Here is a 72,089-nt window from a genome sequence, read left to right on the forward strand (position 1 = left end):
TACTGGCCAACTTATTTGATCCTTTCTTCGTATTTCGTGTTTCCTTATGGAATTGTATTCCAGATTTTTAATTTTTCCTTCTGAGGGGAAAGATGCCACACTGTGTCTACTTCTGAGAAACGAAATTGCGGTTGTATGTTCATTCGGGGGGTAGGTGTGAAAAGAAATTGTGGAAAAATCATTAAATTTTTTGTTCTCTGCTGTTCTTGTAATTGCGTCTTGTACAGTAACGTACAAATTATTTTCAGTTTTATAGTCCAGGGAAGTAGAGATACCGTATTTTATTTCTCACATAGAATTGTACTGTTCCTTTCCTTTTTAATTTTAGCTGATACAACATGATATTTCGTGGCATGTCCATTCCGTTGGCCTGAAAAGAATTACGGAAAAAAATTCAGTTTAAAATTTGTACTCTGCAGAAGTTTTTGAAGTGGGTCCACAGGTGCACTCTCAAATTATATAAGCACGCCGAGGTAGCAAGTCCTTAGAAAGAAGTGTGATTAAATCACTGGGTTCCTGTATGTATATCACATTTATTAAAACTCAAGCCTAATTAATATGGGAGAGGTTAATTATTTCACTGACGTTAAGAAGGAGCCTAAAGGAAATTCGGCTGACGCTTACAAATTTCAATCGCTCAGAATATAATAATGCTACTTGTAACTGCAAACTAGTCTTAATCAGCTGAAGAGATTATTTGTTCATTACGTCCACCCATTCATTACGCCAAAACTCATTGTCGGAGGTGTAATGGAGATCCCATCGATGCTAGCTATTTTAAAACGGTGCGCGAAATATTGCGGGCTCAGTGTATAAAGCACGGACTAAACTTTGAGCCTTTTACCGAACACTGGCTGCACAACCAATCGTAAATTCAAATTGCAGAGACGTGCAGCGCCGTCGCTAACGCAGTTATAGGGAGGCAAGCAGGGCGAAGTCGTAAAGCCTCATTGTCCTGGTCTGCAGAGATCTCCAACAGCCGTGAATTTCAGGAGCAGCCGATCCGCCTTCTACAAGAAGTGCTCTTTATTCTGGGCGACCAGACATCTCTACCAAACCACATCTGTTGAAGAGACAACAAAATATACTGGTGGAGTAAGACGTAAAACTCGTTTTATATCCTAGGCGATGCAAGGAGTCTAAAAGACGTATTTGGAAAATCATTGTATTAAGAGATTCACGTATATTTGATACATAATGAACATCTGTAATTCATGTATTAATCGCAGTGTTGGTGGTCTTCCTACTTGCACATCTGCATGTATATTCCGCAAGCCACCATGCGGTGCATAGCGGAAGATACCTTGTACCACTGTTACTCATTCCCTTTTTTGTTCCGCTCGCAAATAGAGCGAAGAAAGACGACTGTCTATTCTCTTGCATACGAGCCTTCATTTTTCTTGACTTTGTGGTCATTTCACGAGATGTATGCTGGTGGCAATAGGATCGTCCTGCAGTCAGTCGCTAATGCTGAGGCTGGTTCTTCAAAATATTAGTCTATCACAGTTGCTGACGGGCCTGCAATATGCTAAAAATTCTTAAGTTTCTTCTTCCCTCCATTTGAGTTCACCGACATTTCTGAAACACCCGCATGTTGATCGAACCTACCGGTAATAAATCTAGCGGCAGGCCTCTGAACTGCCTCGATGTCTTGCTTTGATCCGACCTGGTTGGGATCCCGAACTCTCGAGCAGTATTCACGAATGGGTCGCACAAGTGTACTACACATTATTTTCTTTATAGATGAATTATACTTTCCTGGAATTCGACCATTCACCATACCTACAACAGGCCTCATGATTTCATGCCGATTTGCAACTTTAGACCAAGATGTTTAAAAAGCATGACTGCGTCAAGAAACACGCCGCTAATTCTGTATTCGAACATTGCAGGATTATTTCTCCTAATTGTTAACATTAAGTTACGTTTTTCCACATTTGGGGCAAGCTGCCAATCGTAACTTTAAATATAAGTCATCATGTGCCCTACTACAGTCGCTCAAAGACGAATCTTTTCTGTGCGCTACAGCGTCATCAGCAAACGTTCGCAAATTGCTGTTCACCCTGTCAGGTCGTTTATGTAGTACGGAGAACAGGAGCGGGCCTCTCACACCTACCTCGTGTAATCCTGAAGATACATCTGCGATGAGCACTCGCTGTCCAGCACAATGTACTGAGTTCTACTACTCACATGTCTGGAAAAATATTCCCTACGTTCGTATCGTCGTTACCAGTCTGCAGTGTGGCACTAAGTCAAACGCTTTCCGGAAACCTGGGAAAATGGAATCTGCTTGTCGCCTTTCATCCACGGTTATGGATGATTCACGATAAGAAAATGGCATGAAACGGTATCCTTTTTTTTGATGGCATTTGAAATCTCTTGAAGAAACTAGCGCAGTGATGCATCGAAGATTCAAAGAGTGTCTGAGATTGCACCGTAGTTAAAACGCCAGGTGACTCGAATCCGCTATTGTGATGTAAACACCTCCAATTTGCGCTCTCAGGCGAGGCCCCGTCATTGTATGCAACAACATGAGATGATTTTGTACATCGCAGTAACGTATTCGGAAGACTTTGCCTGGAAGTTCAGCACAGTTCTCACAACATTTGTGAAATGCATCAACGCCAATATTAACAAGTATTATATTTTTCTACCCATTATGCCAAGGGCTTGCGAACGCCCTTAAAAAGTATATCGTACCACTTCAAAAAATCATACAGTTGATACAAGTCTTCGATTGATACAAGAGTTGCGCGTGTTGACCATTTAATTATGTTCCAACAACAACAAATCGAATAGCCATAGGCTGCAGTTATGGTGTTACAAGTCTTATTGCATGATCTATTTCTAGGCTTCACGCCTCATCCTCAGGTGCACCTGTGCAGAAAGTATTTTTTTCAACATTACAGACTTCAGTTCATACACATTATAACGTATAATTTCTTGCAAAGTATACGTTGCGAGCTAACCAGTCTATCTTAAGATTACGTGAGAGGTCCATGTTGCATCTTAATATTTAGGAATTACAATCAGCCATAGCAAACACAAATACTACTTCAATAATATTTTCTGTCTTTAAATCTAAAGGGTGTCCCAGAAAGAATGTTCAATATTCAGGGAAATGACAGAAAAGATCTTTCGAAGTCACAAAGTCTAGTCAATATGGGCGCTAAAATCATGCCTTAAGCGATATGGACACTTCATCTTCGATACCGTAAGACAAATCTCTTCCACTGCGAGCTCTTTGCTTTCGATTTTTTGGGAGGAGGTAGCATGGACCAAAGTAAGGAAAACATGTCCAGTACACATCGGCTCTAAAGTGCATATCGTAAGTGCTATTAGCACTTGTTCTCTTCGCACTTGCGAAGTGCTCATAGTTCTTCAGGTATGCATTTCAGAGCCCATGTTTACTAGACTTTTTTGCTTCGAATGATCGTTCCCGTCATATCCCTGAACATTGACCATTCCTCCTGTGACACACTGTGTACGTCAGTACACAGCGATATTACTTAATTTCCAGACGAAGTGTACCTAGATGTATTGGGAGAGTATACATTTGTGTAATATAGAAATTTAATAGCATTGGTAGAGGATTCTAAACTACTTCGTACAGCTTAGTGCTTATAGCAGCAAGTTCTCCATCATCAGCTACTAAGCTACTGCGCAGTGCTTGACGGAAAGTAATTCGTACCAATCTTAGCAATTTTCTTTCCTGTGCCATTCCGAATTAACTGAGGGCAGAATGACTGTTTAAATGCATCCGTGTGTACTGCAGTTAATCTAATCTTGTACTCGACATACCTACGGGGGTGAGTAGTATTTTCCTAGCGTCATCATTTAAAGCCGATTCTTGAAACTTTCCAAGTAGTCTTTCTCGAGATTTTTGACGTCTGTCTTCAAGAATGTGCAGCTCACCTCTTTCAGTATCTCTGACATTTTCCTACTCGCCAAACAAACCTGTGACCATTCGTGCTACCCTTCTCTCTCTGTATATTCAACATACCCGTTAGTTCAATTTGGTATGGGTGCCACACATCCTTGAGCAATATTCTAGGATGGGTCGCACGAGTGATTTGTAAGGACTCTCCTTTGTACTGTTTGCATTTCAATAGTTTTCTACCAATAAACCGAAGTCTGCCACCCGCTTTACCTAGAACTGAGCCTATGTTATCATTCCATTTCATCTCCTCACAAAGAGTGACACCCAGATGTTGACAGGGTCCAACTGTGACTCATTGATTTTACCCTCATGGGAAATTACGTTTTTTCGTTTTGTCAAGTGCAAAGTTTTACGTTCCTCAACATTTAATGCAAGTTGCCAATCTTTTCACCGCTTTGAAATCCTATCAAGATCTGAGAATATTTGCGGAGCTCCTTCAGACTGTACTTCATTAACACTCTTCCCTGTGGAACACCGAAAATTACTTCTATGTCTACCGATGACTCCCCATCCCAGGTAACCTGCTGCGCCCTCCCTACCAAAAAATCATCAGTCCAGTCACAAACTTTGCTCAATGGACTATACGACTATATTAAGAGTAGTCAGATGCGTTTCGGAAATCGAGAAATGCTGCATCTACCTTACTGCCTTGATCCAGGACCATCGCCATGTGATGTGCGAGTTGTGTTTCAGAAGATCGATGTTTTTGGAATCAGTGCTTGTTGGCTTGGAGGAGGTTATTCCGTTCCAAATACCTCATTATTTAAAAAACTTCTCGTTCATTCTTCAGTGTCTGTTCTACAAACGAGTCCATTATCCTACTACTGCACCCAGGTTAATTTATTTTACACACCGAACCGAGCCATGCCAAAAATTCTTGTGACGTTCAGCGTATTCTCCTTTCTTTTATTTCCACTGGAGTTCGCTTTACGTGTCTTTATCTGTGTAAGGTTAGAACAACTTTTGTGTAGCTGTGTAGTACGGGCACTTGTATGTGTGCGTGAGAGGGGAGAGGGGAGGGATTGGGGGAGGAGGGCGTCAGGAACAGGCACAAAAAGATAGAGATTGTAAATGGATGTGGTTTGGGAGAGATTACGGGGGGGTAAAGACATTTGTCTTTCATTCAGAATTTTTATTAGTTTATTTTTAGAGTTCTAGTCAGATAATTAGTGTTTTATTGCACAACGAAGTGTGCTGATTTAAGATAGTTTTCTTCTCTCAAATACTGTTAATAAAAGTCGTTTGGAAGGAAAGGATGACGCTGAGGAACCTATTGCAACTACAAATAATTCGATTTGCCCGTAATTCCGGAAATAAGGATCTTAAAATATTGATAGCGCAGACAAATGGTCTTGCTTCTAGTTAACTAAAACTCTTTTCGTACCCTTTTCGTGCCTAAAAGTAAAATTGGAGAATAACTTGAGACCAAATACCGTGAGACTATAATTAAACTTTCCCTATTTAATACATTATAATGAGGAAACTATTTACCGCGCGAGAACCAGACTTGGTAGCATTAACGTCCAGTTAGGGTGCATGATTTCCATGCGTCCAGTTCCAACTATGAAATTATAATGAAAACCAGACCTTTAGCTGCTTACAGGCGTTGATAAATATCAACGGGGACAGTTGAAAAATGTGTGCCCCGACCGGAACTCGAACCCGGGACCTCCTGCTTACATGGCAGACGCTCTACCCGACTTTTTTTTTATAAAAAACATTTAGTAAAGAAACAATGTTACACATTCCAAATACATACAAGTACATATACTAACCATGTACGTATGTTATACATGAAATGATTTAAACAAAAACAGTTTGTTCATTGCAATTATGCTGATGTTAAAGAAATGCAACAGAAGACTGTGTTACTGACTAAATTACCAGAAAGAATTAAGTTAAACATCAAGAAAAGATTTTTTAAAGACATTCAAACTTCAACATGAAGAAATAAAATCTGCACTTTGAATTACATGTGCTCCAATCTTTACAGAAGCATAAATACCCCTTTATGAAGGATATCAGCAAGTTGGTGGGATAATTTTTAATATATTAATGTACACAAGGAAATCGTCTCTGTGAGAGACAGGTTCATGATAGAAACTGATCTTTAACCTTCTCAGCTTAGTCAGGCTAGCTATGAGCATTTCACACAAATGTATGGAAGTCACCAAATACAGAATATGGAAGATTTATGCCCTTCGCACATAAAAACAATTTAATAATTATATTAGACAATTTCTGAAACACTTGAGAATAGCGGAAAGGAGATATTATAAAGTTGACTAGCCTTCCAAATACACTTTCTGGACATTAATTGAATGTTAAGTATATGAACTGATCAGACCTATATAATAAGTCTTTCACTGCAAAACTGACTTACACGTCACAGTGCAAAAATGAACAGGGCAATGTGCCAGCCATTGAATATTACATTATATCAGATAGAATCATATGGTTTTAACCAATCAATAAGAACATTTCCATAAAAACTGTTAATTTCCGTATTTTTAATATAAACCAACAACGCAGTTTTAATGTTTTGTGTTTTGACACTATTAAACTCACAATCTGACTGTCACATAAGTTCTGTACATTAGCTTACAAAATTTCAAGACTACTCTCTGAAGTAGAAAAAGCACACACAAAAAATATACAGTAAAATTGTAAATAATATCCTTAAGATAACTACAGTACATCATTGTCAACACAGTCTCCTTTTTTATATTAACCTATGCCCATGCTTTCAAATATAATTTTTAACGTATTACCGAACTTTTTCTTGTGATTTGAATACCTTCTGGTTTTGTGGAATTCACACAGCATGTCTACCTTGAACTCTATGGTGCTGTCGGATCCTAATTTGTTAAGGATGTAATTAACAAAATTTTCCAGCAACCAGTACACAGCGCTATTTTTTGCCTCTGGCAAATAGCGTGCTTCAGGCCCGTGTATCAATGACAGCGATATATACTCAGGGGATATCCTTGTAATCAGAGCTATTTGCTCCCGGATCCACCTCCAACTATTCATGTGACCACTGCAAGTATATCTATGAATTATTGTGTCAACTAGATGGAATTGTTGACATAAATTTGTCCCAGAGTCCGATTGCGTACAGTCTTTCATTGGTGCTAACTATATTGTTAACTGTCTTGTACCATGACGTTTTTATATTAGACGTGAGCACATTAGCACTAATGCTTTTTTCCAAATCTCAATCCACTCAATGTTTGGAAATTGTCGTTCTATTTAGTTCCTTCCTTCACTTTTCTTTCGTTCCCGCATTATGGCTCTTGATGTTAAGTGTCGTGACTGCCTGAGTTCGACGCTTAACTTAACATAGAAAATCCTCACATGCTATAAACGACTGCTGATATTCTGCTCGTCAGTCGGGGGAAGCAGGCTTCGAGGTTTAATGATCTCGAAAAGTTGGCTGGTTATGCTTTCTCGCGATTCTCTTACTAAATAACCTGCCTTTTGATAAAAAGTGCAGAGGCTTTATCCGTTATATCAGTTAATCCCAGTCCACCATTTTTAGGATCTAAAGTGGCTATCAGGTACTCTGAACTCTTCACCTCTCCACAAAAAGTTAGTGATTTTGGACATTATTCTCCTCGCTATCATTCTCTGTATTGGAAACAGCTGGGCAGTATAATAAGCTTTAGCAAGAATGCATGAGTTGATATACTTTTTTCTTTGAACTTGGTTCATATATCGAGTTAAATTCTCTATAATGGCTCCTTGCAATTTAACTGCTGCAACTTTCCAATTTAAAGCCGTCATTTGCATGGGGCATGCTGTCAGGGTGATCCCAAGTGTTTTATGTTGTCGGACTAATTTCGCCCACGTTGATATTATCAAAACCTTTCGATTTAACATCTTACCTTTTCTTTCGTTGCATTGGCTCCAGATGGTCCACAGTACGAATCAATCACAGTTGCTAGCGTGGTTACCTCGTCATTAGTCATTATAATGACATCTATCTCGTCAGCATAGGCTCTTATAACTGTGTTATGTCCTGATAATGTTAAGCCTTTTAATCTAGCATGGATATGTCGGAGGAAAGGTTCCAGCAAAGCAGAGAGCGCCATGGACAGAGGACTTCCTTGAGGAACAACTCGTTGTATTTACATCGGCCTGGATTGTTGACAATTCACCGCTATTTTAGCTTTCATTCCAGTTGCTATGTTCTTAATCAACTGTATGACCCTACCGTTGAAACCTATTTTCTTCAATGTTTGTAGAATATACTCACGATTTACTACATCGAACGCTTCATAAAAATCTAAAAAAAAAATAAAAAAAAAAAAAAGCACACTTTATGTTTGTTACAGAAGTTATTGCAATGATATCCCTGAATTCTGCTAGATTTTGAAAAATGTTTCTGCCTTGCACGCAGTTCTAATGTTGACTAATAATTTTGTCTGTAAAACATCAAATTCTGTTGTTTACTACTCTAGCTGTTAATTTATAATCAGAATCCAGCAGTGAAATTGGACGAAAATTATTTAAATCTTTGTTTCCGTTATTTTTGGCACCAGAACAATTTTACTCTCCTTAAACTCAGCCCGAAATATTTTACCCTGAACAATCTCATTTACAATGTCCGTGATTTTCGCACCTACTATTGGCCAGTAATGGATGTAAAACTCTGCTGGCAGACCATCCGATCATGGGGAATTTTTGGTGGTGAGGCGCACAGAGTCTCATACACGTCCTCTTCACTGTTAACCTCGATAAAATTTTAGTTGTCATGTTCTGTCAGCTGTGGGGCTAGGACGTCAAGGAATTCTTCCAAGAAGCATCACTACTTTGATGTACGGAATATAGCTCGCAATAATAGCGATAAATCTCGTCCATGATACCCTGCTGGTTTCTGAGAGTCGTACCGTGTTTTATTCGAATTTCATTAATAAAAGTCCTTCTCCCTTTTTTCGTATGCTTCACTAAATGATACAGGGAAGTAGTTTCATTTTCTGACACCGAATTTCCCTTCAATTTTATTTTCAACCCTTCCATTTGACTTCTCTTGATATTAAGTAACTTGGCTTTGACTTTTTTGATGTCTGCTATCCCAAGTGAGGAACCTGCTGAGACTTGATCATATAGATCCCTCAAAACGGAATAGTAATATTCTATAGGGCATTTCATTTCTCTTGCGGTCTGGGCAATGTATTGAATAATAACCTTCCTCAACTCTGACTTCGCCATTTTAACCCACCAGTCGATAGCAGTGGCATATCTACTACGAGCACGCAGTCATATTGCCCATGTTTCCTTTATCAGGTCTTCTAAATCATGATTTACTAACAAGGAAGTGTTCAAACTCCACTGATTCTTGAATCGGCGAACTGGCTGTCTTGTTAGATTTATGCAAGTTAAGACACTTGAATGGTCTGAAAAGTACGTAGGAATGGTTTCTACCTCTGTCACGGAAGTTTCAACATTTTTAGAAACATGTAATCTATCAATCCTGTTACGTGACGTTGCCGTGACATACGTGAACTCAACATTGGAGGGGTATTTGATTTCCCATATATCCTTTAATTCTAAACCACTAAATAATTGTTTTAGTTCACTTGATAAATTAAAATTAGGTAACTGATCTTTTTGATTTAAAACACAGTTAAAATCACCTCCAAGAAATAACTGTCTTGGAGTTTTCCTTAACAAGTATATAAGGTCATCTTTGAAGAAACATGCCCTGTCAGCTCAGTGAGAACTTCCTGAAGGGACATACAAGTCGATGAGAGTCACATCATAGATATTTAGTCCTATTCCTCTTCCGGATTCCAGTCGTTCCACCTCGCTTCCTGTAATCCCTTCCCTCTCCAAAACAGCTGTTCCAACACTTGTTTCGGGAGACACATTTATGTAACTGACAAAACCTGGAATTACTAAATCCGAAATTAGAACTTCTTGTAACAGGGCAATATCAGTCACGGATTCGTACAAATATTCCTTAAGGGCCGATAATTTGAAACCGGACCTAATATTATTTATGTTTATAGCGGTGACAGAAAGAGATTGAGTTATTGCGCTGTCACTACGTAGTTGGTTTTGATGAACTAATTTAGTTTCCTGTGGTTCAGGGTTCAGTTAAGCTATAACAGTTTTGACGGAAGGCTGAACATGAAATAACACTTCCATCAGTTTATTAGTTACAGTCCCGTTTTTTTCTACTTCTGATGTTTTCTCTTGTACCGCAAGCAGACTGATTTGCTGGTAAACTTCCTGATTTTTCCTCATGTGATTCGTGTAGTACCGTTCCAGAGCGAACATTCTTTGGGCTTGGGCCGCCCTTACCGGATTTTTCCCTTCTCTTGGTTATTAGCTACATTCTCATTTGGTTGCGACGGTATTTTTCTTCGCAGCTTACCTAGAGCAGCAGCAGACGCTTTCGCAATTTCTGTTGCCAGCGCCTGCCCTGAGGTGTTGACCGGGATTTCAGTTTGGCCACCACTTCCTCGTTCTTTATAAATATCACTTACTTCCTGATCGAGGGAAACAAACAGTTTTGCAACCTCTTCCTAAATTTGTTTATTAACAGACAACTGATCTTTGCGATAGTCTACTGCATCTGTTGTTTCTTGCAAATTAATACTGATTACATCCCCTTCATTTTCCGGTACCGTATGTGTATTATTTTTCTGTTCATCAGTTTCCAATCGCATTTTGCCTTCCGGTTCCTTTGCTTCCTCATCGCACTGTGTTTGCTTGCGATGTGAGGGAGTTGGACAGGACAGCTCGTCCTCTGAAGAAATAACAGTTGTCTCCAGAGGCCGTTTTTTCGGTTTCATTTCAGTTTCACGGGTAGTGGTAACAGGGTTTCCCTTTGTTGTTAACGGGGGAAATTGACTGTTATCGTGAAGGGAGACATCAGCTTGGCCCGCCGCGTTAACATCCACAACCACTTGACCCAGGCTATTCCTTGGTAACAGATCATCTAAGGTAAGCTTCTTATGGTTCAAATGGTCCAAAAAATGGCTCTGAGTACTATGAGACTTAACTTCTGAGGTCAAATGGTTCCAATGGCTCTGAGCACTATGGGACTAAACATCGGAGGTCATCAGTTTCCTAGAATTTAGAACTACTTAAACCTAACTAACCTAAGGACATCACACACATCCATGCCCGAGGCAGGATCCGAACCTGCGACCGTAGCAGTCGCGCGGTTCCGGACTGAGCACCTAGAACCGCTCGTCCACCGCGGCTGGCTGCAGGGACTTATCTCTGGTACGTTCCCCTGAGACCCACACTTCCAACTTTCTGTCCACACGCTGCCGATTCCCAAAAGAGTTCGGGCAATGTGTCAGAGATAAGTCCCTGCAGTCGCACTATCCTCTGTGTCCTCGGTAGCTCAATCGGATGCCGGCACGGTAGCTCAGCGTGTTCGGTCAGAGGCTTAGCTGCCCTCTGTAATAAAAAAAAAGAAAAAAAATTGTGTGAACGGATCGACGAAGAGCCTGAACGGGTGTCATAGGACGTCCGCTCCAAACGAATTCAACGAACAGTATAGAACTAAATGAGTTCAACAAAAAAATCGGATAGAGCGTCTGCCATGTAAGCAGGAGGTCCCGGGTTCGAGTCCCGAGTGGGGCATACATTTTTTTTAACTGTTCCCGTTGGTATTTATTAACGCCTGTAAGCAGCTAAAGTTCTGGATTTCATAGTAATTTCATTCCAGAACAAATTGTCAACCGAGTGCTTTACGAAGATGTTCTTAAACGGCTCAGGGGACGGGTAAATCGAGGGAGACCGGACTTTGCAGACAAGTGGAGGCTACACCATGACAATTCCCCATGTCACACGGCCACTTCCACCACGGGATTTTGTACCTAAAATGCCCTGTTGTTACGTGGCCCCCATACTCACCTGAGTCCTTGTGATGGTTCAAAAGGCTCTGAGCAATATGGGACTTAACATCGGAGGTCATCAGTCCCCTAGAACTTAGAACTACTTAAACCTAACTAACCTAAGGGCATCACACACATCCATGCCCGAGGCAGGATTCGAACCTGCGACCGTAGCGGTCGCGCGGCTCTAGACTGAAGCGCCTAGAACCGCACGGCGACACCGGCCGGCTAGTCCTTGTGTCTTTTTTCTTTTCGAGAAATTGAAAAATGTCTTAAACGGGCAACATTTTGGGACATTAGAAAGACATTCAAAAGAATGTGACCGACGTGTTAAAGGTTCTACCAGCTGATACTATTCAGAGCTGCTACGAAGACTGGGAACAACGACCCCGCCAGTGTATAGCTGCCGGAAGGTACTACTTTAAAGGGGACAATATCATTGTTTGTAGAAAAATCAGGTCGGATTAAATAAATAAATATAATTATGTTCTTGGAGGCGATAGAATGCACTCAGGTACCAGCCTTCACATCAGTTTTTATGAGTGAGTTAAGGCATGATAAGTTTAAAGTCCTTGAAAAATGTAACATACCCTAACATATTTAGGATTTTAAAATATAATACTCACAAGGGGAGGCCACGACGTTTGGAACGCGGATTTATTGCAAACTTGGTGCACTCGTAGTACTCCATGAGGACAACAAAATGTGTAAGCAGTAGCTCGTACTTCTCAAGCGTTGCTGAGAAAATCGCAAGATAATTTCGGTCGTCAAATATATATCTGTGCGTGGCCATTTTAACCATGAAGCGGCTGCAGCCGAGTGGTCGCTGCACGGTAGCTCAGCGTGTTCGGTTAGAGCGTTAGCTTTCCTTTCTAATAAAATATCTGAACGAACGGACCATCGAACAAACTGAACGGGTATCATCGGACGTCGACCGTGAACAGATTCAACGAATAATATAAAACAAATTTTTTATAGAAAAAGTGGTTGGTGTTCAAGCCGCTGGATCGCTGGATCGAGTTCTGTCCGTCAGTTGTTTTTTTTTTGTTATTGTTTATTTTCAACACAGTCATTTTCTTTATTACTTATATTACAATTGATCTAATGGGGAAAATACGTGTAATCGGATGAACTTTTATTAAATTTACAATGTTATTTAGCGCTCTACTAGTTTTTATTATCACAAATAATGTAATATTCATAACTATCGACTAGTAAACGGCCAAACGCAAAAAGGGATACTGAAAATGTATGCTTGTCCGTGATTTTAGAAATCCCTTATACCTGGAAGGAGCCCGAAACGACTTGTTACCTCCACGTTTTGACCGGCACAGACGGTTTTCGAAAGATGTACAATTAACTGTCGCTTTCGACTTCACGAGTACAAGTTGCAGGATGGTATTTTTTGTAAAAACATGGAAAACGTAAAGTTAAACGGCACCAGCTGCATTGAATAAATGCTATGTTTCCGCATACGCAAGGTCTCTTGACGTTTTCGATGGAAAAAAACCTCGTTAACTTTTTCAAAAACCTCTCTTTCAGACGATAATTTGGAGGCAAACCATGCATAATGCAGTATTTCCTTAAAAATCGGTGTTGATAATTGGTTAGGACGCATAGAGTGTATTTTAATAGCGTCTTCCAAGAAGCAATTTCTCGTTCTCTTTCGATTAAATACGAACAGTTTTGAAGACACGGACAAGCATACATATTCAGTATCATTACTAGTCGATAGTTATAAATACTATATTACTTGTGATAATAAAAATTAGTAGACTGCCAAATAACATTGTAAATTTAATAAAAGTCCATCCGATTACACGTATTTTTCCCATTGTATCAACTGTAATATAAATAGTAAAGAAAATGACTGTGTTGAAAATAAAAAAAACTGACGGACGGAACTCGATCCAGCGATCTAGCGGCTTGAACACCAACTACTTGTTTTTTTAAAAAAAAAAAAACATTTTGTTCTGTATTGATCGCTGATTTGTTCAGGACGGACGTCCGATGACACCCGCTCAGTTTTTTTATTAGAAAGGAGAGCTAACGCTCTGACCGAACACGCTGAGCTACCGTGCCGGCACCACTCGGATGCAGTCGCTTTGTGGTTAAAATGGCCACGCACAGATATATATTTCACGACCGAACTTATCTTGCGATTTTCTCAGCAACGCTTGAGAAGTACGAGCTACTGCTTACACATTTTGTTGTCCTCATGGAGTACTACGAGTGTACGAAGTTTGCAGTAAATCCGCGTTCCAAACGTCGTGGCCTCCCCTTGTCAGTCTTTCTAACTTCATTTACAATTTTCCTACTGTGGTGTGCGTTCAGTACATCTTCAGTACACACACCATCCGATTACTTGACTTGTCACTCTAACGAAGTAGATGAGTGTCAGCAATGTGTCTCGTGGTCTTATTGTGGCGTGTTTATCTTCTGCCGTTAGGTCAGACGATAGAAATGCCACTTACACGCTTAGAGTAGCAGATTGACGGTGACCAACTTTAAACAGAACTTGATTAATTTTTACACACATTTATTAAAATAATAACAAGCATAAAAATTACTTAACTTGGTTCTGGATGCTATTTACAATTGACAATCTGAAGTTCCTTTGGTATTGGTACGTTAATCTTCTTTTCACATATATCTCTGATACTTGACAAAAGTGTCTATACATTTATCTTCATGGCTATGCACAGCAATATGGTAATCTTATAAGGCGCAGACTGAAACTTGACTATAGACTGGTACAGACAAATGTAGATTGGTACAGACTGGTGCAGACAAATGCAGATTGACTGATTGGAGGTCTGTACACTCGTTATAATACCTCGCGCATTCATATATCACTGCACGAGTGTGATTGACTGCGTTACATATTAATACGCGGATCGGCGGAAGCAAAATTTGGTCCGTCTCTATGGCAGCGCCATCTCGTAGTGCAGAGGCGGACGAGCGCTGCGCCTGCACTGTTGTGCTTAGTGGGGCGTGCTCTAGTGGTAAAGTTGCGTACGCGCTGACTACGCAGAACAATGTACACAACACCTACTATGGGATAAACATTACACAGGAGTTAAAGAATCTACAGTCACGTTTAACTCAATTACTTTTCCTCTGTGACTTTTTTTGCACCGAGTTAATAGCAGCAAAGTTCAACTGCTTATATTATATAACGGTGTGTAAACTTAAGGATGGAAGTAACTTTCACTGCCAAGTAACAAAACTCGATGGAACTTGGGTCATACATAGAAATATTTGCTACAGTTTAATACAAAAGGCAAATGATATAAATGCTGCAAGAGACGAACCGAAATGACACTTTTATTCAGAGATAAATATTACACTGAAATTACCGCGTTTCGTGATGGTTCCCTGATCATTAGACAAGCTGTAACATGAATCTTAGTAGGGTGTGTGGTTACCATGAACAGTAATTTATCTTCTGCAACGTGCTGCCATGGTGGCCACAAGATTGGTAAGGGCTTCTTGTGGCAGGGCGTTCCAGTTCCGCACTAGTGCGGTTGCCAACTGCTGGGTGGTCGTCGGTGCCTATGGACGCTCAACAATATGTCTCCCAACTACTTTCCACAGGAGTTCGACAGGATTTATGTAGGGGTAACGAGCTAACTAGTTCAATTGCTGAACATCCTATCGTTCCAAGAACTCCTCCACATACACTGTCCTGTTCGTCGCACGTTGTCGTCCATAAAAGTGAGGAAGCAGTACAGTGCCATAATAGCGTTGACCGGTGAGTGTACACTATACCTCCCCATCACACCTGGACCTCCAAACTTATCATGTTCGACGATGTTGCTGGGTGTATGACGTGTTTCCATCTCCCGCCATTTGAAGATACGTCCACAGTCAATACTCAGATTGAATCTCCACTTGGTCCTATCACTATGCTCTTTCTTCCAGTTTCTCTTTGCACCACTGAAAACAGTGCCGCTGATATACGGGTTTCAACGGACCACAACATAACAGTCGTCGAACAAAGAGATCACACCAACCAGTCGCCGTGCCACTGTGGAGATTGTGTGCCTTGCAAGCCGGTAAAATGTGGTTGTCATGCTACCGCTTTTTCTACATCTACATGGTTACTCTGGAATTCACACTTAAGTACCTGGCAGAGGGTTCGTCGAACCATTTTCATACTACTTCTCTACCATTCCACTCTCTAATGGCGCGGGGGAAAAGGAACACATAAATCTTTCCGTTCGAGCTCTGATTTCTCTTATTTCATTACGACAGTCATACGTAGGGAGTCAACAAAATATTTTCTCATTCGGAAGAGAAAGTTGGTGATTGAAATTTCGTAAATAGATCTCGCCGCAAAGAAAACCGCCTTTATGACTGCCACCCCAACAAGCGTATCATATCAGTGACACCCTCACACCTATTGCGCGATAATACGAAACGAGCTACCCTTCTTTGCACTTTTTCGATGTCCTCCGTCAGTCCTACCTGGTAAGGATCCCACACAGCGCAGCAATATTCCAGCAGAGGACGGACAAGTATAATTTAGGGGGTTTGTCGCATCTTCTAAGTGTTCTGCCAACAAAGCGCAGTCCTTGTTTTGCCTTCCCCACAATATTATCTATGTGGTCTCTGGAATTTAAGTTGCTTGTAACTACAATCCTAGATATTTAGTCGAATTGACAGCCCTTAGATTTGTCCGATTTATCGTATACCCAAAATTTATTGGATTTCTTTTAGTATCCATGTGTTTGACTTCGCACTTTTCTTCGTTTAGTGCCAATTGCCACTTTTCGCACCATACAGAAATTCTCTCTAGATAATTTTGTAATTAGAATTGATCGTCTGATTATTTTACTAGACGGTAAATTACAGCGTCATCTGCAAAAAATCTAAGAGGGCTGCTTAGATTATCACCTAGATCTCTTATGTAAATGAGGAACAGCAGAGGGCCTATGACACTACCTTGCGTAACGCCAGATATCACTTCTGTTGTACTCGATGGTTTACCGTCTATCACCACGAACTGTGACCTCTCTGAGAGGAAATCACGAATCCAGTCACACAACTGACACGATACTCCATATGCAAGCAATTTGATTAACAGTCGCTTGTGAGGAACGGTATCAAAAGCCTTCTGGAAATCTAGGAATATGGAATGGGAATAAAGAGCTAGCTGTGTTGCACAAGAACTATATTTTCTGAATCCACGTTGGTTATGTATCAATAAGTCATTTTCTTCGAGGTGATTCATAATGTTCGAGTACAATATATGCTCCAAAATCCTACTGCAAATTGAGGTCAGTGATATGGGTCTGTAATTCAATGGGTTACTCTTATTTCCTTTCTTGAATATTGGTGTGACCTGTGCTACTTTCCAATCTTTAATGTGGGTCCCTTCTTGTCTGTTGCACAATCAGCGATCTTCTGCTGGGGTAGTTGTCCTTGGTCGATCACCTCCTGTACTTCAGGCAGCAGTGTCTGTCTTTCGGAACGCTTCCTATGCACATGAAACAATGCTGTGAGAAATACCAAATCCGTATTTCTTTCAATTTCCCGTGTGAAGTCATCGAAATGTGTCTCCGGGCGATTTGTAAATTTGTAACGAAGAATACCACCACAGCGCACTGTTACTGCTTGCTGATTGACGCACACTGTCTTTTACCGTTCCTCTTCAACTGCGTCACTTTGCGGGCCCAGTAGCATTTGACATATATGGTCACGCTGACCTCCCCGTATTTGACGTCCATGATTCGGCGCACGACTGGGAGATATCTGGCTATATTCGCCCGCACTCTCACACATTTCCGCAGAGTACTTAATATGCTATGTTACTTTATCTAGCACGTCGTTAAATTTTACAGGGCAGTGTAGTTCGCGCTCGTAAAGGTAACGTGGGAATACGTTTTATCTGCCGGTATCACACTACCTGGTGTTAGCGTACATCAGATTAGCTTATCCTCGTAGCACAAAGTTTAAATACAAAAGCTATCAAACACGGCACTTAAAACAAAGGTTTAATCCAATGTGGCGACCACTAGGTTTGTTTCTATCAGCAGGTCGCAGCACTGACGTAATAACTGATAAAAGCAGGTAGGGAAACAACTATAATTGCCACGCCTGATATCGCAAGATAACCATTTGGGGCGTTCTTGTTCACTACCTGCCGAGTAACAATTACACCTCTCGTGAAATGCAATGTTTACGCAGTTCTAAACAACCAGGATTTATGACTTTGTATATAAGGTACTCTTAACACGAGCATACAAAAATAAAAGCGAATAACTGTTAGCATAATGGTTGCAGTGACAATATAGCTGAATTCTTCGGAGAAAAAAAGTAAATGGTATAGATGTTACCTCAGTTTTGAAGCTAGTATTAAAAAACATTTCATGGGAAGATAATGAACCGCACCAGCGCTATGAATCTTGATATCTTTCGATGGGGGAGATGAAGTGGTACAACTATGCGGGAAAAGCAAATGGCACGCTTCGATTTATTTGAGGAGTAGTGAGTAATTTCATTTTGTCTTCGGAAGAGATTGATGACAAAACTGCCGTACGACCATTATTGGAAAATCGCGTAAGTATACGGGTCTGTACCACAGATCGCACCACTGACGTAATAACTGATAAAAACAAGTTGTGAAACAACTACACTATCTGATGAAAAGTATCCGGACACCCCTGTGTAATACGGAAATGACCACTAGATGTCACGAGAGGCGGACTCGACAGCATACAAGAAGGCGGAAGGTGTGGCAGCAGAAAAGCAGTAACAGCAAATTGGGTCAGCCAAGAGAGCTCAGTGACTTTGAACGTGGACTAGTCACTGGATCTCATAAGCTACGACATGGTCGCGAATAAAACAGTGACCTGAATATAGAATAAATTTCCTTTACTTTACGTCTATGGTCACAAATTTTTTGTCATCAGACCATCTTCAGATCTTCTTATAAAACAGATCTGTAGATGGTCATTATAGACCGAAACAGGTAGTCTGATGACAAAAAAATTTGTGACCATAGATGTAAAGTAAAGGTCATTTAGTCACTGAATTGTCATCTGAGTTACAAATCTATCAGGCGAATTTCGCCTTGTATGTATTGTATGTTAACCGGGGACCTAGAAACGACGGAGAGGCTCCGTCCCCGCCGCAGCCGCAGTGGTCCACAACCCCACGACGACTATCGCAGTCCACTTCACCCCTCCGCCGCCCCACACCGAACCGAGGGTTATTGTGCGATTCGGCCCCCGGTGGACCCCCCCAGGGAACGTCTCACACCAGACGAGTGTAACTCCTATGTTTGCGTGGTAGAGTAATGGTGGTGTACACTTACGTGGAGAACTGGTTTGCGCAGCAATCGCCGACATAGTGTAACTGAGGCGGAATAAGGAGAACCAGCCCGCATTCACCGAGGCAGATGGAAAACCTCCTAAAAACCACCCACAGACTGGCCGGTTCACCGGACCTCGACACAGATCGGCCGGGCGGATTCGTGCCGGGGACCAGGCGCTCCTTCCCATTCGGAAAGCCGTGATTTAGACCGCACGGCCAACTGGGCGGGCATATATAGCCGCCTTAATCGACTTTTCGTGACACGATTATGAAATGGAATCACAAGAATTATTGCGGAGGTTGGTTGTAAACATCGAATGAAATTAGCTGAAGGAACCACTCGTGAGATCCAAAGTGCTACCAGCTGTCCAGCTAACACCATTGCTTTCTGTAGGAAGTTTAAAAGAATGGGGTACAGTGGTCGAGAAGCTCCTCATAAAACCACACATTTCCGTAGAAACTAAGCGGCACGAGTTGGTTGCGAGCTAACATCCCACAGATATTCGAGCTCACATGTGGTTACCTCTTCGTCGAAATGTCTTGGCTCAAACTCGTCTAGGGGTTGAACCGCGCGTGTCGCATTACACGCACTAAATTAGGCACTTGTGACCCTTTGGTTAAATTGTCTGGCTGATGGCAAGTTTGCGAAATACAAAGTTAAAATAACATATAATAACAGTAATAAAAACATCGGGAACTAAATTAACGACCCATAAATGATGTAGGCCACACAGTTGCGATTTGGTTAGAATAATGTTTATTCAGAAAGCAAACTAATAGCGAAGTCGTCGTATTTAGAGTTACTGTTACACTCGAGCGCATATCCATTTGATACAGTTCGATCAGTCACAATCTCATAGCGAAGCCCAAGTCCAATACTGCGCCTCCTTAACTAGACGAAAAGTTAAAACAGTTCACACCAGGCGCGCGCGGCTGCTCACCGCTCATAGAATAAGTCCTGCAATACCACACAACGCCAAATTTTCTAAGTCGTTTCACTTTCTAGCTACCTAAAGACCGACCGTCCGCTTTCGCGTCTCCACCAGCACTGACTGCCCTGTGCTCGTCCCCGGCCGCATTTCCCGCGCGCCGAATATCCTCGTTTTAATGACTAGGGCAGTTCCCTTTCCTGAAGCCGTCCATCTGATTGGCTGCAGCTTATTTTTACATTTTAACATATTTAAATAATCAAAACTTGATCACATTCACGTTCTAAATAAAGTAACAATAATATCGATTACATAATAAACGTTAAATTTTTTTACATAAAACTAATTTAATTTCCTTCTTAACTTTGAATGTCACGGCCATTAGCCTTGCACCAATGTGCTTCCTGATAAATAAAGAACAAAAGTAACTATTATTCACTAAATTTTACGACAAATATTCTATTATCTAATGATTCAATAAGGTGTCTTGCTGTCATCGTTCAATGTGTTTTGTGTGGAGGAAATGATAATCTGATGCTTAACTAAAAATATTGATAATTTAAATTTACTGTATCTTTTAAACAAATGAAGTTATGGAGTCGATATTTACATCATTTGTCATTTTAATGATGTGGATTCCATATGAAATATCGATCGTTAAGATCGACCAAAGCGTTAAGACTTCAGCATTCAGGTTATTCTTACAAAACTCGTTAATTTCACTTCAACAATAAATCATAAACTACTATAGATATGATCAATATTCAAGTTTTATTAGGTTCACCATGAAATTTTATGAAGGATGGTAGATTAAAATTGCTGTGGCTTAATTCCCTGCACTACTACAGAATTAAATCGCTTCCATAAATGTTATCCTTTACAGCCGATCTTAGGTCCGCCATATTTAACACTGCTACGTCTCCTTGGACTCAAAAGCCTTCTGCTGGGTTTCCCTATGACGTAGCTTCTCGTCTTTCTCACTCGCACACTACAGCGCTTAGGCCTCCATAGACAACAGACGCTTGCGAGTTTCCCAATCTCGTTGTTAATTTGCGCCCTTTGTGGCATCCGGTCCTGGACGACAGGGTTCGTTTCACAATTCCTGAAGGCTGACTCTTTCTGCCATATACTTAAATGAGAGCGAAATGCTCGTTAAGTCACATGGTGTCAAGACCTACGTTACTTATAGTGGGTGGCTGGAAACCAGTGAGTCGATGAATCACGCTGTAACCCGTGGCAATCCGAAGGAAGAGTTTCGGTATGGCGAATGCCCAGAGAAAGTTCTCTCTCATCACTGAAATATGGAGGAGGTGGTGTTACGGGTTACAGTTATTTTTCGTGGTTAGGGAGTGCTCCTCTTCTTGTGCTTAAGAAAACGCTGAATGCGGAAGGATGTGAATACATTTTATAGCATTGAGTACTGTGTAGAGGAACGATTCGGGGATGAGACATAAAGCAGCATCTGTAAGGCAATAGTTTGTGGACACTAACATTCCTGACATGAACTGGCCGGCCCTGCCTGAACCCAATAGTTTTTTTGAGATGCGTTAGGAAGTCTACATCGCTCCAGACCCCAGCGTCCAGCCACCATCTTCTCTACGCTAAACGTCATCGCAATTGCGAGTGTGGACAACCATCAGCTGGAGAATAGAATGATGACAATGAAAATTGGTACCTGACCAGGACTCGAACCCGGATTTCCCGCTTATCTCGAGCGGTCGCCTTACCATTTGGCTATCCGTGCACGACTCAGGGCCAGACGCAAACTTCCATATGTCGTCAACCATGTGTCTACAACTTGTATGGTTGATGACATATGAGGTTGGTACAATAACACACTCTAAGGGGAAAAAAGGAAGAAAGTTATGCACACAAAAAATGGACGAAAAGTACAAAATTTTGAAGTTTGACAGCCGTTGGATGAATGTATGACGCTGCACTGCATTTTCATTACGCAACTGGCAAAGATAAATGAGCTGTGGCGGCTGGCGCTAGGGTGTTCTACTTGCATCGCTGATATCGATATTCGGCTGTCTTGCTATCTTTGACTGCTCCCCGGCGGTTTTCCGGGTGAACATGTGACGGAGGGTCTCCGGTCGGCGTTCAACGAGCCAAATTGTGTTGAAAACAAGCCTGCGTTCCTAACCGTGGTGCATGGGGCTCGCCGTGCTCGCCGCCCTTGTCTTCTGTCGCACCGGATCTACGGCGCCGATCATTGGGCGCCTTGACGTGGAAAATTGTGGTGGGTTCGTCGTCTCACGCTGAACAGCTTCTCAGCTGGTAATTTGCAAGCTCCAAGCTACGTATGACCTTTATTCTGTGATTAACTAAGAAGATTGCTGAAACTTATTGTGGCATAGGTAGCTGCCGGAGATGGTTCTGAACTTGGTTCCACAGTGGCTGTTTTAAGGAGGCTGATGTTTCTCATTTCGTTTATCATCATCTGTGGAGTGAGTCTTTTAAGTGGTTTTCATGCAAATTTTAACTTGTTTTAGGACATATTGACCGCTTTAAGACTGGTTGCGGTTGTGTACGCGCTAAGCAGCCGTAGAGTTAATGGTTTAATCATTTGTCACGGCAGGATTTGGTACGTTTATTTAATGTTGAAAGTGCCTTAAGGCAACTGGAAGTGTTATCTAACTTTCCTGCTAATTTACTGGGAGACGGGTAATGTTAGAGTATTGCTCCAAAAGAATTTGGGGGCATGCTTATTATATATCCCAATGTGGCTGTGATTTGACCTTGCTTTCATTGCAATCTATTTGTGCTGCAGGCCATTTGTTAACTCTGCTCGCTTCCTGGCGTTGGTGCGGTTATGGATTCCTGTCATGACCGCTCATTGTGAGGCCGGTCGGACTATATACAAATATACAGGATGTTACAAAAAGGTACGGCCAAACTTTCAGGAAATATTCCTCACACACAAATAAAGAACAGGTGTTATGTGGACATGTGTCCGGAAACGCTTGATTTCCATGTTAGAGCTCATTTTAGTTTCTTCAGTATGTACTGTACTTCCTCGATTCACCGCCAGTTGGCCCAATTGAAGGAAGGTAATGTTGACTTCGGTGCTTGTGTTGACATGCGACTCATTGCTCTACAGTACTAGCATCAAGCACATCAGTACGTACAATCAACAGGTTAGTGTTCATCACGAACGTGGTTTTACAATCAGTGCAATGTTTACAAATGCGGAGTTGTCAGATGCCCATTTGATGTATGGATTAACACGGGGCAATAGCCATGGCGCGGTACGTTTGTATCGAGACAGATTTCCAGAACGAAGGTGTCCCGACAGGAAGACGTTCGAAGCAATTGATCGGCGTCTTAGGAAGCACGGAACATTCCAGGCTATGACTCGCGACTGGGGAAGACCTAGAACGACGAGGACACCTGCAATGGACGAGGCAATTCTTCGTGCAGTTGACGATAACCCTAATGTCAGCATCAGAGAAGTTGCTGCTGTACAAGGTAACGTTGACCACGTCACTGTATGGAGAGTGCTACGGGAGAACCAGTTGTTTCCGTACCATGTACAGCGTGTGCAGGCACTATCAGCAGCTGATTGGCCTCCACGGGTACACTTTTGCGAATGGTTCATCCAACAATGTGTCAATCCTCATTTCAGTGCAAATGTTCTCTTTACGGATGAGGCTTCATTCCAACGTGATCAAATTGTAAATTTTCACAATCAACATGTGTGGGCTGACGAGAATCCGCCCGCAATTGTGCAATCACGTCATCAACACAAACTTTCTGCGAACGTTTGGGCAGGCATTATTGGTGATGTCTTGATTAGGCCCCATGTTCTTCCACCTACGCTCAATGGAGCACGTTATCATGATTTCATACGGGATATTCTACCTGTGCTGCTAGAACATGTGCCTTTACAAGTACGACACAACATGTGGTTCATGCACGATGGAGCTCCTGCACATTTCAGTCGAAGTGTTCATACGCTTCTCAACAACAGATTCGGTGACCGATGGATTGGTAGAGGCGGACCATTTCCATGGCCTCCACGCTCTCCTGACCTCAACCCTCTTGACTTTCATTTATGGGGGCAACCCCGGTACCAAATGTAGAGACTCTTCGTGCTTGTATTGTGGACGGCTGTGATACAATACGCCATTCTCCTGGGCTGCATCAGCGCATCAGGGATTCCATGCGACGGAGGGTGGATGCATGTATCCTCGCTAACGGAGGACATTTTGAACATTTCCTGTAACAAAGTGTTTGAAGTCACGTGTGTTTCCATTCCATGATTAATGTGATTTGAAGAGAAGTAATAAAATGAGCTCTAACATGGAAAGTAAGCGTTTCCGGACACATGTCAACATAACATATTTTCTTTCTTTGTGTGTGAGGAATGTTTCCTGAAAGTTTGGCCGTACCTTTTTGTAACACCCTGTATACCGTCTGCTAGTGAGCCTGTGCACAAGCAGTGGGGACTTTGTTAATATTAGCGTTTCTGTAAGTCATTTTACTGGTTGAGTTATTACTAGCCATTCTTATTTAACACTTACGTTATTCATTTGTGTATCTTTAATGAATGTGCAACTTGTTATATTTCCTGTGTGCTAGTTTTGCGACCTTGGTTGGCCCACTTTGCATTTTTAGTATAAGCATGTTTCACTGTGAACCTTTATATGGGCAGTTCAGTTTTATTTAGATTTAAGATCTTTGTTTTTTTAAGAATTTGTGGTATTATGTGGTTGTGTAACTTTGGGTTGGAAGTGTATAGTGTTACTAGTCTTTTGAGATATGGTTAAACAAGATCGATTGTTTATGATTATTCACCGTGTCTACTATCTATGATTTTGGTTACGAACGCAAAATATGATTCTTATTCGAGTTTATGTAATTCAGTTAAAGTGAAGATTTGTATATTGCATCAGTAAGAGAGCAAATATCCGAATTGAAGTTTATTATAAAGTCTGTTTTGAGTCAAATTAAAATTGTAAAACAATCACTAGCTTGTCCATCACCAGTGATCCCAGGCTTCCTATTTCCTTTAAATAACTGTGGTGAGATTGTAAATTTGATTCTAAAGAATTGAGTAGTACCACGGTTCAATAAAGAACAGGAGATATGTCGATACTAGGGCATAAATTCATTTCTTGTGCTCAGTTGGATGGTAACTGTGCATCGCAGACGGACATATGAATAGAGGGCAGATGTCAGCATTTGAGAGAGGATGTGTAGCGGGCCCCGAAGAAGCCGTTTGGAGTAATCGGCGAATAGCTCGACATTTCAATAGGAGCATTGCCACTGTTGGACGTTGTTGGCAGGAATCTGTGTACCATAGCTGAGTATAGCGTTAAGAAAGAAGTGGTCGACCTAGAAAACTGACAGAAAGTCAGGAGCAATCAATCGTCTGGAGGCACTCAGAGCCCCGTATTTATCATTATCATCGATCTTACTTGCACCTGTTGCTTCATTGACCACAAGGACCATTAATAGGCGGCTCACGGAAAGGGGGATGAGCTCACAGGGCCCCTTGCGCCGACTAAATTGATCTCTGTACACCAACAGACCTGTTTGCAGTGGTGCAGGGCACATTCGGCCTGGAATGTCACGGGAGTAGGTCTTCAGTGATGAGTCCAGCTTCGAACTGAGCTGCAAAGACCAGCGAAGACGAGTCTGGAGACGTCCTAGACAGCGGTGGGGTACCAGACTGAATGTCGCTCGCCATGTGGCCGCCTGACAGCCAGGAGTGATGGTCTGGGGTGCCATTCCATTTCACAGCAGGACCTCTTTGGTTCTCATCCGCGGCACCCTTGCAGCACAGTGGCACGTCTGCGATATTCTGCGTCCCTTTTTGTTGCCCTTCGTGGAAAGTCGTCCTGGGCTTACTTTTTAGCGAGATAATGCCCACCCGCACACGGCGAGAGTTTCTACTGTTTGGTTTCGTGCTTACCAAACCCTACTTTTGCCCGATTGGGAACGTGTGGAGTATTATGGTCAGGGCCCTCCAACCATCTCGAGATTTTGACGATCTAACGCTCCAATTGGACAGACTTAGCAGCTTATCCCTTAGGAGAACATGCAACCACTCTGTCTGTCAGAGCCAATACGAATAACTGCTTGCATAGGAGCTAGAGGTGGACCAATGTTTTAATCAACTGCTCAAATTCTGAAGGTCTTTCTCTTCAATAAACCATCCAATTTGTCTCAAATTCAAATTATTTGTTTGTCTGTACGTGTATTTCACATCTACCTATTTCCTTTCCATTCGTGTAATTCCTTCGTAGGGGTCCTTTTTTGTTTTCTCTTTTTCCTTGGAATGTACTAAACAAAATAAAACTAAGAACTAAGTATCAACACAGAAATAAATCTAGAGTTCAATGGAAATGGAAATGAGCGTTCGGCGTCATTGTGGGGCAGGTCCGGCCGCCTTCGTGTAGGTCTTATTACATTCGACGCCACATTGGGCGACCTACGCGCCATATGGGGATGAAATGATGATGAAGAAGGCACAACACCCAGTAGCTGAGCGGAGAAAATCTCCGACCCAGCCGGGAATCGGGCTGACCGCTCCCCTATCGGGGCGGACACCTGGAGTTGAATGAATCTACAGAAGACGCTCAAATTGCTTTCCCTGCCCTGCTAAACAACCATTGCATGTTTCCAACACTAATTTACAAATTTTGTCGCAAATCTTCCTGGAATAAAGGTTTTCCGGTACTGATTGCGTTCGTTCCTTCAAATGTTCAGCATCACGAATCTTGACGGAATGAGTTTCATTTTTTAACACACCCCACTCTGTACATTCCATGAGTGTGATAGCTGAGTGTCGTTGCCCAATCTGTTTATCAAAAGTTTCATTTAATAGTCTCTTACAATAACTTTATAATTTGGGAGTGCTTCGTCTCAATGCAGTATCAACTTTTCCTTAATCGGCGGCGGAAACTAAAAACTGGCCAGGCACGACAGGCAGTCGCGCACTGAGGGTCCCGTACAAACTTAAATAGAAATCACTGAGCAAATCAACAATGTTACACTCGGGGCTTCAAATAGGTTACAACAAGACAACCTCAATTTTCAAACTCCACAGCCGAGGTTCACTGGGGAAGTAAACACTATACGCACGATAACTTGTTTTGTACTCCATATGCCATCATTCGAAGCACTATTCCGGCAGCCAGCAATCAAACTGCACACGGCGAGAACATTCCAGAAGGCACACTCTCTCCCAAAACCCAGAAATCAGCCATGAGTTCTATCAACAAGCACAGAGCTGTATTTTCGAGCGAGGAACTGTCATCTGGCGCAGGCTTACATTGTTCTAACAACTTTAGTTTATGGGGCATGTGCAATTTCTGCCAAAGACAGCCTCCCAGCCAAGACGCAACACCTGAAAGAAGTATTCCGCCAGAACAAGTACAACAAAGTGCATATTAGACCTGCACTGAAGAAAACTAATGATGCAGCCCTCTGAAAAGAAGAGGCAGAGAAAGAGAAAGGAGAACACGCCTTTATGCCCTATCTTGGGCCTCCTCCATCCAAAATTGTTAGACTCCTAATGAAACATAACGGCAAGCCTATATTGCGATCACCAGAAAAATGACATATACGCTCGGCTCAGTAAGGGACAAACTGCAACGTCAGATACCGCTTATATATAACATCCATGTGGTCTGTACTATATCGGGCAAACACAATACTGCGTGCAACATATTAGATGCTTAAATCGGGAACATAAAGATAGCAGCCTCAATGAGGGACATACGTCCGAATTTGAGAAAACAAAAACGTTGTACCGATCTAGCGGCTTCTGGGAGCGCATCATTAAAGAATCAACTGAGATAAGGCGCCAAGACAGTTTCGTGAATAGGGTCGGGGACTACCAGGTAGGTTCGGCATGGAACCCTGCACTAACAGCTACACTCCCGAACAGAGCGCACCAGTTGGCGCTTCATGAGTCTGAGCAAGACACTACACCGACGATTCAACGACGGTCCACCTCGCACCACGGGCCCCCGCTCCGGGGGATACGGCCAGCACCAAGGCACATATATGGGACGCCCGCATAATCGTGACACTTCACCTGAAGATGATGAGAACGACATTAGTCGAAACGTTGTGGTATTTCAACGCTGCTACCCAGATGGAAAGCCGACAAGATTTTGTCAAAAGTACGTGTAGAATATAGGGGAGGGAACAACTGGAGTCGAATCTGGATTACTGGCATCAGATTCTCTTCATAGTGGAGTGCAGGATCTCTATGACGCTTCATAATAGTGACACCAATTCACGTATCAAGCATGCAGTTTGAGCTTACCAGGGACGTGCGTCCGTTATACATGGTCCTCTATTATGTTCGACGACCCTCTCTATGCCATCGACGGTAGTTACAGTGGATAGGATCCTCCAAATCATTTCCAAGTCAACATACAACATTTCGGTGATGAGTTCGTCTTTCAACGCGACAATGCCCGAGCACAATGTGCGACCTCGTAAACGCCATGTCAACCGAATGGTGTTGCATGCAGTTACAGCCGACATAAACTCATCTGAAGTTTTATGATACAAATCGAAATTTTCAGAGCGTCGTCGTAGGAACCCTCCTCCTACAATGGATGACATAAGGAGTGTAGTCATCAAACAATGAGACGGAGTTGGACGTCTGGACTGTCTTTAAAAGAGAACATGCCAAGAAAGATCCAAGAATTCCACGAAGTAGATAGACTCCGTATTGACTATTACCCAGCAGAAGATCATGATTCCACTAGTGTGCAGAGATGTGCACTTTCAAACTTGTTTTTATGTGCTTATAGTTTTGTTTTTATTCCGCTGCGAAGTAAATTGTTTCGTTAGGTTTATTCGTTTATTCCCCTGCTTTTCTTGAATATAAACCCGTATAATTTCACAAAAATGCTAGTGCCGGCCGGAGTGGTCGAGCGGTTCTAGGCTCTACAGTCTGGAGCCGCGCGACCGCTACGGTAGCAGTTTCGAATCCTACCTTGGGCATGGATGTGTGTGATGTTCTTAGGTTAGTTAGGTTTAAGTAGTTCTAAGTTCTAGGGGACTAATGACCTCAGAAGTTAAGTCCCATAGTGCTCAGAGCCATTTGAACCATTTTGAAAAATGCTAGTGATGGAAAACGTATATCACGCAGTTTAATTCCTTTAGACCGTGGAGTAAAAATAAGAGCAATACAAACTCACAACAGTCGTAAAACGTATAATTGATCCTCCTTCTCACTTCTCACCTGTAATCAGAAAGAGGTAAAGTCTGTGGAGCGAGCTCTTGAGAAGTCTATCGGCGTTCAACATGCTTGACATTAGGGAGGGGAGGGGTGGTGGGTCTCTCGTGCCGGTCATCTTTTAAACTCGCGAAAAATCCCTAATATTCATTTTGACAAGAGGCTGAATGGACCTGGGGCCCTGAAACTGAACCCATAACTCTACCCGTACCAGAGGGCTATTCGGAAACTAAGGTCCGAGAGGTCGAAAAATGGAAACGACAGTAAAAATCCGCTGAAGATTTGCACAGATATGTCAGTCAGTGTCTCCAGTACGCCTGTCGATCGCGACACGTCGCTCTTTCCAGGTCTAAGCAGACACTAAGCACGTAAAGATGCGTGGAATAATAGTATCTCCCAGCAAGTACGGGTGCCCGGTGCTAGGTTTCGCCTAATTTCATGCAACTCCAAGTAGCGTACCTACCATGAGGATGCCCCTGCGGATTTTTCAATGGGAAGTGTTCGGGAAGTGTTTGATCATCCACCATGCAGTCCAGACTTGGCTCCTCTGATGTCCATCTCTGCTCTCATGAACCACTGGCCATGAAGACAGAATTTTGGCACAGACAATGCAGACTAGCTTAGAGAAGTGGCGGGCGGCATTGGCGGCTGCCTTCTATGACTATTAGAAAGTTGGTTCAACTCTACTACAAACGTCTATGTCGGGGTAACGACTATGCACAGAAGTAGGCGGAAGGTGTAGAAAACTGCTGCAAATAAAACATTTTTGATTTTCACTGTGGTTTCCATTTCGCGACCGATGGGACCTAATTTTTCCGAATAACCCTCCTAGAACATGGCCATTTGTTTTTTTACTTGCTGCCGTTTACATTTCAACTGTAATCTAATAGTTAAGATACCTCCTGTTTCCACAATATTAAATTAGTGTCCATGAACATTAAACTTAAATAATTTTGTTCGTTAATGTTGTTGAAACCGTATCAGATACGTAACACAATTGAAACTACAGTAATCAGCCAGAACATTATGACCATACCTGCCTAATAGCTGGTATGTCAAACTTTGGCACGGATGACAGCGGCGACGTGTCATGGCAGTGAAACAATGAGATCTTGGTAGGTCGCTGGAGGAGGCTGGCACCACATCAGCACACACCATAAATTGCGGGAGGACGAGTATGAGCTCTCACGCTACGTTCATATCTGGCACACTGTGGGGCGGGGTGGGGGGTGGGGGGGGGGGGGGGGAGCAGCAGCACATTAGTTGGAACTCGCCACTGTGTTCCTCGAACCACTGAATCACATCCTGGCCTTTTGACATGGCGCATTATGTTGTTGAAAAATGACACTGCCGTTGGGAAACATTATCGCTGTGGAGGGATGTACGTGGTCTCCAGCCAGTCTACGATACTCCTTGGACATCATGGTGCCTCGAACGAGCTCCATTGGATCCATGGATGCCCATTTGAATGTTTCCCAGAGCATAATGGAGCCGCCGCCAGTTTGTCTCCGTCCCAAAGTACAGTTCAAATGGCTCTGAGCACTATGGGACTCAACTTCTGAGGTTATTAGTCCCCTGTATCTTAGAACTAGTTAAACGTAACTAACCTAAGGACATCACATACATCCATGCCCGAGGTAGGATTCGAACCTGCGACCGTAGCGGTCTCGCGGTTCCAGTCTGCAGCGCCTAGAACCGCAAGGCCACTTCAGCCGGCCAAAGTACAGTTTTGAAGGAGCTGTTCCCTTGGAAGACGACGAATTCGCGCCCACCCATCGGCATGATGAAGAAGTTATCGGGATTCATCAGACCTTACAACGCTCTGCCACTGCGCCAACGTCTAGTGCCGACGGTCACGTGCCCATTTCAGTCGTAGTTTCCGATATCGTGTCTGTCAAGCATTAAAGTCTGATGTTAGTTCCAACACCGTTCGCCGCCTGTCCTGGTTTATCAGTTTGCAGGCCTACGACTTCCGACATCTATCATGATGGGTGGTCGCCCAACGCACGACGTCTGGACGTGGTTTCATTTTGATTTCGCCATGTGTTGAAAACACTCACCACAGCACTCGTCGAACACCCAACAAGTCGTGCAGCTCCTTTCGGCCATCGCAATCTGCCCTCGCTCAAACCCAGACAGACAGCATGCCTTCCCCATACTACACACGGACAGCACGCTCACTGACACTAGAAGCACCATGCGTGTGTCTGACTAGCAGTCATTCCTCGCCACGTGACGCTGTTATCGTCTGACCGGGTTTATATAGACAGCAGGTCGGTGGCCATAATGTTCTGGCTGATCAATGTTCAATGAGTACTGTTCCCTAGACAGCTCGAGAGATTTTTATTTATTGATACATTGATGAAGAACTGCAGTTTTAAACTCTCAAGTTTATTTCTGAAATTCAACTTAATTGCTACAGGAATAGATGTGCTACCACTCGCGATAAGCGGGGAAATCCAGGTTCGGTCAAGGTCCGGCATTAGTTTTATATGGCCCTATAGTTAGTACATCTATACCTGTTATTTTAATATACGTCTCGGCACAGCCATTTGCAGATACAACAATAGAAAAAGGATTACAGTAAAGTACATAACATAAAATGCGCTACAACCTAAGCCAAAGTGAGATTTCACATTCGAGAACGCAGAACCATATGTACTAATTTCCCTGTCAACTAATTGAAGGAGACGTGCTGCCTACTCACACTGCATCACTATGTAGAGGAGAGCTAAAACTAACTGTATGATAACGAATACTCATCCTACTTTTCCGTAGCTCACAACTGGGAAGTCAGGAGGACATCAGACTAACTCATAAGTAAAGTGATCATATTACAAAGGTTTCATGAAGCTGTTTCACCTAAATGAAACACCTTGGTCGCAAAATGCTGAAAAATTTCAAAAACGAAACAAGCGAAATAGGGTCTTAACTTCGGATACAACGTTCTTTCTCTAGGCTTAACTAACAGCAATACTTGCAGACTGCGATCGACAGAATGTGGAATACGTTTCGTTGCATGTATCCACCGCGTATTCTCAACACGAACGAGGGAGCCTCCCGTGGGGCTGCTTGTTCCAGCAAACGCTCGCGCTTGCCTGTTCGGACCTCAGGCGTATTTTCTGCAGGTGATGTTTCCATATTAATCAGAAAATACACCATATATGTAAAAAGAGAGCAAACGTAGACGTTAATTATTGACTATACCGTAGGCCGAACAAAAAATGGAAGAGGAATTTACGTACGCAAATTAACTGTTATCTGCAGGTGACCTCTTCGTATGAACTGAAAAATTCCCATATATTTACATTTCAAGTCTTTTTAGGTGTACCTAAATATCACCCTTAGACAGTAAAGACAATTTGCCTACAAACATTTCTCTTCCACTTTTTGTTTGCGCTACAGTTTAATCATTTTTTTCCCATTTGCCTGATTGTATGCGATCCATCAAAACTTCCTGTCCTGTATCAGTCTCTTCAACTATGAACAGCACTTGCAAACAATTATTTTTTGGATATTTTCCAATATTTGTCTTTCCCTACAGCTTTTACCTTCTACAGTTCCCTCTAATACCGTTGAACTCATTTTCTGATTGAGATTTTCACTCTGCAGCGGAGTGTGCGCTGATATGAAACTTCCTGGCAAAACAGTTTGCCCGACCGAGACTCGAACTCGGGACCTTTGCCTTTCGCGGGCAAGTGCTCAACCAACTGAGCTACCGAAGCACGACTCACGCCCGGTACTCACAGCTTTACTTCTGCCAGTACCTCGTCTCCTACCTTCCAAACTTTACAGAAGCTCTCCTGCGACCTTGCAGAACTAGCACTCCTGAAAGAAAGGATATTGCGGAGACATGGCTTAGCCACAGCCTGGGGGATGTTTCCAGAATGAGATTTTCACTCTGCAGCGGAGTGTGCGCTGATATGAAACTTCCTGGCAGATTAAAATTGTGTGCCCGACCGAGACTCGAACTCGGGACCTTTGCCTTTCGCGGGCAAGTGCTCTACCAACTGAGCTACCGAAGCACGACTCACGCCCGGTACTCACAACTTTCCTTCTGCCAGTACCTCGTCTCCTACCTTCCAAACTTTACAGAAGCTCTCCTGCAACCTTGCAGAACTAGCACTCCTGAAAGAAAGGATATTGCGGAGACATGGCTTAGCCACAGCCTGGAGGATGTTTCCAGAATGAGATTTTCACTCTGCAGCGGAGTGTGCGCTGATATGAAACTTCCTGGCAGATTAAAACTGTGTGCCCAACCGAGACTCGAACTCGGGACCTTTGCCTTTCGCGGGCAAGTGCTCTACCAACTGAGCTACCTAAGCACGACTCACGTCCGGTACTCACAGCTTTACTTCTGCCAGTACCTCGTCTCCTACCTTCCAAACGAGACGAGGTACTGGCAGAAGTAAAGCTGTGAGTACCGGGCGTGAGTCGTGCTTCGGTAGCTCAGTTGGTAGAGCACTTGCCCGCGAAAGGCAAAGGTCCCGAGTTCGAGTCTCGGTCGGGCACACAGTTTTAATCTGCCAGGAAGTTTCATTTTCTGATGTCGTAAAACATGCCAGCCATCCTGTCCTTCCTTCTTGTCAGTATTTCTTACTTCTGTATCTACATGTATACTCTGCAAACCACCTTACGGCGCATGGCAGAGGGTTCCCTGTACCACTACTAACCACTTCCTTTCTTGTTCCGCTTGCAAACAGAGCGAGAAAAACACGACTATCTATATGCCTCAGTATGAGCTCTAATTTCTCATATCTTCGTGGTCCTTAAGCGACATGCATGTAGGCGGCAGTAGAATCGTTCTGCGGTCAGCTTCAAATAGCGGTTCTCTAAATTTTCTGATAGTGATCCTCGAAAAGAACGTCACCTTCCCTCCAGCGATTCCCATTTTAAGTTCTCGAAACATATCCTCAATATTTGCTTGTTATTTGAACCAAACGGTAACAAATCTAAAAGTCCGCCTGTGAATTACTCTGATGTCTTCCTTCAATCTGACATGGTGCGGTCCCAAACACTCGAACGGTACTCTAGAATAGGTCATACTAGCATCCTACATGCGGTCTCCTTTACAGATGAACAACATTTTCCTAACGTCCTCCCGATAAGATGAAGTCGACTTTTCGCCTTCCCTATCGCAATCCTGAAATGCTTGTTCCATTTCATACCGTTTTGCAACGTTACACCCAGAAATTTAAACGACATGACTGTGTCAACAAGGACACTACTAATGCCGTACTTGTTTTCCCCGCTCATCCGCATTAACTTACATTTTTCAACATTTAGAGCCAGATGCCATCCATCACACAAACTAGAAATTTTGTCTAAGTCATCTAGTATCCTCCTACAGTCACTCAACTTCTACACCTTACCGTATACCACAGCATCATCAACAAACAACCGCACATTGCTGCTCACCCTGTCCGCCAGGCCTTTTTTTTTTTTTTCATTCTTCTGATTGGTTTGATGTGACCCGCCACAATTACTCTCCTCATTTATATATACAGAAAATAACAGCAATCCCATCTCACTTAACTGGGGCACTACAGACGGCAGCCTTTTCTCTGATCAACTTTCGCCATGGAGGACAACATAGTGTGTTCTATTGCTTAAAAAGTGTTGGAGCCACTTACATATCTGAGAACCTATTCCATATTCTCGTACTTTCCTTAACAGTCTCCAGGGAGGACATTGTGTCAAATGCTTTTCGGACACTTAGAAATATGGAATCTGCCTATTACTCTTCATCCATTGTTCCAGTGTAATACACGAGGCAAGGGCAAGCTGAGTTTCACGCGAGCGATGCTTTCTTAAACCGTGCCGATCCGTGGGTTCAAATGGTTCAAATGGCTCTGAGCACTATGGGACTTAACTACTGTGGTCCTCAGCCCCTAGAACTTAGAACTACTTAAACCTAACTAACCTAAGGACATCACACACATCCATGCCTGAGGCAGGATTCAAACCTGCGACCGTAGCAGTCGCACGGTTCCGGACTGCGCGCCTGGAACCGCTAGACCACCGCGGCCGGCCCGATCCGTGGGCATAAGCGTTTCGGTCTCTAGGAAATTTATTATATTCGAACCCAAAATATGTTCTAGAATTCTGCAGCAAACCGATATTAAGGATATTGGTCTATAATTTTGTGGGTTCGTTCTTTTATACAGGAGTCATATGCGCTTCTTTCTAGCTGCTTGGAACTTTGCACTGGGCGAGGGCCTCGCGATAAGTGCACGCTAAGTAAGGGGCCAGTGCCGTAAAACCAAATTGGGATCCCATCCGGATCTGGCGACTAGCTTGTTTTCAACTCCTTCAGTTGTTTCTCTACGCCGAAGTTGTTTATTACTATGTTGTCCGTGCGGACTGTGTGCAATGGTCAAACAACGATTGCACGATCACTCTGCGTGAACGATTTTTTAAACGCGTAATTTAAAACTAAGACTTTGTTTTTGCCCTCTTCTACTGCTACACCAGACTGGTCAACGAGTTCCCTCCAAACCGTGGAAATAATTTCCTGACCCCTTAACACATTTCCTGTCATCCTGTCCTGTATTGTTAGTGTTTTCCGTCTATTCCTTTCCAAGCGATTCTTCGAATGATTTTCTTATTTGCTATCTTAACAATCCACTTAATGTAAAATGTAAACTTTCACGGCGGAAATGTCGCAATTACTAAAATGTCACTGGCTATCAAGCCAATACGATAGTGTTATCATTCTCCCTGCTCTGACAAGTACAACGATTGTTTTGAATGTGGCCGAATACAATTGTAAGGTCAACGACTTATTGGATTGAATAAAGATCCCACTGACAAAGTATCTAGAACTGTTACGCAGTTGATAAAAAAGTCCTATATCGAACTGTGCGTTCAGAAAAGTCTGTTCAGTTCAGCTGCGCTAGCAACAAGACTTTACGTACTGCTGAAGATGCCAAAGAAAATGTTCTTCTAAGACTCAACCTGAGTAGTATTGGTTCGTCCACTTCTTCGATTGCCAGGTTCTTGATAGTACTGTTACGACCGTACGGGGGCCGATTGGACTCGTATATCAAGAATTCGGCACATTTTATCAGTAAATTAAACGGCGCAGTGGTTCAGCCGGAAGACATGTTAGTTGGTTTTGATGGTATTCACTATTCAGTATGGCTGCGCTCAGTGGCATGTTGCAACAGCTGAATCGGATTTTTCCTCCCGATATTGCAAAAATGTCTAACTATTGCGTGACAACCACGTATTTCACTTAGAACGACGAGTTCTATGAAGAGACGGGTGGCGTAGCTGTGGGGAGACCCTTAAGCCCAGTTAAAGCCAATTTCTTTATGAAAAATTTGACGAGCAGGCATTGAAGACCACCAACAAGAAACCGAATATTTTGGTCCGGTACGTGGATGATACGTTTGTTTTGTGGAAGCATGACAGGGAGGAACTAGGACGTTTTCACAAACATCTCAACGGGAGCAAAAATGGTTCAAATGGCTCTGAGCACGATGGGACTTAACATCTGAGGTCATCAGTCCCCTAGAACTTAGAACTACTTAAACCTAACTAACCTAAGGACATCACACACATCCATGCCCGAGGCAGGATTCGAACCTGCGACCGTAGTGGTCGCGCGGTTCCAGACTGAAGCGCCTAGAACCGCTCGGCCACTTCGGCCGGCTCAACAGGATCAATCGGAAGATTGTTTGCCATGGAGGACGAGGTAGGCGGAAGATTAAATTTTCTTGATGTACCAGTTTTCAAGAAAGAAGGTAGCTTGGGCCACACGGTTTACCGAAAACCCGCACACATAGACTGTTACCTACACTGGGATTCGAACCACCACCCACAACAAAAACGAAGCTTCATTAAGACGTTGGCGGGTAGAGCAAGGAACATCTGCGACCAGAGCTGCTTGACTCAGAATTAAAACATCTCACCAATGCATTGCTCAGGAACGGCTATTAATCCACTGAGGTAAAAAGAGAGTTAAGACCACCGCGCAGAAATCATAGCGATGCACAAGCGCCTGTGAAACCGAAAGTTTTCCTGCTCTTCATTAAGGACGTCACTAACCCCATAGCAAATTCTTCATAAAAAGAAGCATCATCTTATAAGGAAGATACAAGATCACCTAAAATTGATCAAGGATGCTCGCCACCGCGGGAGAAAGGAGGAATTTGTAGGATTCCTTGTAAAATGTTCAAATGTGTGTGAATTCCCAAGGGACCAAACTGTTGAGCTCATCGGTCCCTAGACTTACGCACTACTTAAACTAACTTATGCTAAGAACAACACACCCATCCATCTCCGAGGGAGGACTTGAACCTCCGGCGGGAAAGGCCGTGCAATCCGTGACATGGTGCCTCAAACCGCGCGGCGGGGATTTCTTGTAGCTGTGGGGAGGGGTATGTGGGTACTACAAAACTAACGATCAAAAAACGCGTAGAAGAGCACAAGGGAAATTGCAGAAGAGGGAAGAGTGACAGATCATGCAACCAGGAGACTACCACATTAATTTTGATAGGTCTCAAGTTCTGGCAGCCAGAAGCGAATATGCAGAGATGCCATAAAATTGTAAAACACCCTAGAAATTTTAATAGGAAGGGAGAGAGTGTGAAAGTGAATGACATCTGTATTCCGGTGCTGAAGATGTGTACCACACTTCCACCATGGGGTGATAGCAATAGCGGACGACGGCAGTCGACAACGGCCAATTAATCTTGGAGAGAAATTTGTTATAGGCATCCCCACACGGTTAAAGTACGGTTTCATCCTCGAACTAATTTCTCTGCAAACTAAACTTTCATCTTACAAAGAAATCGTTCTTATGGTCTCATTACTTTGTCCATAACGTGTTATTCTCCTTTCAAGGTAGCAGATTTCTTTCACTTTCTCTACCACTTGCTTCCCAACTTTGATTTTCAGTTTATCGATAGTTTCGTAAAATGAAAAACCGCTCACCAGCTGCTTAGTCCATAATCTTTTATTTTGTACGATGACGGTTTCCGAACACAGTTCCATCATTTGACGTAAACTGTAATAATTGAAATGTTACGTTACACGATGGTAGGAGGGGGTTCTCAAGTCTAAAATGTAAATGAGAAATTATGCGGCTAAAATTTTTAAAATGAATATAAATAAATTAAGAGCGAAAGGGAGGTTACTTACAAACAAAATCACTTAACCACCTGAGATCATCCTCATCCCAGTGTTATCATGGAACCAAAGATTTCGTGTCAAAAGGAAAAAGGAACCTACAAAAACCCAAAAACCAGACGTCGCGACTGGACACCAAAAATCACCAGAATCGTGAAACGTGTAATATACAGTAGAAAAAGGGGAGAAACATCACATATTGCGTGTTGTTACTTACGTAAATTTCATAAAAAGTCGTTCTCCGTGCTGCGCGACGGCGAACACAAACACGAAAACTATATAATAGTAAATACTACCCGTCAGAACTGAGGCAGCAGACGATCTGCACATTTTAAAAAGAATTACGCTACATGGACATCCTCTTTCTATTACGTTTTACTCGTTTCAAGCTTCTGATGATGTGCCCGGTCATGGTGTCCACTTTTCGGATTTTTCTAGATTCATTTTATCGACAGCATTGAGGTGAGGATGACGTTAGATGGTTTAATGATTTTATTTGTAAGTAACTTCTTATTGTCTCTTTTATTTATTTATTTATTTATTCACATATTATACGTCCACATTGGAGCACTTTATTCAATCCATATACATTTGAGTCTTGATACTAGTTGTAGATTTGGCTTTCCTCTTCTGCTCCCAAAACTTCTTCATCCTTTCCGATCTGGCAGCCCCTTCTTCCTCAGTTATGGTGTATTTTTTGCCTGTATATGTCTCTAAATCTCGTGTCACTGTTTTCAAAATGTTCTTCTCTTCCTTATCTGCATTGTCAGGCCTAACTCGTCTAGATCATCTTGAACTCCTTTGAACCAGTTGTTCTTGGACTTACTTTTCCACAAGTAGTTTAACAGTTGTTTCAGTAGCCTGGTTTCAGGTAGTCTGGAAATGTGGCAGAAAAAAGCAACTCTCCTTTTCCGCATTGTGTTAATCATTGACACAGATTCTTGGTATACAACTTCGTTAGGCAATAGTCGCCACTGTCCCTCCACTTTATTTTTTGTTTCTAATTGTTCTAAGGATTCTTCTGTCTGCCTTCTGTAGTTTGTCTGTGGTTAATTTGGTGTTCATCTTGAACAGTGTTTCACTAGCATAGGTTGCTTCAGATTTTATACCAGAATGGTAGTGTCTGAGTTCTGCATTTATCGAGAGATATTTCGCGTTGTCGCCCAGGTGATGCGTTGCACTAGTTTCAGTTTAGTTTTTCTGCTTTCTACTGACATTTTCTCGTTTGATCTCCAACTTATAACCTCCCCAAGATATTTGAATTTATTTACAAACGAGCTTTTGCTGCTATTTTTTCGAGTTGTTCAGTTTGGTATTTAACCTCTTCCAGCAGCGCTAGATCATAAGCAAAGGAAGGCAACTGACTTTGATATTTCTACCAATGTTGATGTATGGTTGGCATTTCTTATTACACTCTTGCATGACTTTCTCCAGTGCGCACCTAAATAGTAGTGGTGAGAGACCATCCCCCTGTCGAAGTCCCATCCGGATTTCAAACGTCTCTTTTAATTTATTTGAATTCATTTTGGAAATTTTAACCGCATTCTTTCTTATTGGACATTTCAGACTTTAGGATGCCCTTCCATTGTCGTGTACCATAATATTTTCATTATTACAGTTTACATCAGATGAGGGAACTTAAGTGTTCCGAAACCGGTCGTGTACACAATAAAAGACTGTAGATTAGGCAACTGGTGAGCTGTTTCTCCATTTCACAAAATGGGCTGTTGCGACTTTCCCAAAACAAGAATTTATTGATAATCATGTGTCTGCTACCCCCCATTACCGTCATCCTTTTCTGTTTACTCTCATCCCATATCCTGAGTTCGTTAGACTGTTTATCCCATCCAACAGGTCCTGCAACTCTTTCTCATTTTCACTGAGTACAGCTAAAATCAGTGAATCTTATCAATGACCTACTTTCAACCTGAATTTTAATACCTCTCCTGAACCGCACCTTTATTTCCTTTTTTGCTTCTTTGATATATACGCCGAAACGTAGAGGAGGCAACTGAACCCCTATCTTACACCGTCCTTCTCCCCTCGTCTTCCTTCTTGGTTCTTGAACACACTGTTTATCATCCGTCTTTCCTTACACCTTACCCAATTTTTTCTGAGAATTTCAAGCATCTCGTACCAAATTGTCGAATGCTCTTCCTTGGAAGACAAATCCTATGGTAGTGTCTCTTTTTTCTCTCAAGTCATGCTTCCATTATCAGTTGCAACGTCAGAATTGGCTCTGTGGTGCCTTTATTTTTCTAAAACCACTCATCTAACAGACCTTCATTTTTTCCATTCGTCAGCTCATCTAACAGACCCTTATTTTTTCCCATTCGACTATAGATCAGTCTTGTCAGCAAACTTCGTTGCATGAGCTGCTAAGTCGATGGTGCGATAGTACTCGCATTTATCTACCTTTGCTATCATCGACACTGTGTGGACTATATTCTTTCAAAAGTTGTGTATCTAGTCTCGTAGATTCTACACACTATCTTCTCCCCCTGATATAAAGAAATTTCAAAACATGTTGTCCATGCTTTTTTTCTTGTTGATCCTATTCCAAAACTGACGTCCACTTCCTCTTGATTTCTTCACTTTTTACCTGCAGCCGTTGCGCTTTAACTTCCCTGAACTTACTATAGATTTTGCCGCTAAGTGCTTATATTGCTGTAGTTTCTTTTCATGAAAATTTTCTTTTCTTTCATCAATCAAATGAAATATTTCTTCTGTCATATAACGTTTCTTCGTAGCCACCTTTCCTGTCACTAAATTTGTCTACAGAACCGCTATGAGTGCCATTTTTAGAGATTTACATTTCTCTCAATTGAACCTGTTATTGCGGTATTCAGTAACCCAATATATATACAGCCTCAGAGAACCTCACATAACCACTCCTCAGTACTTTAGTATCCCATTCCGTCTACATTTATTTTTCATGACGATTCTGTTAAACTTAAGTCTATCGTTCTTCGTTACTAAATTGTGACTCGGATCTATATACGATCTTGGGTACACCTTACAATATTTGATTTCAGAATATGTCCACCGTGCCCAACTGATATCTTCCTATATCTCCAGGTTTTTTCCAAGTATACTTTACTTCTGATGTTACAAACGGTATGTCCGCTATGTATAAATTAATCACAGAAAAGGAAGGTTCCGTTGAACGTCATTTTGCTGCCAAGCTGCAGAGAGACAGCAATATCACGTAACAGAATGAGAAGTGTAAGGGGATGGGTCGGCTGTGTGCCCACTTCTTGGAATTTCTGTGTATTCGATTGCGCCAATATCTGAAGTCTCAAATATTCACCAAAATACTAAAATTGTTTCCAAACAAGCTTTAACAAATCTGATTACAGCTTTAAACTCTCAATAAAGACACAATACCCATAAAATTATCATCACACTTGTACTCCAGTATTAGCAATCTTATTGACGTTTATGTGTAACATTTTTTGTAACAAAAGCGACAAAAGTTACAAGCTACGGGGCTACCCAAAAGTCCGTTAACATTGAAGGTGCACTAATTCACGGAATAGTGTAGGCAGACAGGTAAGTATCGACACACGTGCCTGAAATGACATGGGGTTTCATGGAAACCAAAACCGAGTGCCAAATCTAGTTAATGGATGGCGCTGGACAGCTACACGTCGGTGATGCAGCATGAGAATCGTGTTCTAAGGAGCTGTAGAGAGTCAGATGCTCCAGCAATCACGGCATGTTGAAAAGGCGTTGTTGCATTAGAAGGACCGGACCCATCATTTTGACGGGTATTCTACTTCTGTAGACTTATTTCTCCTAAACAGATTCTTCTACTGGTCCCTTTTTCTATGACTCTTCATAAATATTTGTTAGGTAGACGTCTGCAAAGGATTTACCCAGTAGGACTATTCTGAAAAGTGTCCCAAACAACTCCTACTACAAGGACCGAAATCCTTCATTTTGACGGGTACCGAAATGTGAACAATAGCTTTCAAACATGTCGAGAGCTATTGTTATTTACCACTCTAATTTGATTATCGTCTTCTGCAGACCCTTTGTGGATGAGCAACGAAGCTTTGTTGCTCAAGTTGCGCAGTTTGTGTTGTCCACATTTCAGTCATTTCGTAGTGGCGGTCCAGAGACACGGTTTGTCTGATGAACAAATTTTAAAATATTTGATGTCAATGCCAAATGGTGAATCCGAAGAAGAAGATCCTCGTGATGTTTGTGAAGCTGAGGAAGTACGAGAAGATGACACTGCAGGCGCTGTTGATGATGAGGAATATATCCCTCCCATCAATGAAATCAGTGACTCTTCAGACAGCGATGTTGCAACTACTGGACAAACCGAGAAGTTGCAAATCAATGTCGCTTTACCTATAGCAGGTATGTTTGTATAGCCATTGTATTATTATTTTATATTTTATAGCCACTGATAATTCAACAAGCATTATAAATGTTTTCTATTTTGCTGTATTATAATCTGAAATTCATTGTTTTTGTTGTAACTCAATTGTTCTATTATATACTGTATATTCAGATGCGTCAGACAACAGTGTGCGCTTAGCTCCAGCTAACAGTACTAGAGGCGTTCGTGGCAGAGTGAAAGGAAAAATTCAGACAGAAGGAAATCCTTCCATTGGGAGTAGTGAGACAGCTGATGAGGGAACAACATGGACTGTTAAACCTACGAAAGCTGTTCCTGGAAGACATCCACAGCAGAACATCTTGAAGGTAGCACCGGGACCCACAGGCTATGCGAAGAAGTTTGGCAGGAAAGGTATGTATTCTAGTGCAAGGAGATTGCTAACTGACGACAGCATGCTTCAAAATATAAAGAAGTGAACAGAAAATAGAGCACTCCAAGAGCTACAGGGTGATGATTGGACCATAAGCGTTGATGAAATAGAAGCCGCATTATCACTTGTGTATTGACGAGGCGTATATGGAGCAAAAGACTTTCCGTTGAAGCTGTTATGGTCGAATACATGGGAACTAACATATTTTCGGAACAAATTGAGTAGAAATAAGTTCACCGAAATTATGCGGTTTATGCGATCTGGCGAAAAGAGCGCATGTTCACATAGATTAAAGTCAGATCGTTTTGCATCTGCTACCCAAGTATGGAATCCTTTCATTGCCAATTACTTACTCTTTTATATTCCAGGTGAAAATATCGCAGTGGATGAGCAACTGTTTCCCTGAAAGGCTAGATGCTCTTTCATTCAATGCATGAGCAATAAGCCAGACAAATTTGGAATAAAGTTTTGGCCTGTCGTTGATGGGGATTCAAAGTATCTGGTGAGTGATTCCTTGCCTCGGCAAGATTGAGCTGCGTCCCACAGGTGTCCTCCTTGCAGAGCATATTGTAACGTGTCTTATGCAGCCCTTTGTTTCCGCAGGAAGTAACATAATCTGCGAGACTTTTTTCACAACGAAATGCCTTGCAGAAAATATGAAACGTAAGAGTACAAACATTGTAGGCACAATGAAGAAATCTAGAAGAGAAATACTTCGATCAGCAAAATCTGCTGTAGCACCTTTGCACAGAACTATTCTTTATAAGACAGGTGACATGTCTCTAATATGCTATCAGGAGAATAAGAACAAAACTTTGCTTATTTTGAGTTCAATGCATAACACAGTAACTAGCGATGAACGACATCCTAAAAAGCTACCAGAGTCAGTGGCCTAGTATAGTAACACCAAGTATGGCGTTGACGTAATCGAACAAATGGCTCGGCTTTACACTGTGAAGTATGGATGCCGCAGATGGCACATACACATTTTTTTTGGGTCTTGGACTTAGCAGCTATAAATGCTTGTGTACTCTATAAGGAAATAACATGAGAACAATTAAGCAGACGTCACTTAATATACAAATTGGCAGGTGAGTTTGCTTCAGCATATAAGGCCAAAAGGATACAAAATAATCTTCCTAATACAGTATCACAACATTACAATTTTCGGCAGACTTGTCAAATTGGAGGGTGTAGAGGCAAGAATAGAAGCAAGCATTTATGTAAAAGGTGTGGCATGTATGTTTTCGGACCGAGTTTAGGCATTGCTGAATACACCTGTGTGAGGTGTCACGACGCAGCAGGTGGTTTCTAATGAGTAAAAGCAGGGTTATAAATGTTTTCTCTAGAATATATTGCGCTTCTCAGATATTTGTTTTAAAACACATGGTTTTCTTTTCTGCGGAGAGTTATCCATTCCACATTTTGTTACATAATGTTTTGATTAATTTTTAGATATAAAGTGTTTATTGTGCCATGTAATTCTACAGAAAAAAGCAAAACTGTATCCTGGTAAACTGTGTAACTTGTCTGAAATAAACTGATGTATGTTAAAGTGTGTTTACCTTTTAAAAACGGCAAATAAAACTGTACGCGTCAATATGGGTTGATCCTTCTAGGTAGATCGAAATGCCTTGTCCTTCTAGTGTTAGTGAAGCATTACTATGAGAATGGAGAATCCGATACTGCACCTTTACGATCATATCACCAGAAGAATGGTATACTGTGATAAGTGTCACCTGTGAAGAAAATGATCATGAAGTTTGAGGCCTTGAATTGTCTAGACGATCGGTCCCGTAGTAGGTGATCAGACGCAAGTGCTACTGCTGCTCGAACAGTTCAGGGAGAAATGGAGACTTCAGAGGATTCATCTCAACATGGTGAAGCCATAGCTCGTGGGGTCGCACGTTGCACCGGCATTCCATGTACTGCTCTTTGGAGAGTGTTGTACCTTCCAATGCCATCCGTGCAACGTACAATACCCAGCGTCACCATGAATTGTTAGCCATCGATTTTGTGAGGCAGAGAGCATTTGCGGTATGAGCATTCCAAAAATGGGGGAAGATGACGATTCGTTGTCTGTTGCGTTGTGGATCAAAGAAGTCCATTTCACTCTCGAGTGTATCAGAGCTACCGAAAATCCCGAACTGCTGTAGAAAGCCTACTGCATGACGAAAAAGTGGAGGTGTGGTGTATATTTACCACATAAATCGTGATCGGACCCTTTCTCTACTAGGAAATGCGGGGTTTTGCTTTTTAAAAGCTCAGCGTGAAGGCTGGAAAGTATGCTGATATTTTACGGAATCGCATCATCCCAAGCCTGGCTGATAAACATGCTACACATGTGAAAGATCTCTTGCGTCACATACTGAGCGGCCCTTTCTGTCGTGCTTGGTCTCCCAGGTCTGGAGACGCCAGAGTTCACTTTTAATAAGGGGATCCAATTAATAATCGATTGAAGTCACGTGTAGGCTGATCAACTTATTTTTCATTCCAAAAAAAATGGTTTGAGCACTATGGGACTTAACATCTAAGGTCATCAGTCCCCTAGAACTTAGAACTACTTAACTAACCTAAGGACATCATACACATATATACCCGAGGCATGATTCGAACCTGCGACCGTAGCGGTCGCGCGGTTCCAGACTGAAGCGCCTAGAACCGCTCAGCCACATCGGCCGGCCTTTTTCATTCTAGTTGTGAGTGGAATAACAGTGGGTGCAAAGGTCAAATCATCTCTTCTCTACATTGTAACTGTATTTCAGTGCATGTAATGATAGATTTTCCGCCAGCGTGAGTGGAGATTTTGGAAACTCAGTAGTTAGGCCGGGGGACCCGAGCCGAGATGCCCTGCTGTGTCACTCTCTATGGACCAGGGGTGACTTATGAAGAACTCACCGACCTATGGAAAGAGGTGTCGACCCAGTCAGACGGAGCAGGTATGCCACCGGCCCGTATTGATTTAGCTCAGGCCTCGCCCTGGCTCCCAACAATTTTTTTTCCGTACCTTAGGAAAAGCGCAGAATGCAAGAGTCCAGGAGGCTTGTTCCAGTAAATAAAAGGCCGTTTTCTGTCAACGCACATTCTGCAGAGTGCATTGTATCTTACCCACTGAGTTCTCAAAAAGAAGAAGGTTGAACAGTTCGCTATTTGTCAGTCTCTTCCGAAAGCAGTCCAACTATTCAGACTTTCTTTACTTTTTTTTCACCGCTCAATGAATGTGTATTGCGATTAACAGACTCCAAGATCCAGTGGAATGGGAGATTTTTTTTACACCTGCAGACAAGAAAGAAACATCATGGTTCTTCTTAAAAAGAGCTAGAGTGGTAGACCAGGAACGATTTTCTGAATTTTTTTACGCGGAAAGACCGTACAGTGGTGGAATCAAGAAGTGAGACGATGATGTAGGTTCACGAGTCCAATGTCCTCGGAACAGCACAATTTTTGATGAGAGATGGACAGCAGCGTAACAGTTTTGCCATTGGATGGAGCTGGGACAACTTTATCTCTTTGGTGAACGTATTTTAGACATTAAATCAACACAAAGCAGGCACAAGAGACGCGGTACAGAAGACACTCTTCATTGCTGTGCAGACCCGATAACGTCAGACACTTTTCCCTGCCCGTGAGGAAGCCTTAATTGACAGACCAGTGCCGGTGGCTTCTATGTGCACTATCCACACTCTACTCATAAACACACATCATTTGTGGGGAATATACCTGGCAGCATCGACTGACTAGGATGCAATAAAATGAAATTTGTGATTTTCCAATATTTCATTAAATTCACGCAGGCTCACCCACGACCAGGTGGGCAGACATAGTTATACGGTTAATTTCATTACCCTTTCCGGTACTATCGGGAAAATCACTGTTACCCACACGTGGCTATATTGTGCTGAGCTAATAATATTACGAAGTTGATTACTACTGATCCCAATTCTTTGTCAGAGAACTTTGCCAAACTTATGGGTGTTAATTAAAATTTATTTTCATGTTTCAATCAGATGTTCTTTGACATATGCTCAATTAAATTCTATGTAATATCCTTACTAAGCAATGCAACATAATATTTTGTAATAAAAATTGCGTTCACTTAAGCGAGTTTTTGATTTCATATTTAATTAATCCCTTTTTCAAGTAGTTCATTAACAGTGAGTTATGGGAGTAGCAATACTTAAGACACTGTACTAGCACCGCCTCTCTTTTTTAACAGTACTCATTAATATATGTTGTGAAATATTTTATTGAGTATCTGATTTCAGCCAGTAACAGCGAATATTCAGTTGAAGAATTACAGTATGGGAAGATACAGGAAGATTCCAGTCAGATTACATCATGGTCCGGCAGAGATTACGAAATCAAATATTATATTTTAAGGCATGAACAGGAGCAGATATAGATTCAGATCATAATTTAGTAATGACGAAGAGAGTGGCTAGGTGGAATAAATGCCCAAAGAAGTGGGAATCGGAACTAATAAGGAATGAAGAGTTACGTTTGTAGTTCTCTGAGGCTATAGATATTGCAATTAATGGATTACTCAGTAAACAGTTCGGTTGAAGAGAAATGGACATCTCTTAAAAGGGCAGTCTCCGAAGCAGGAAAGAAAAACGAAGGTACAGGGAAGGTAATTGCAAAAAAAAAAAATGGATCACAGAAGAAATACTTCAACTGATCGACGAATGAAGGCAACACATAAATATTCAGGAAAATTTTAGAGTACAAAAATACACATCACATAAGAGCGAAATAAGTAGGAAGCGCAAGGATACTACTGCGAAATGGCCGCCTGATAAATGACTGTCGGAAAGAGTGACTCAACAAATGGAAACGTCAAAACAAGCTGAGCCGGCCGATTAGCATCGATCAATCGATCGCTAGATCGCGGTAGCGGGGCATGATCTTTGGTGGTTCTCCAGACGAGAATCTTTAACCGGCACGAAAGTTGACAAAATTAGCGGGTCGAACTGGAAGGAGCACTCGCGGGCGCGAGGCCGGTTTACCTCAGCTGTCTGGTGCCTACAATAAAGGGGTTTTGCAGAGCACAGACCTCATTCCGCGAAGACAGTGTTGGCTGTGGTGGCGATGGGACGCTGGAAATTTGCTTGTGACGTGCGTGTGAAGATTCTAAGTGCCACTTCGCTACCGATTCATCAGATATTTTGGTGAGACACTTTTTGTGGCTTCTGAGCCTTGTTTTTGTTAATGTCTTACTGCTAGGACAGTTTATCCTTCCCGGAAGGTCTGCCGTGTTTGTTATTTATGGAGTTCGCTCCAAATGAACTGAAGTTTGGAGAATGAGATTTTCACTCTGCAGCGGAGTGTGCGCTGATATGAAACTTTCTGGCAGATTAAAACTGTGTGAGAGTGTGCAGAGTGAAAATCTCATTCTGGAAAAATCCCCCAGGCTGTGGCTAAGCCATGTCTCCACAATATCCTTTCTTTCAGGAGTGCTAGTTCTGAAAGGTTCGCAGGAGAGCTTCTGTTAAGTTTGGAAGGTAGGAGACGAGGTACTGGCAGAAGTAAAGCTGTGAGGACGGCGTGCGAGTCGTGCTTGGGTAGCTCAGTTGGTAGAGCACTTGCCCGCGAAATGCAAAGGTCTCGAGTTCGAGTCTCGGTCCGGCACACAGTTTTAATCTGCCAGAAAGTTTCGAACTGAAGTTTACCTTAAGGGGAGGTTTACTATCTTTCGGTTCAAAAAATCGATTTTTTTAAAAATTGCATTTTTGGATCCATAAAAGTGTTTAGAATCCACCCCTGAAACGGTTTTTGCGAATACGGAACAGAAATGTTTGTTATTCGCGGTTGAACAAAAAAATGCACCTCCCTGAAATCGGCCTTTTTCACGCACCAGTTTTTTTCAGGAATTTCGACTTTGCAGCCGCGGAAGATTATTCTATGTGCTTGCCCATAACTAAAATTGATAAAGTGATCAAGGACCTTACGAAGTGCGACGGCCTGGCAATCTGACGGCATTCCAGTTCGGTGGAACAGATGAAGAAGGCAATTTGGACAATGTATTTCCACAACTGTTCGACGGATGATCACCCACAACACCATAATTGTCTGGCTGTGGAAACTAGTTGCTGCAAGTGGCGCATTGCAGAGGCTACCGGAAATCTGAACGAATATTAATACGACCAGCATCTCTCTAAAGAAGTTCAAAAAGTGGTTCATCCGATCTACGAGGCCCTTTCAGAGGACGAGTTATTGTACCGGTGCTTGGGAGGAAACAGAAAATTCAACTGCATGTTTGAACGCGTCTGTTTGGAAGTTAGCTCCCAAGCATTTACATTCATTCTGGTGCGACGACTGTGGAGATTGAGACTTCCCTGGCAGTGAGCAGCTTCAATGAAGGGTATTCAGCAATTATGAAGACCATGACAAAGATGGACATCACCCTGGGACTCTATTCGTCGCAGTTCGCCAAGCATTCGGACGACCACCGGATTCAAGCGGCCGAAAACCGCTCGTCACCGGCCGTATGAGCGGCTCTTGATCATCACAGGATGGCCCAGATCGAGCAGAACACCCTCTATGAGGAAGAGGAAGGACTGTTTTATGGACCTGGAATAGCAAATTGAACGTAAATTGCATAATATTGCATTTATATGTAGTCAAAACGTCAAAAGCGTTTTTCTCGAAATGACATTTTTTTATCGCGCGGTATGGTAACTTCAAATCTACTGAGTCGATTGTCATGATTCTTTGTTTCCGAAGAAGCCAACTAAATTGTCTAGGAGTTGTATCACTATTATTCCGATCCATCAACTATAAATATTTTTACTTGGCTGACGAAATCGAAAAATCGATGAAAAACCCTTTTTTTTCAAATGGCCGCCATTTTGTTTACTATGATCCAAATAATTTAAGCGAGGTTCAACTCCTAAAGAATCTTATATACCTCGCTAACGTCAACTCAATTTTGATTTCAAACGAGACGGCTGACCTGTGACATACCGCGCGTGGAGGTCTACATATAAATTCTGTTTCGTTCCGACGGCACTTCCGCCTTTGCTCTTCGACATTGCCTGTCGAAAAAAATTCAGTTTGTAGAGGAAATATCAATAAACATTGTGACCAAATTTTACATTGATATCTATAACATATCTCGAGAAAAAAATTCGCAAAGAACATGCTTTTTTCGGGCCAAAGTTAGTAAACCTCTCCGAAATGGAAGAAGCTGTGTTTGATCACAGACGTCACTCGCAACTGTTTGTGAAATGTGTAGAGCTAAATTAATCAGAACTGCCTGTTCAAAATGGTCGTGTTTCGAGGAGCTTACTGTGGACCGTATTGATGACTTAACTGTGTGTTGTTTATCCTTTTAAATACAGTGAAGTGCGTATAACTTAATCGGAGTGCCTTTTCATTGTAATCATTTTAGTTAAGCATTCGCAAGACATTTTAGTGGTATTAGTCTAATTTAATCAAAGTGTCTTTTCATTGTCATCATTCCACTTAAGCAGTTGTTAACATTATATTAGGATTCTTATTTAATCAGAGTGCGTTTTCACTGTATTCATTTTACTTAAATATTTGTAAAACATTTTGGTGGGGTGTTGGTTGACCCACCCTGAGATTTTCTACGGTAAATTCTGCTAAAATAAGAATGTACTTTTCCAATATAGTTGTTACGGGCAGCCTGGTAAACCAAGTTTAACATCTGAGATTCAGTTGCTTACCTATTTGAAATAGTGCAGTTTACGTTTGTGAGAGCTGTCCGATTCATTACTTATAGCTAGGGTCTTACTGCAAAATATGTTAGAAGTCAGCGAGTATGAATTTTCTTCCACTTAAAAATAGTGTTTAATGACTGTTCCTGCTATATAATTAGCACAAGTAACTGTTTGCTAATTAATTTTGGAAGCACGTAAGCTTTATTCGTTTTCTCATTCCTTTAATAAGTGTGCTACCCAGCTGTTAAGTGCTTTCTCGCTTGTCACCAAATTCGCTGATTAGCCAGCTGCTTGCCTTTTATTTAGTTATGCTTGGCTCTTAAATGGTAAATAGTGAAATATGTGCTGCCCTTTGTACAGCAAGACACGCCTACTACTTTTTCTAAGGTTAGTTCTTAGTCACATAGTACGGGACATCCCCAGTCCACCAACACACCGGTGGGTAGCGAGTTCACACCGCCCACCCTGTCCGTCGGGTTATCCCGCCTATCTCGGCGCTGAATTACATCTGTATAACGTCTCCTGGTTCTGAACCTTAGTCCCCAACGGACGTGACGCGTGGCTTGTGGGGCTACTGTCAATTGTTACTAAATCTGCTGCAATGATTTAAGATCTTATACTTAAAAGCCAACTGAAAAATTTTGTAAATGTTAAGGCTTTCATTACTGAGATGTAGCTTGGCTGACTTCATATACCCGTTAACGTTTGACAAATTCTTTAGTTTCCTAATTGTTTAATAGATCTCTTGCAGACGTCAATTGCTAATCTCATTTCCTCGTTAATATTCGACAAGTTTTTAACTAGATACTTGTTTTTAAAAGCTATTTTACAGACGTCACAAGGTTATTGACTTTTATTTAAAGAAAAGATTACGCATGTTTTCAACTGTGAGCGCTGCTTTCCTACCTTCCGGCCCAGCCCTGCCGCCCTACGGCGCATTTAGCTGCTTTAGGGTAACTACAACTCAGTTCACAACCTTCGGTAAAATAAAAAGGGCCGTAACTTAAGAGTGCAACGGAAATTCAACTGTTAAATGCAGAGGAGTGAGTGGCTCCGTGGAATGGGTACACTGTAGGCCCCTGTGAGGGGTAGAATTTGTCTGATGACGCGATGGAAGAAGAAACAAGAGTCGATACTGAAGAAATATGAAATCCAGTATTAGAATCAGAATTTAAAAGAGCCACTTAAGAGCTAATAAGGCAGAAGGAAGATAAATATTCAAAACGAATCTCTAAAATCATTGGGGAAGGGGCAACGAAACACTGTTCGCATTGGTGTGTAAGTGTATGAAATGAGTCGCTTAGATGCAAAACTGTCCATGTCCACTTTTTTTAAAAAATTGAGTTGGCAACTCTGGATTGTAGAGCATGACATTTTACACATGCTTGAAATGCTATTTATGCTCAAAGCTCTCCATGTCCTATGGAAAACAGCTCACGAAAAGTGTGCTTAGATTCAAAACTGTCCATGTCCATCAGTAAGATGGGTGCAAAACTTGCTTTGTCCCTCTTGACAAATCGCATTGAAGGCTGGGGTCATGTGACTGTAATGCAAGATGGCTACCATAAGCATGTAAACATTGTACTTGTGTGGTCTCTTACAGCTGTTTATTCTGAAAGTTATACCCATTCTCAGAATGCTATAAAAGTCCAAGGGGGGCCTAATTATAATTCTGAAATCAACCTACCAGTGTCCGTATGCAAACGTGGGAAACACTTAGGACACATAAACTCGAGCCGCATTACGAACACGGTTGTTCCTATTAATGAAAAGAAACTGGAAGATGTTTCAAAACTCCTCGAGAAACACTATGGTGAGTCCTGGAGAAAACGTGAGTCCCTGTCGTGGTACATGACATTACTAGGTTCCAGCGGGTCAGGGGTATCAGTTGAATCAGAATGCCTAGCAGGAGAAGATGAAGACATTGTTCCAGATATGATGTATTAAGTGGATTGCAGTTTGTCAGTTGTTACACCATGTACCTTCAGAAATATTAAAAAAAAATTAAAACTCAATACACAGTTTTATGTTCACCCCACATCCTCTCCTCATGTACAACTAGTCAGGTTCAAAACTGTCCATGTCCATTTCAGTTGCATGCAAAAGTGGCCATCTGCAAAGTCAGATGCAGAACTGTCCAAGTCCACTTTTATTTTGCTTATATCTTACATGCATTGAGTTCCTGATTTTTTTCAATAGCCCAGATGGTTTTGTACTAATCCATACTTATGTATACAACACACAGTGTAGGGCAGTGTGTATTTACCCAGTGAAAACAGTTTTTCCACTTTTTCTGAAAACCGGTTATGGAGGACATGGACAGTTTGGCATCTAGGCTACTCAAATGGTTCAAATGGCTCTGAGCACTATGGGACTTAACATCTGAGGTCATCAGTCCCCTAGAAATTAGAACTACTTAAACCTAACTAACCTAAGGACATCACATACATCCATGCCCAAGGCAGGATTCGAACCTGCGACCGTAGCGGTCGCGCGGTTCCAGACTGAAGCGCCTAGAACCGCTCGGCCACCCCTGCCGGCTAAGTGTATGAGATTAGAGATATACCATCAGACTTTCGGAAATACGTCATTATGCTGATGATGGTGTACTGATAGCAAATAATGAGGACGATTTACAAAGGTTACTTCACCAATTTAAGAAAACAGCTAAACAACATAGGAATCTCACCTTAAAAACTCAGAATATGGTAATATCAAAAGCATTTGTAGGATATGAATTAGAGAAGGATGGTCTGTCAATTGAACAACTAATGTGCTTTAATCATCTAGAGACTTAATCACCAGATACAAAGACTTAACTATGGAAGTGAAAAATCAATTGTCATTCAGCTAAGATAACGAACATCCCCTCACGTATCTTGTTTGTTTGATTATGGAGATCTGCATCGATTTCTCCCAAGGATTCTAAATTTTCTGTGTGTTGTTTCACGGAGATTTGGCTACTGACCTTGCAGCATTCAGACGTAATAAGCAACAACATTTTATAGCTACGCCATCGCATAATGTAGGTCCAGGGTCACTGTCCACAAAAGCAGCAAACAAACTATTAAGTGAATTCCCTTCTCGAGAATTAATTTTACATTTTCGTTTGATTTAATAAGCGAAATTTGGAAGTCGTTTCATAAGATAATTGGCTTGTCTACCAACATATACATCACAAGGTCGCAGTTAAGCAATAGTTTTACTAGCAATAAATTTCAGCTGTACGTGTTGTCAGCTGCTTATCATTTGAAAAATCATCTATCAACGAATTTGGTTCGAGAGCTACCCATCACTAGGAGAGTATGGATTCGCCAAGCACAATCGTGGGGTTTCAGCATCACATTTCATCAAGAACGAGGGTAGCAAACGAGCAGAAACACTATGGCGAACAGTTTTTGATTTAGCTAGTTGAAGAAATAAGATACTGGTCACATGTGAGGTGAACAGTATCGAGAACAACCACATTTCCATGAGCCTGAACAGTTTAGACTTAAGGCTTAATGCAAGAGGTTGATATGAAAGTGTTCTCTTGTCACTGCATCGCAGATGTGCTCCGTGGATAACAAATCAGGATACCAGTGCACATTCATTGAAGCCGTTTTTTTTTTGCGTGTACTACGGTATGCCGCCTTGCATTATCCTACTAGACTATGCTTCTTGGTGCCCTCTTCATGAAGAATACAGAGTTTACGTTTTCCAAGCCGTCTGCTACGAATGTCTTTCAAATTATGTACCATTTCCCGAATTACGAGCCACATGTAGAAGGCAAATACTAAACAGTTGACGCTTTCGTCTGCTAGCACAGTCTTATTTTTAGTTACATAACATACGAGTTGCGACACTAAAGTAATGAGACTGATTTTCTTTGCAAGATGTGGCAACCCTGTAGGCTTGTGTAGGCACAATATCTTTGACCTTGCTCTATAAGCTGCTTCTAATCCAAGCAGCACATCGATGCAACTGCTCAGTCGTGAGTTGTATTGTAATTGGTTAACATGTGTTTGTGTCTGTTGTCACGGAAATGGAACCGCATAATATTGCACAAAGGTATGCAATTTCTTTTTGCGTTAAATTGGGTTAAAACGCGACGACAACTTACAGTAAGCATCAGGAGGCTTTTTGAGAGGAGGTTATGTCAAGAGCTCTAGTTTTTCGTTGGCATAAAATGTTTAGTGAAGGCAGAACGAATGTTGAAGATGAAGACCGCAGTGGACGACCATCAACCTCACGGACGGATGGCATCGTGGCCAGGCTGCGTGAACTCGTACGATCTGATCGAAGATTATCCGTGAAAATGATTGCAGAACAACTGAACATCAATCGAGAAACGGTTCGTCTAGTAATAACTGAAGATCTTGGTATGAGAAAGACTTGTGCAAAAAGGTCCTCACAAATCTCACACCCCAACAGCGAGAAACACGGAAAAATGTGGCAGCCAATCTGTTAGAGCAAACGGAAATCAATCGAGAATTGTTGAACCGTGTTATCACTGGTGATGAAAGTTAGTTTTTTCAGTACGATTCAGAGACAAAACGCCAAAGTTCGCAATGGTGCTCAAAGGGATCACCCAGACAAAAAAAAAAGGCCGCATGTCAAAGTCGAAAGTGAAATGGGTGCTTGTGTGCTTCTTTGAAACAAGGTAATTGTTCATAAAGGGTGGGTGCCTCCTGGACAAACAGTTAACCAATATTACTATAAAGAAATTTTAGAAAGACTTCGTAAAAGAGTTCTTTGTGCCCGTGCCAATATTGCTAATAATTGGATTCTGCATCACGATAATGTGCCATCCCATACTGCTGTCGGTACAGCAATTTTTAACCTCAAAACAAATTTCAGTGCTACCACAGCCACCTTATTCACCAGATATCGCTCCGTGCGACTTTTTTCTATTTCCAAGAGTCAAAACGGCGGTCAAGGGCGTCATTTTCAAACAACACAAGATGTCCAAAAAGCTGTAACGAGAGTGTTGGAGGATATTACACAAGATGAGATCCAGAAATGTTACCATCAATAGCAGAAGCGCTGGGAAAAGCGTGTGCTATCAGAAGGTAACTACTTTGAAGGAGACAACACTAAACTTGATTAAAACGGTAAGCAACATTTTTTTTCACATCAGTCTCATTACTTTCTTGTCGCACCTCGTATATCTGCAAGCAGTGCTTCGAAAGCAGAACCTTGTCAACCAGGTGCCTACATTGGAGTTCTGTTGGTCTTTGAGTACCCGGACAAAGCACACTTCCTTCCTACTCTCGGAGGTAAGGAAGGAAGATTTAGAGTTTAACGCCACGTCGACCGCGTGGTCATTGATGGAGCTTAAGCTCGGATTGCGGAACGACGGGGTAGGAAATCAGACGCATCCTTCACAAACGAACCACCCCTTAATTTGGCTGTACATTTTTGGAGAAATCTGGATGGCCGCACAGGGATTTGAACCGTCTCCTTCCGGACTGGGAGTCCAGTGCGACACCTCGCTCGGTTCCTATACCCCGAGCCGGCGACACATTGTCAACACAGCACTGCATGCCGACGATTTAGTAAAAATTCAGACTTTTGTGAAGGATTTCATGAGATGGTCATTTCTAAACTGCAGCTTCCAAGAGCTTTCGCGATTGTGTTGTTTCCTTGCGCAGTACGGAAGTAATTACCTCTTTACATGATTTTTAGGTACAATTACGTAACCATGTGTGCATGTTTGGGCTTCTTTGTTCCAATCGTGTCTTTGTCGGAATATGCAAGGATTAGTATTAGTCTTTCATGAAGTCACCTGTGGATCTAGGTCGACTTCCACGATACTCTCCACTCACTAAATAGCGCTACAAGGATTTGGGCGTAAATGGGATTATTTTCTGTTCTTTGTAAATATGGGATAGTGTATGTCCACGTGATATGGTTGAGGACTTCTGTATCTACTATGCATGGTATTTTGTGTTTACTTCGAGTAACAACTGAAGGTAATACAATATCTCTCATAAATTATTTTCCTCCTGAAATAAGTTTTCGATTTTACTATCTTTTACGGTCAAGCTCTCGAAATGTGGTGCTACAGAAGAATGCTAAAGATTAAATGGGTAGATCACATAACTAATGAGGAAGTATTGAATAGGATTGGGGAGAAGTTTGTGGCGCAACTTGACCAGAAGAAGGGATCGGTTGGTAGGACATGTGTTGAGGCACAAGGGATCGCCAATTTAGTATTGGAGGGCAGCGTGGAGGGTAAAAAGCGTAGAGGGAGACCAAGAGATGAATACACTAAGCAGATTCAGAAGGATGTAGGTTGCAGTAGGTACTGGTAGATGAAGAAGCTTGCACAGGATAGAGTAGCATGGAGAGCTGCATCAAACCAGTCTCAGGACTGAAGACCACAACAACAACAACGGTCAACAGTACATTTACTCTTTGTTCTCGGTAGCAGTAGGTGCGAGCGCAACTTGTTACAAATTATCTGCCTTCAGCACAATTAATCGTTATAAACTGCATTCAGCAGATAAAGTAACTGCTAGTTTTCTAGGCAATTTTCAGCCCAATTAAGCGGGTAGTACCCTCCGAAAATTGCAAAAAAAAAATCTGCTTTTTTTTTTTTTTTTTTTTTTTTTTTTTTTTTTTTTTTTTTTTTTTTTTTTTCTTAAAATATTTTCCGGGATGTCTACTTAATTGTGATGTTCATCCCAAGTTCGCCAGAAACTCCGCTATCGAGTTACAAAGCGATTCTGACAAAGTGTCTCCGAAAAACTTTCACGGCTGGCAGACATTGTGGACATTGCCGCCACGGTGGCGGCATGTAATTTCAGCGACGACCTATGAGTTCAACAAATTATGAACGTGCTCGAACTTGTGATCGGACCAGGTTTTTATAATTTCCTCACAAAAGTGGACGAGCGAACAGAGGTTGGATGTTAGAAGCTGCCAAAGAGCCCAGCAGGAGTACCATAGTCACAATTAAGATGAAGGAGGACCTTCTTTTGGATCTGGAAGGATTGCTTGATGGCCCAGGGACCATTGACTAGAGGTATGCTTAACTTAATTACGAAAAAAGTAACCTGAAACACGCTTTTCTCGAAACAGTATTTTTCAAATTGGCGAGAAACTAAGTTGAGAAGGTACATACAATTCCAACCGGAATTTGATACCGACGATCTGAATTGAATTCTCTATTAGTGTTTTGGTTATCTTCAAAAGTCTATTTTCAGCACAGGCTTTTGTCTGGATTTTGTGGGCTAAGAAAATGACATTTGCTCCAAAGCGTTACCATTGTGTTCAAATTTAATATTTTTCGATTATCCTACATTCGCTGATGTACAATACATTGAAAAATGATTTTAACAAATTTTTTTGTTACAAGTCCAATAGGAAATGCCTTCACAAAAGAAAACGAAGTAAATACTCAAGAATTCGATTCAAGAACGTGAGTAACGCAGAAGCAGATATCATCGGAGTAGTGAAGCAACTTAAATCGATTAATAAAAGCAAATCTTCTCGTCCAGACTGTATACCAAACAGGTTCCTTTCAGAGTATGCTGATGCAATATCTCCATACTTAACAATCATATACAACCGTTTGCTCGACCAAAGATCTGCACCCAAAGACTGGAAAGTTGCACAGGTCACACAAATACTCAAGAAAGGTAGTACATCTACATCTACATTTATACTCTGCAAACCACCCAACGGTGTGTGGCGGAGGGCACTTTACGTGCCAATGTCATTTCCTCCCTTTCCTGTTCCAGTCGCGTATGGTTCGCGGGAAGAACGACTGCCGGAAAGCCTCCGTGCGCGCTCGAATCTCTCTAATTTTACATTCGTGATCTCCTCGGGAGGTATAAGTAGGGGGAAGCAATATATTCGATACCTCATCCAGAAACGCACCCTCTCGAAACCTGGACAGCAAGCTACACCGTGATGCAGAGCGCCTCTCTTGCAGAGTCTGCCACTTGAGTTTGTTAAACATCTCCGTAACTCTATCACGCTTACCAAATAACCCTGTGACGAAACGCGCCGCTCTTCTTTGGATCTTCTCTGTCTCCTCTGTCAACCCAACCTGGTACGGATCCCACACTGATGAGCGATACTCAAGTATAGGTCGGACGAGTGTTTTCTAAGCCACCTCCTTTGTTGATGGACAATTTCTAAGGACTCTGCCGATGAATCCCAGCCTGACACCCGCCTTACCAACAATTAATTTTATATGATCATTCCACTTCAAATCGTTCCGTACGCATACTCTCAGATATTTTACAGAAATGACAGCTACCATTGTTTGTTCCGCTATCATATAATCATAAAATAGACGATCCTCCTTTCTCTGTATTCGCAATACATTACATTTGTCTATGTTAAAGGTCAGTTGCCACTCCCTGCACCAAGTGGCTACCCGCTGCAGATCTTCCTGCATTTCGCTGCAATTTTTCTAATGCTGCAACTTCTCTGTATACTACAGCACCATCCGCGAAAAGCCGCATGGTACTTCCGACACTATCTACTAGGTCATTTATATATACTGTGAAAAGCAATGGTCCCATAACAGTCCCCTGTGGCACGCCAGAGGTTACGTTAACGTCTGTAGACGTCTCTCCATTGAGAATAACATGCTCTGTTCTGTTTGCTAAAAACCCTTCAATCCAGCCACACAGCTGGTCTGATATTCCGTAGGCTCTTACTTTGTTTATCAGGCGACAGTGCGGAACTGTATCGAACGCCTTCCGGAAGTCAAGGAAAATGGCGTCTACCTGGGAGCCTGTATCCAATATTTTCTGGGTCTCATGAACAAATAAAGCGAGTTGGGTCTCACACGATCGCTGTTTCCAGACTCCATGTTGAATCCTACAGAGTAGATTCTGGGTTTCCAGAAATGACATGATATGCGAGCAAAAAACGTGTTCTAAAATGCTACAACAGATCTATGTCAGAGATATAGGCCTATAGTTTTGCGCATCTGCTCGACGACCCTTCTTGAAAACTGGAACCAATTGCGCTCTTTTCAAATCATTTGGAACCTTCCGTTCCTCTAGAGACTTGCGGTACACGGATGTTAGAAGGGGGGCAAGTTTTTTCGCTGCTTTCTGTTGCTTTTCTGTTCCTTGGACACATATTTCGATGTCAGCCATTTTTTTCGTTCGTGCAAGGATTTAGAGAAGGAAGTGCAGTGCGGTCTTCCTCTGTGAAACAGCTTTGGAAAAAGGTGTTTAGTATTTCACCTTTACGCGTGTCGTCTTCTGTTTCAATGCCATTATCATCCCAGAGTGTTTGGATATGCTGTTTTGATCCATTTACTGATTTAACGTAAGACCAGAACTTCCTAGGATTTTCTGTCAAGTCGGTACATAGAATTTTACTTTCGAATTCACTGAACGCTTCACGTATATCCCTCCTTACGCTAACTTTGACATCGTTTAGCTTCTGTTTGTCTGAGAGGTTTTGGCTGCGTTTACACTTGGAGTGAAGCTCTCTTTGCTTTCGCAGTAGTTTCCTAACTTTGTTGTTGAGCCACGGTGGATTTTTCCCGTCCCTCACAGTCTATCCTTTCTAAACACCGTATGTGCCTTTGTAAACATTTCGGCAGAATGTATCTCTGGCTTCAGCCAGATTTCCGTACCTATAACGATTTCAGCTTCAGTGTTTTCTATCAGCGCTTGAAGTTCCGGTACTTTACCAACGCAGTTTCGACAGTTTACAATTACAATACCGATTGCTGCTTGGTCCCCACATGTCCTGACTTTGCCCCGCACCCTTTGAGGCTGTTGCCCTTTCTGTACTTGCCCGAGGCCATCTAACCTAAAAAACCGCCCAGCCCACGCCACACAACCCCTGCTACCCGTGTAGCCGCCTGCTGTGTGTAGTGGACTCCTGACCTATCCAGCGGAACCCGAAACCCCACCACCCTATGGCGCAAGTCGAGGAATCTGCAGTCCACATGGTCGCAGAACCGTCTCAGCCTCTGATTCAGACCCTCCACTCAGCTCTGTACCAAAGGTCCGCAGTCAGTCCTGTCGACGATGCTGCAGATGGTGAGCTCTGCTTACATCCCTCTAGCGAGACTGGCAGTCTTCACCAAATCAGATAGCCGCCGGAAGCCAGAGAGGATTTCCTCCGATCCATAGCGACACAAATCATTGGTGCCGACATGAGCGACCTGCAGATGTGTGCAACCTGTACCCTTCATGGCATCCGGAAGGACCCTTTCCACATCTGGAATGACTCCCCCCAGTATGCACACGGAGTGCACATTGGTTTTCTTACCCTCCCTTGCAGCCATATCCCTAAGGGGCCCCATTACGCGTCTGACGTTGGAGCTCCCAACTACCAGTAAGCCCACCCTCTGTGACGGCCCGGATCTTGCAGACTGAGGAGCAACCTCTGGAACAGGACAAGCAGCCATGTCCGGCCTGTCAGTATCAGCTGGAGACAGAGCCTGAAACTGGTTCGTCAGACAAACTGGAGAGGCCTTCCATTCAGCCCTCCGGAATGTCTTTCGCCCCCTGCCACACCCCGAGACGACCTCCCACTCTACCACGGGTGAGGGGTCAGCCTCAATGTGGGCAGTATCCCGGGCAGTCACAGCCGTAGTCCGATCGGGGGATGCATGGGCCGAGCCGGCCATCCCCGACAAACCCCTGTCTGGACCCCCACAGTGATGCCCATTGGCAACAGCCTCAAGCTGTGTGACCGAAGCCAACACTTCCTGAAGCTGGGAGCAAAGGGATGCCAACTCAGACCGCATCCAAACACAGCAGTCACAGTCCCAATCCAGTAAATTACACGGCCACATAATTAACGTCGATATGCAGCAGGATTTTGGAACATATATTGTGTTCGAACTTTATGAATTACCTCCAAGAGAACGTTCTTTTGACACACAGTCAGCACAGATTAGGAAACATCGTTCTTGTGAAACTCAACTTGCTCCTTACCTGCACGAAGTGTTGCGTGCTACCGACAAGGGATTTTAAAATGATTCCGTATTTCTGCATTTTCGGAAGGATTTGGCACTCTACCACACAAGCGGCTTGTAGTGAAATTGCGTGCCTGTGGATTATCGTCTCATTTATGTGACTGGATTCGTGATTTCCTGTCAGAGAGGTCAGATTTCGTAGTAACTGACGGAAAGTCATCGAGTGAAACGGAAGTGATTTCTGGCGTTTACCACTGTAGTGTCATGGGCCCTTTGCTGTTCCTGATCTATATAAAAGATTTGGGAGATAATTTGAGCAGCCGTCTTAGGTTGATTGCAGGTGACGCTGTCGTTTATCGACTAATAAAGTCATCACAAGGTCAAGACAAATTGCGAAACGATTTAGAAAAGATATATGTACGGTGCGAAAGTTGGCAATTGACCCTAAATAACGAAAACTGTGAGATCATCCACATGAGTCCTAAAGGAACCCGTTAAACTTCGGTAGCACGATAAATCAGTCAAATCTAAAGGCCGTAAATTCAACTAAATACCTAGGAATTACAATTTCGAGAAACTTAAATTGGAAGGAACACTTAGAAAATGTTATGGGGAAAGCTAATCAAAGACTACGTTTTATTGGCAGCACACTTAGAAAATGTAACAGATCTACTAAGGAGACACTACGCTTGTCTGTCCTCTTTTAGACTACTGCTGCGTGGTGTGGGATCCTTACCAGATTGGACCAACGGAGTACATTGAAAAATTTTAAAGAAGGGCAGCACGTTTTGTATTATAGCGAAATAAGGGAGAGATTGTCACTGAAATGATACAGGATTTGGGATGGACATCATTAAAACAAAGGCGTTTTTCGTTGGGACGGAATCTTCTCACGAAACTCCAGTCACCAACTTCCTCCTCCGAATGCGAAAATATTTTGTTCGCGCCTACCTATATAGGGAGAGAGGATCACCATGATAAAATAAGGGAAATCAGAGCTCTTACGGAAAGGTATAGGTGTTCGTTCTTTCCGCGGGCTATACGAAATAGAGAATTGTGAATGTGGTTCGATGAATCCTCTTCCAGGCACTTAAATGTGATTTGCAGAGTATCCACGTAGATGTAGATGTAGATGAGGTCTTCGGGAATTGTGGCTGCAAGGGGTTCTTCCACCTGGTGCAGCGGTTACGGGAAGCGTCGGATGTGCGCATGAAAACATTTCTTAAAGACAAACGCGTAAAGAACAAAATATATTACTTGATTTACCATTAATTTTTATTTCACATGAAGTTCACAGTGCACCTGTCAGAGCCTTGAACACCCTTTCAGAGGAATGGTGCCTCGCGGTTGCTCTAGACCCCTCAGCCACCATGTACTCACACATCTCCATCTCTACGAATGTTTTTTTTTTTCTTCACTGGAAAAAAGTTTGGGTAAGGATGAAAATTTTATCATCATTACCACCACATATGGAAATAATGGAAAATCAGTTTGTTCGCAACCAGCCATGGTGTTTTCTCCAGTTGTTTCTTTTTTGTTCTACGTAATTTTATCATCGTGATGCTTGTCTCGGGTGAGGCATTACCAACTGTTCAAGTCCATCGGTCTACCTTTTAATGAAGGCATCCCACATTTCATTCCTCTGCTTGGTACGCAACAGGTAACGTCCTCCAACGACCTTCTTCCTTTCTGAAAGTGTATTGGTTCCATCATTGTCTACAGTCTTCAGTGTTTTATTATTTATGGGTTATTTTTATAATTTGTCTTTACATCGTTTCTAATGCAGTCTACCCTCACGCATTCATTTGAGAAATATCATTTCATTCATTTGACCTCTACATATTTCTTTTACTTTTGTTGCACAGGGTACACTATCACTCAAAAGTGTTGGCAAGTTAAAAGTGTGATCAACTCGAAATGGGGACACCGCCGTCTAGACATGCCCTTTTCATATGAAATGGTCTTGTCTTTCATCAACTTTAACTAATTTACCCAGGTAGATAAAGGAGGACCTAAAGTGAACTCAAACACCAGTTCTATTTGACAATGTTCAAGTTAACTAAACTTTGCGAGATGTGAAGACGTTGAGTTACGGGATAATTCCAAATACCAACAGCAGATTGCTCTGTATTTTTAGTCCGACAGACCACTTGTCCACTGCTGTGTACATAGTTCTGCGTAGTCAGTGTGTACACAACTTTCCCACTAGAGCGCGTTCCGCTAAGCACAACAGCGCAGGCGCAGTGCTCGTCTGTCTTCGCACTACGAGATGGCGCTGCCATAGAGACGGACCAAATTCTGCTTCCGCCAATCCGCGTATTAATATGTAATGCAGCCAATGAGATTGCTGCTAACGTAGAACCTTTTCTCCTCGCGGATCGGACTCGCGCAGTGATACATGAACGCGCGAGGTATTATAACGACTGTACAGATCTCCGATTAATCAGTCTGCATTCGTCTGTACCAGTCTATAGTCAAGTTTCAGACTGCGCCTAACAAGATTACCATATTCTTGTACATAGCCATGAAGATAAATGTATAGACACTTTTCTCAAGTATCAGAGATATATGTGAGAATAAGATAAACGTACCAATATCAAACGAACTTCAGATTGTCAACTGCAAATAGCATCCAGAACCAAGTTAAGTAACTTTTATGCTTGTTATTATTTTAATAAACATGTGTGAAAATTAATCACGTTCTGTTTAATGTTGGTCACCGTCAATCTGCTACTCTAAGCGTGCAAGTGGCATTTCTATCATCTGACCTAACGGCAGAAGTTGAACACGCCACAATAAGACCACAAGACATATTGCTGACACTCGCCTACTTCGTTAGAGCGACAAGTCAAATAATCTGATGGTGTGTGTACCGATGGTCTTACAGTACGCACCCCACAGCATGGTACCTCAAAAAGGAACATGTACATTACCTTTATTTGTATGACGATTCTGATGGTGTAATCAGATTTCCAATATCTTTATTAGTTTAAAGTTTAGTATCCGACGATAAATTATACAAGTAACACACAGTAACGAATTTCCAAAATCTAAACGGTTCATCCGATTTTGTCGATCGATGTGTCTTCAGTAAGCTTTTAGTGTAAACGTAAATTGGCTTAAATAACAGGAATGTAACTTGAATAGTACATGAGCTACTGGAGGTCAAAGTGGCCGATTACCATTAATCGCGTCAGGCCATAAGTACTCCACAGTTACACAAATAAGCGATAGCAGCGTGCTTATAAATATATTTATTTGTCTATGTCTTTGTTTGTGTACGATATAAACTATTCATGAAAAAATTGGTTAAATATTTACTGTGTTTTAGGAAGCACAGACACATTAGGCTACTGGCCTACCTTTTGTTTCTATTCCTTTGGTATATGTTTATTTGATTTGTTTATGTATTTAATAATGTGTGTTAGAGCATGTTTATGGTAGATACATAGGAATATTTATTTAATTTCAAGTTATTTAAATTTAAATCCAGTTTTTCGAATGTGTTTCATTATATTTGTGAGTATGCGTTGGCTTGAAGACATGCCGGGAGCGCTCTAGCCAATCATAGCGGTCGTTACTGGGACGACTGTATGGCAGTATGGGAGAGGACACAGGTGAGAGTTCTGGACAGTACGGCGCGTCGGGCGCACGGTCGCAGGAGAGACTTGGAGAGTGTGGAGCGGTTTGCGCATGTTCGTGGGAGATAGAAATACTTTGGAGTGCCGGCTTGTGAACGTGTGAGATTCTCGTGGTTTCTACAGTGAAGATGCAGTATGCATTTAGAAGCAAATATCTCGTGAGCTATGTTGTCGTTCAAAACTAATTACGTGCAGTAGGAATCTATTGTTTCCCTGTTATTCAACTTTTATTTTATTTAATTGCTGGACCATCGACACCATTATGTGTTTTGCAGAAATATACCGCATTCTCAAAAGTACTTCTACTAGCGTACTCATCATTTAATGTCGCTAAGATAGTACCTGCACATTTTATTTAATTGCAATCTTTCATTTATAAATTACTATGCTGTATTAAAAATTTGCAATTTCCAAGTGATAGGAACCTTCGACCATTCGAAGGTTCATATTGTATAGTGTATTCATATTGAATAGTGTTGTCTCAGCAGTATTTGGCTTGTAATGCGGCAACTAGGTATCCCAGCCCCTAGACAACGAAACCAGCCCATACTTTTAATATTTAAGCTCTGAATCCGTGGGTACGTAGTTGAGGGCCATCACACCATCATATTTCATTTTATTTGAAATCCCGCAATTGGAAGTTTCTCGTCTGGGATTTGTGTCCTGCAAAGTGGTATTTCCTTTGCTCTCTGTTATTCAGCGTACTATGCGAAGCGTAAAAACCTTTGCAAAACCAGTAGAGATTTCTGTAGAGTGAACCTCTCACAAAACACAGTGTGAGATCGCTTTTTTTCTCCAAATAGGTTTCTGGAAATAGTGAAATTACGCAGTAATTTTCACAACTAACACATGCTATCGATAGAGGTCCTAATCTATCACATTAAAGGCAATTTTCGTGGGGGCTCAGAGTCTAAATAAGTTGAGTGCAGGGAACAGTAGCGGTTAGTGCATTTAACGGACAGTGGTATCGGAGACGGTTGGAACACGCGGTAACCGGCGGCAGCTACAATTACGTCAGGCGATTTCTCCAGTGGCGGAGACAGTTTAACAGCAGTACGACGGCAGCTTCTTCGAGTACTCCAGGGTTGTCTTCAATATCGACTTCCACTACAACCGACGGCATCACCATGGCAGAGGGAACCACCTCAGATCAGATAAATGCCTGAGCAAATAGTGAGATAGTGTTGAACTCTGAAGTTCAAGCTCCACTTATAGATCTCCCGAATAGAAAACAGTCACCTATTATGTGTAATTCTGAAAACGGAAGTGAGCCGGTTAGTCCGAAATCATAGCGCGAAAGTGTAACTAGTAGGAATTCAGGCAAGGGGAATTAATGTGGGGGAGATATGATGTCTCAGCTAATGCAAATGATCCAGGGATTGGGAAATAATATGAATACAATGGGAAATAGTATCAGTACAATGGGAAATAATATGAATAAAATGGCTAATAATATCAGTACAATTCAAAGAGTTACAGATACAATTCGGACATATATGGGTACAATGCGAACTGAAAAAGGTTCCGCTGTAAAATAGGAAGTCGAAAAAATTATGGGTAACCTTGAAAAAGCAATTGATGACAGATTAAAATGTGTCCGAGTGGATATGGGTAAAATATCAGGCGAAGTTGTAATAGTAAAATCTAAAACCAAATTAGTGGAAAAAGTTCTTTGGGAAACAATGGATAAGATACAGACGGAACTTGGGGCAAGGTAAGTGACTGTATAAAAGCGCAACATACTCATAAAAGCGATATAAATTTAACAATTAGTGACATTGCCAATCGTGTAGGTGGAAGGGAGAAAGAAGTGGGCAACATTAAAGATAAGATAGAGTCCAGTATCACTAGTGAAAATGAATTTAAAAAACAAATGCAACAGATAAAAAATGATTTAAATTAGTTAGCCTCCCAACAGATCACGATATCCCTTGGGCAATTACCGGATCTGGGAAATGTTACGCAGATGAAGATATCTCTCAGTAAATTTCTTGGGTGCGTGTAGGAACGCTTTTGTTCACGGATGTCGCACGAAGCGAAAATAAAATATGTTCAAAGGCATTTGGAGGGAGACCCACAGTCTTGGGCAAATGTTAAATGTAGTTCGTGCGAATCGTACAAAGAGTTCTAAAAGTGTTTTTTGAATAAATTTTTGGATCGAGGCGCAGCAGACGCAGAGCCAAAATCAATTTTCAAACAGGCCAAGTTACAGGTACGGTAATGGGACGACGACAGATTTTGCAAGCGCGAACTTGGCAAGCTTATGCATGTGAAACATCCGTTGGGGGTTTTAACGGAAATCACCACTTTAAAAGGCGAATACCCAAAAATTTGCAGTGGGATCTTTTCCGTAGACCATGTGATTCCGTGGACGAATTTCTGGAATTCGTAGAAAAATTAGAGAGGGCTTTGAAGTTCAAACCTCAGAGCATACCGGGTGGTAGTTATCAAAATGGGAACCCAGATAATCATCACCAAAATAATAATTGTGAGAGAAATCAAAGCACTTCTCAAGGAGATATTAGCTGGAATGAGCAGAATTGTTGGAAAACGAATAGGAGTGATAACTTCCGTGGACGGGACCCAAGTAAAGAAAGCAGATTTGATGGGAGAAATTCGCACGAAGTGCTATCGGGAAACATTTTGACCACATCTCAGCTCCCGGGATGGCGATCTGAACAGGCGATGAAAAGGACTGGAGATAATGGTAATGGTAGAAATGTTGACAGGTTTGGAGAAGGACAACATATATGTAATATGGAGCATGTCAAAGAGGAAGGCTATATAGGTGGCTTTTTCAATAAAAGCAGGCGCGAACGGCGGAACCATAGATTTGTGAGAGATTTAAGCAAAAGTAATGGGAATAAATTTGCGGGGAATGATGTAAGTTATGAATGTGTAATGAATTAGTGTGTGAATGGTGATGAATGGAAAAATTCAGTGGTTCAAAAAAAAGTTAAAGAGGAAATGAATTTTGTGAAAGTAAATTGTGTGGAGAGTTCTGAAGAGGTATTAGGAAATAGTAGCAATTGCAGTAAGGAAGGTGTTGTAGTAGCAAGTGTTTGCAAGTCGGCGAAAAGCGTCGATGTTAGTGGAGGCGGCGTAGCTTTGGTCTCACCAGCTGCAAGTGAAGATGATTGTGCTTCGGCGGAAATCGTCGATATTACCAAGGGAGGGTTAGCGTTGGACTCGCCAGCAGTTTAAGTTAAAAATGTATCGGTGGAGGTAGATGATTTCTGTTTAAAGGAACAGAGTAATGGTAATTTATGTAATGACGTAAAAGCTACTGGTATTGGTACTTCGGAAGAAGGAATTTACGCGTTTCTAGTCACAAATGAAGGCGAAACGAAACTTATTGATGAATGTGTGGATATAAAACGTTTGTCAGCGTGTGAATATGAGAATGTATGTAAAGTAGGAATGGGGGTTAATCTGGATGAAAAGTGTGTAGGAATGGCAGTGTGTGCTGATTTTTGTCCGATCACAGCCGAACATAGCAAGTCTGCAAGCCCCAAAATTGTACATCACGGTAGCAGCAATTTGTGTAATGTAGCGGCGGAGGATAAAATTGTGTACGATTCACGTGAAGATAATTTGACGACGGAGGAAAGTAAGATTTCTGATGTGAATTTATGTAGTGATTTAAATGGTGTATCAGCGGATACGGTTGCTGAGGTGAATATTTATGGTGATGATGGCTTAGGCATCGATGTTTTATTAGGGGAAGATAAAGTGTTTAACAGTGAATTCATGAGTAATTTTGTTGAAGCTGCAACTGTCGATATTTTGGAGCGGAAAAAACAGTAAAGTTGTGCATACTGTGGGTGGTGAATCGGCGAAATGTGTGAAAGAACTAACAGAAAATTTACAGAGGGCTGAAGTAAATAGTGTGAATGGGGATAGTTTGTGTAATGAAGTTCGTACAAATTGGTATATCAAGGAGGAGTGTGAGTCTAGTGAGACTGATTGGCGTTGGTATGGTAGAACGTTACGGTCGTTCCTGCTGCATATGTGGAGGCTAGAGAAGTTTAAAGTTGCTAAAAGTTTATATAGAGAAAGGGCAGAAGTGAAAAGCTGTTCTAATCTGTAATTAGTGGTAGTAATTTTGGAGGGATAATTTATGTATTTATTTTGGGATTCATTGGTACTTTGTTAGTTTATTGTGGCACTGTATGTGTGCAAAAGGGGGTAGTTTAGGTCAGTGACCTCGTGGATTGAAGTAAAATATGTATTGATTTATGCTTTGTATAAGAGTGCGGCAAAGAATTTAGTGGTCAATTTGAAGGGTATTAAAATTTAATTGTATGTGCATGCTATTTTTGGCGCGTGGAGGTAGGAAGGATTTATTAAAGTCAACTAAATAGTGTAAGATGTCGTTGTCTCCTGACCTTCATTGCTTACATATTCCGCCCTCACAATCATATTCTGCACATCAGGACGCTTCATTCTAACCCAAACTCGATAAGATAAAGTCAATGTTGTATGAATTCATGTAAACGATATGCAGATAACTAATAAATCGCAAGTGCGCGCCGTGGTTGAAATACTCGAGGCTGGCGTACACACATGGATTCCAGACATGACGGTCACAGGAGCTTTTAGTTCGAGAGAGGCAACTGCACGCCAGGAGGCCAGTCCCAACCCATCTATGTCTCCCAGTGCCCGCCTGTGGAGCGGACAGCGTTCGCCCGAGGGAAAGGAGGAATGATCATGTGTTCAACTTAAAAGCAAATTCCACTACTTTGTGTGGGAGCGTACAACCTATGCATTCCTTACACATAGCACGCAGTTTGAGAGATTTTCACAGGGTGACAGCAAACGCCAAATGCTGATACTACAGATTGCCGGATTGGTCGCCTTAAACGAAACGTCATTCTCCCATTTTAGAAGAGCAATGCTGATTGGCAGACGATATTTATGACGCCTTGAGCTGAAGGGGTAATGGAAGAGACCGAAAGATATACCCCTTCATGTCTGGCGTGGAGAGGAGCGGTTCCGTTGTCGCTCTTGGAGCGAGGAACAAGTCTCTCCTCAGTACTTCACTGGGACAGCACCTCTGTCGAGAGCGAATCTAAGTGTGCCTCTCTATATTGAGTCTTTTCGGTTAAGCGTTGTTCACTGTGTTGGCCGACAAACTTATTGTGCGGTGTGAACGGCCAGAGTTACAGTTAAATGCCTGCGAGCGAATTTTTGAGTGGCATTGCGGTGGACTGGTTATCTGACCGGTGTACCATGCCAATAGTTAGAATAGGGGGCGAATAGGAATCCTTGACTTCATCAAAGCATAGGGAGAGTTTGATTGGCGAAGGTCAATCCAGATAGAATGGGAGTTATCTTTTTTGTCAGCAGCGAGCGGCGCAGACAGCAGTCATCGCAGCTTACGGTATTGTGCGCTACAGCTATTGCGAGCCCCATATTACCTCCACAACAGTACACTTCACTGCATTTCACACGTGACAGCCTCGACCATACCTAGCAACATTCTAAAGGATATTTATTCAAGTTGAGTAGGTGCGCCTCTCAGCCATTCTGCCAAGTCAACAACAATCTTAAACTTTGTATAGAAATTTCATTATCGAATCCTATCCTTGAGAGGTAACTTCACATTCCGAAAAGAACCAGGATATAGCTTTTTCAATTCATAACTAAAACTGGCATTGTGATTTCTCAGAATTTTTGCAAAATAAATAATAACTTTCGTGAGTTTCATGTTTTTCTTACACTAACTAGCACTACTCCAGTACCCAAGTAGCCCACTAGTCAAGTAAGAAATTTTCTGAATTTTTGGGTCATTTCCTTACAGCGGACGACTCTAGAAGATGTTTACTGCTGAAAGTTTTTCACGCATTTCTCTTTAGAACGTTAGGAGCGTCTGTCTGACTTCTGTAGTAGTGTGAGGGTGGAAATTTCATCTTGCAGGAGCCACAGGGTAAAGGGTACATCTCAGATTAATCCGTTGCGCAGAATAACAGAATCTCAGATCAACCCCACGCTCACAATAGAACTTGTGGGAATTTGAACTTACTGTGATTCAGTCGTTTGCCTTGTGAGTCTGTTCCTAAAGAACCGTTTTCTGGTGGAGTGAGTCTTAAGCGAGAATCCTAGTTGGTTTCGGGAAACAGTTTGTTCAGGGGTTTCTACTTTTAGTTTTCGTTGTAGACAAATTTGTCACGATAAATGGGGGAGCTCAGAATTCAGAGGCAGACATGGTATCTGCGGGGCACTTGGTCAAAAGACTGATGTGAGTAGATCAATACTTCGTGCTAAAATCCGTGTGAGCGTGTGTAGTGCGACGAAAAAAAAAATAGTGCAAGAAAGCGCTTTAGCGCTGAGTGAGTGGCACAAGAAGTGCTTACAAAATCGCACATAAATAAAAGTGCATTTAAAAATTTTATTTCTTGTCCAAAATATTATTTATGCGTAACTGAAATGCAAATGTTGAGTCCCATAGTGCTCAGAGCCATTTGAACCGTATTGTAATTTGTTAAGCATGTACTTGTATGAACTGGAGGGTGCTACTTCTGAACATCCCGGCAAACCAGAATGTTAATGAGTGGAGCTGTGTGATGTAACGGGCAAGTTGTGGCGCCCTGAAAATATTCTAAGTTCGGATTGGCATGGCCACGCTGGGGCCTCTCGGCAGTCCGCGGCTCATAGGCGGCCGCCTTGTGCCAAACGTTAGCCAGGGTCCAGGAAGACCACATGG

The sequence above is a fragment of the Schistocerca americana genome, chromosome 6 (assembly GCF_021461395.2).
Source record: "Schistocerca americana isolate TAMUIC-IGC-003095 chromosome 6, iqSchAmer2.1, whole genome shotgun sequence".
NCBI classification, from domain to species: domain Eukaryota; kingdom Metazoa; phylum Arthropoda; class Insecta; order Orthoptera; family Acrididae; genus Schistocerca; species Schistocerca americana.